The sequence below is a fragment of the Solanum dulcamara genome, chromosome 8, assembly GCF_947179165.1.
Source record: "Solanum dulcamara chromosome 8, daSolDulc1.2, whole genome shotgun sequence".
NCBI classification, from domain to species: Eukaryota; Viridiplantae; Streptophyta; class Magnoliopsida; order Solanales; family Solanaceae; genus Solanum; species Solanum dulcamara.
In genome coordinates this window covers 61548182-61620270 of record NC_077244.1, presented here as the reverse complement: position 1 = coordinate 61620270, position 72089 = coordinate 61548182, and the positions used below count along the sequence as shown (strand labels likewise).

The 72089-nt window shown below is 33.8% G+C and overlaps 4 protein-coding genes and 2 pseudogenes across 4 annotated transcripts; 4 read left to right on the top strand and 2 right to left on the bottom strand.

Moving 5' to 3' along the window:
* The first annotated feature begins 8334 nt into the window (after nucleotides 1–8334).
* LOC129900033 (uncharacterized mitochondrial protein AtMg00810-like) lies at nucleotides 8335–9522 on the top strand (annotated as a pseudogene).
* Nucleotides 9523–27306: 17784 nt separating this feature from the next.
* LOC129900032 (2-hydroxyisoflavanone dehydratase-like) lies at nucleotides 27307–45646 on the top strand (annotated as a pseudogene).
* Nucleotides 45647–46594: 948 nt separating this feature from the next.
* Nucleotides 46595–48035, bottom strand: LOC129899722 (2-hydroxyisoflavanone dehydratase-like). Its single transcript, XM_055974755.1, has one exon. The coding sequence runs from the start codon at nucleotides 47905–47907 to the stop codon at nucleotides 46951–46953; it is 957 nt and encodes a 318-aa protein (XP_055830730.1). The 5' UTR covers nucleotides 47908–48035; the 3' UTR covers nucleotides 46595–46950.
* Nucleotides 48036–51357: 3322 nt separating this feature from the next.
* Nucleotides 51358–52998, bottom strand: LOC129900737 (uncharacterized). Its single transcript, XM_055975758.1, has 2 exons — nucleotides 52253–52998; nucleotides 51358–51395 (listed from the first exon to the last, which is right to left on the bottom strand). The coding sequence occupies exon 1, from the start codon at nucleotides 52961–52963 to the stop codon at nucleotides 52271–52273; it is 693 nt and encodes a 230-aa protein (XP_055831733.1). The 5' UTR covers nucleotides 52964–52998; the 3' UTR covers nucleotides 51358–51395; nucleotides 52253–52270.
* A 12922-nt stretch (nucleotides 52999–65920) lies between these two features.
* Nucleotides 65921–68132, top strand: LOC129900590 (sugar transport protein 8-like). The gene is made up of 4 exons (XM_055975599.1): nucleotides 65921–66251; nucleotides 66335–66654; nucleotides 66734–67360; nucleotides 67465–68132. Exons 1-4 carry the CDS (start codon nucleotides 66143–66145, stop codon nucleotides 67876–67878), a joined length of 1470 nt encoding a protein of 489 aa, XP_055831574.1. The 5' UTR covers nucleotides 65921–66142; the 3' UTR covers nucleotides 67879–68132.
* Nucleotides 68133–70457: 2325 nt separating this feature from the next.
* LOC129900589 (photosystem I reaction center subunit II, chloroplastic) lies at nucleotides 70458–71304 on the top strand. The gene has a single exon (XM_055975598.1). It carries the CDS (start codon nucleotides 70548–70550, stop codon nucleotides 71178–71180), a length of 633 nt encoding a protein of 210 aa, XP_055831573.1. The 5' UTR covers nucleotides 70458–70547; the 3' UTR covers nucleotides 71181–71304.
* The last annotated feature ends 785 nt before the right edge of the window (nucleotides 71305–72089 follow it).

Below are 72089 nucleotides of genomic sequence, written 5' to 3'. Positions count from 1 at the left end.
TTTTGTGAGAATTGTATTACTAGTAAGTAAAATAGACTGAAATTTAGCAGTTCATCTGCTAAAAGCAAGGAAATACTAGATCTGGTCCACTCTGATGTCTGGCAAGCACCGGTGGAGTCCCTAGGAGGATCGAAATATTTTATGTCATTCATCGACAATTACTCTAAGAGAATTTGGGTGTACCCAATCAAGAAGAAGGCAGATATTGTTTCAGTTTTCAAAGAATTCAAAGCGCGGGTGGAACTTGAATCTGAGAAAAAGATCAAGTATTTTTTGACAGATAATGGAGGAGAATACACTGGTGATGAATTTAATAATTTTTATAAACAAGAAGGTATTAAACGGCATTTCATGGTGGAATATACTCCATAATAAAATAGAGTAGCAGAGCGGATGAACAGAACCTTGTTGGAACGAACAAGAGCTATGTTGGCAACTACAGGGTTGGAAAGACCTATTTGAGCAGAAGCAGTCAAAACCGCTTGTTATGTGATCAATCGGTCACCATCAACCGCAATTGATCTAAAAACGCCAATGGAGATGTAGACAGGAAAACCAGCTGATTATTTTCGCTTACCTATGTTCGGAAGTCCTGCTTATGTTATGTACAACACCTAAGAAGAATTAAAGTTGGATCCAAAATCTAGAAAATGCATTTTCTTAGAGTATACTGATGGAGCCAAAGGGTATCGCTTGTGAGATTCCACTACCCGCAAGGTGGTAATCAGCAGGAATGTTGTATTTATTGAAATCAAGATACAAACAAAAGAAGGTAACACTTCAAAAGAAAAATGAGAGACTGCTACAGTTGAAGTTGAAGAAATAGAAGAAGTTCCAGTTTCTTCTGAAGCAGTATCAGAGCACGAAGAACAAGAGCAAGCTGAGATCGAAACTTTAGAAGTTTGATGGTCAACTAGGGAGAGAAGAGAACCAGTTTGGCACTCAGATTATTCTATAGAGAGTAATATTGCATCTGTCTACTAACAGAAGATAGAGAGCCTTCAATTTTTCATGAGGCTAGAAAGGCCAAGAATCATCTCTGTGGGTGGCAGCAATGCAAGAAGAAATTGAAGCTCTTCATAAAAATAAAATATGAGATCTTGTTCAATTACCACAAGAAAGGAAGGCCATTGGAAACAAATGGGTCTACAAGATCAAACGCAATGGTAATGATCAAGTGGAGAGTATCGTGCAAGATTGGTGGTGAAAGGATTTGCTCAAAAAGAATGTATAGACTTCAATGAGATATTTCATCCGGTGGTTCGACTCACAACAATTCGAGTGGTCCTAACGATGTGTGCTATATTTGACTTGTACTTGGAGCAGCTAGATGTCAAAACTGTATTTCTTCATAGAGAACTTGAAGAAGAAATTTACATGCTCCAACCAGAAGATTTTGAAGAACAAGGAAAAGAGAACTTGGTTTGCAGGTTGAACAAATCTCTATATGGTCTCAAACAAGCACCGAGATGTTGGTATAAGGGATTTGATTCCTTCATTATAAGCCTTGGATACAACAGACATAGTTTAGATCCTTGTGTTTATTACAATAGATTTGTTGATGAAGATTTTATTATTTTGCTATTGTATGTTGATGACATGTTAGAGCAGGCCCCAACAAAGATCGTCTGATAAATTTAAAGGCACAGTTGGCTAGGAAATTTGAAATGAAGTACTTGGGACCAGCAAACAAGATTCTAGGGATGCAAATTCATCGAGACAGAAATAATAGAAAGATTTGGCTTTCTCAAAAGAACTACTTGAAGAAAATTTTGAGACTCTTCAAGATGCAAGACTATAAGTCAATTTCTACCCCACTTCCTATTAATTTCAAGTTATCCTCAAGTATGAGTCCTAGCAATGAAGCAGAGAGGATGGATATGTCTCGAGTACCGTATGCATCAGCAATGGAAAGTTTAATGTTCGTCATGGTATGTACAAGACCTGACATTGCACAAGCAGTGGGAGTGGTTAGTCGATACATGGCTAATCCTGGTAGAGGGCATTGGAATATTGTTAAGAGGATCCTAAGATATATCAAGGGTACCTCAGATGTTGCAATGTTTTATAGAGGATCAGACTTTACTGTTAAAGGTTATGTTGATTCAGATATGCAGGTGATCTTGATAAAAGCAAGTTCACCACAGGTTATGTGTTTACTCTTGCTGGAGGAGCTGTAAACTGGGTTTCAAAACTTCAATCTATCGTGGCTACATCTATGATGGAAGCAGAAACTGTCATATCAAACTTTAGTTGTGGTTCTCCCAACAGTTTGCTGGTTTTTGAATCAGCCACTCTCAACCCTAATCTCTAATATGCCATGTGATACGAGTAGACATTTCAGCAACGATGACCTACCCAATAATAATTGTTATGAAAAAAAATCCTCAAACAAGTCAAAATTTTCATTAAAGGTATTCAAAATACAAATAAAAAAATATTTTATAGATATACATCCATACCATAGATATTAATTCTACCTATACTTTTAAATAATTAATTATTTTACCACTAATTAAGAATTTTCTATAATATATTAAAAAATATACACCTAGATACATGTATGTAGGGGTGTACATGGACCGGGTTGGTTCGAATTTTTTACAAACCAAACCAAACTATTTGTGTCGGGTTATTAAATCTATAAATCAAACCAAACCAATAAAATTTGGTTTTTTCGATATTAATTTTTCTCGAGTTTTTTGGGTTTTTCGGATTTCTCAATTTTTTTATAGTATCTAATAAAAAGCACAGAGCAGTGCTTCATAAAAAGAGTTTTAGTACAAAATATCAACATATAAGACGGAGGTAGAACACTGTTTGAAGTTTTAACTTTATAATATAAATTTATAAGATGGTTTTTTCGTATATTATTTAGATGGGCTCCAAATCTAAATGTAAGAAAGAAAATAAAAATTATGAAAAATTTTTAAAAAATATTTATAAATTATATTTTAATAAATATTTTTATGTATAACATAATTTAAAAATAGTATATATATAATCGGATCAGTTTGGGTTTGGTTTGACTTTTTTTAGTTAAAACCAAGCTAACTCTATAATGGTCGTTTTTTTTTCCAAACACCAAACCAAGTCAAACCAAATCACTAGTCGTTTTTTTTTCCGGTTTGGTTCGGTTTGTTGGTTTGGTGCGGTTTATCGGTTTGCCATGTACAGCCCTACATGTATGTATGCTATCAGATACACTAAAGTAGGGAGGAAGGCGAGTGAGATGGGAAAGAGGCGAGCGAAGATTGTCATGTATCCCAAATACATGTGAATCACACTATATATATATAAATGTATGTATCTAGTGTTATTCATACATACCAGATATATAGGAGAGTGGCGAACAAGATGGAAAGGAGGCGAGCGAGATTTGTTATGTATCCAAATACATGTGAATCCACTTGGATACAGTGTATCTAGAACAAAGTTACACCTAAGTTTGGATGTATCCCTAGATACATGTATTTGGACGTATCTAAACACAATAAAATCTTATGAGATTTGTAATATTGCAAACTAGAGTGTATTTAAGTAATTAAGTTTTAAACTAGTAAGATTTCTGTAAGTTTCCCAAAAAATAAACATAGGAAGAAGGATTGATCAACATCTAATTTATATTAATAAAAATTAATTGAACTTTACATATATAGTGTAATTTTTGACAAAAGAAAATTCAAATAAACCCCTTCCAGTATCCTTGTTCCTCCATGCTTCCCATTTCAAGAGGGGGCTCCTTTACCCTAAAAAAGGAGTTGTCCATCTCTCATCAAGATTCACTAAAACAATAAAATGGAGTTGCCTTAAAAACCATTTTTTGTAGTTTTAGAGCCCGTTTGGATTGGCTTATAAGTTGTTTTCAATTTTTTTGAGTGTTTGCCTAACTAACTTAAAGTCATTTTGTGTTTAAAATAAGCTTAAATATATTTGGATTTGTTTGGCTTAGCTTATCTAAAGCAACTTATAAACCGAAAACAGTTTATAAGCCCAAAAAAAGAAGTTGGGCTACCCGAACTTATTTTTTTAATTTATAAGCTGTATAAAATAAGTTAAGTCAAACAGACACTCAGCACGGTGCTTTCATATATACATATATATAAAGTGTTAGAAATCTAGAAGAAGATAATTAATGAAGATAAGTTGTAGCTGGCGTAATTCATGAGCAACTGTGCACCCAGCATACTTAATCCTTTTATTATTTTGCTGTTTCAAGATTTCTTAAAAGAGGTTAAATATTGGAGTGGATATGAGGTCATAATTAAGTAAATATTTTGTGACAGTCACTCAAAATTATTTGTTTTTAGAAAGTCACTTAATTTTATTTGTTTTGTGACACAGAACTCATTAAAGTAATAATAATTATCATTAATTAGTGTTAGTAGAGTGGCGTTTATGTTACAAAACAAAGTTGAATAACTTTATGAAATAATTATCATTACAAGTTAATTGACTTTTGCATTATAAAATAAAATTGAATAACTTTAATTTTTAAGATAAAAATTATTAGTTGAGTGACTGTTTGAAAGATTAACTCCATTACTTTTGATAAAGAGTCTAATTGGCTAGTCTTGTGATGTTCTTCATAGAGCAAAGAAACTATAGTTCTTTTTATGTTAATGATAATAAAGAATGTCGTAGTTAATAATGTTATTTCTAATGCCACACAAGTGTTTTGTCATCGCGTTTTATAATTATAACATAAAATTAACAATGTGAAGTTATCTCTATTTCGTTATTCAGTGAGCTGTTGACTAATAACCTAAAAAAATGTGTGACATCTAATTTATAAAGCGTATGATCGAGCAACCCTTCGTTGAGATAGCAACAGATTGGCCAGCCGGGGTCGAGTGATCTCAAGGTGCTTCTTCCCGTCGCGACTACCTCTCTATGTTAGAATATATGAAAATATATTCTGATAGATTGTAACAGATTGTATATATTTAGTTCCTAATATAGAGATATTTAGTTTATTTAGTTTCTAATATAGAGATATTTAGTTTATTTAGTTCCTAATATAGAGATATTTAGTTTCCTTAATTATAACATAATTATACTCTTGTATTTGTGTATATAAACTATTGAGGTTAATGAAATAAATCAAGGAATTAATCTCTTTCATGATATCAGATTTTTAGGGCACGATCCGACCTTCTTCTTCTTCTCGGATTCCTGCTACCACCTCCCCCCTCCTCTTCCTTTTTCTCTCTTCTCAATCACCATGTCTAACTCCAAATCTTACTTTCATCCTGCTCTTGTTGTATCCAAACATCAAGAAACATGTTCCCATCACTCTGAAAATGGAAAACATACGATATTCCACATGGGCGGAACTCTTTAAGATTCTTGCAAGATCCCATCGGGTGATTGATCATATTATTCCTCCGACAGCGGGCACTGAGAAATGGCCTCAACAAGAGGAGGACAAATAACTGTGGTCCACCCTGGACGCTACCGTTCTCCAATGGATTTATGCTACTATCTCTCATGATCTTTTGCATGCAATTCTTGAACTCGACACCACGACGATGGAGACTTGGAATTGCTTGTGTGACATATTCCAGGATAACAAACACTCTTATGTTGTCACCCTTGAGTATGACTTCACTCATGTCGACATAAAAGATTTTTCGAATGTCTCTACCTATTGTCAACATCTCAAATCTATGGCGGATCAACTCAAGAATGTTGGCTCCTCAGTCGCTAACGATCGACTAGTTCTTCAACTGGTCTCTGGCCTTATAGAGCCCTACCAAGGTATGGCCATTCTTATTTGCCAACGTGACCCGTTGCCTCAATTTTATCAAGCTCGTTCGATGCTCACTCTTGGGGAGGTTGGTCGTGCTAAGAACGCGACTAAAATCTCTTTCGCTGCCTTAGTTGCTCGCTCGTCCGAGGGTTCTCCTAATGTTCCTAATAATTCCTCTTCCAACCGCAATTCTAATGGTGGGAAAAAGAACCACAACCGAAGCAATAATGGGAGACAATATCGCGGCAACAATGGTGGTCGTAGAGGTGGCAAAGGAGTTTCCATCAGCGGCAGTAATACAGGCAATGGTGGCCAGCTGGGAGGCGGCAACAGCCGCGACACTAGGTAGAAGTCAGCGAGGCAGAACCCTCCGCCCTATTCTTTATGGGCTAGCGGGCAACATTGGACGGTGATGGCATCATGGGGTCCTTGGGCTATACCATCATGTCCATATCATTCAATTTATTGGTCCCAACCTAATTATGAACAGCAGCAGCCTCTATGAACAGGTGTTCTTGTCCCCCGACCTCAGCAGGACTACACGGAATCCCCTACTCCAACGGACATTGAAGCTGCCATGCATACTCTTAGGATCATTCCTCTGGATGCAAATTAATACATGGATACCGATACCACTTCTCACATGACATCCACGCAAGGTAACCTCACGTCTTATTTTAATAAGAGCGATAAATGTGGTATTATTGTTGGTAGTGGTCAATCAATTCCAATTCATGGCTATGGTCACACGACTTTGTCTTCCCCGTGTCCTCCCTTACACTTAAAAAATATCCTTCATTCCCCTTACCTAGTTAAAAATTTGGTGTCCGTCCGCACATTTACCATTGATAACTCTATCTCTATTAATTTTGATCCCTTTGGGTTTTGTGTAAAGGATTTTCAGACGAGGAGGATGGTAATGAAGTGTAACAATCGGGAAGAGCTTTATCCGATCACCAATCCAATCACTTCACCAACTACTTTTGCTGCTTTGGCACCATCTCTTTGACATGTTCATTTGGGTCACCCGAGAGCACCTGTGTTGAATTCCCTTAGAAAGAATAAATTGATTGATTGTAATCCAAGTAGAGATGTTCATATTTGCCATTCTTGTCCTCTTGGAAAACATGTTAAGTGGCTATTTTATGCTTCAAATTCTAACACTCTTATGTCATTTGATATTATACATAGTGATGTTTGGACATCACCCATTTTGAGTTCCTCAGGTCATCGATATTATGTCTTATTTATGGATGATTATTTTAAATTCTTGTGGACGTTTCCTTTATCACATAAATCACAAACCTTTTCCACATTTTTAACTTTCAAGACATTTATTCGAACTCACTTTGAACAGGACATCAAGAATATTAAATATGATAATGGCAAGGAATTTGATAATGGCCCCTTTTGGGACTTCTGTAGAGCCAATGGTCTGTCGTTTCGATTGTCATGTCCTCACACATCTCTTCAAAATGGGAAAGCCGAAAGACAAATCCATACGATTAATAACATTTTTTGTACCTTATTGGCCCATGCTTCCCTTCCTCCTTACTTTTGGCATCATGTTTTGCAAATGGTAACTTATCTTCTTAATATCCTTCCTCATAAACTAATAAACTATCAATCCCCTGTTCGCATTCTTTATCGGAAGGATCCCTCTTATTTCCATCTTCGTGTATTTGGGTGTTTATGTTATCCTCTCATTCCCTCCACATTCATAAACAAACTTCAACTTCGGTCAATTCCTTATTTTTTTGGGATATCCATCACATCATCTTGGGTATAAATATTTTAATTTGTCATCTTAAAAAATCATCATTAGCCGTCACGTAATATTTGATGAGATGAAATTTCTTTTTGCCAAGTTACATACTCCTCAAAATCACACATACCAATTTTTAGATGATGGACCATCTCCCTATGTGATTCGTCATCTCACTACCTTCACAAACCCGTTGGATCACCATATTTTTCCCGCACTGCTGCCCAGCCAGGGCTCTGCCCCTTCACCTAGAAAGATCGCTCCTTCGCTATCTGCTTGGTCGGCCCCAACATCTTCTTCCGCTCTCCCACCTAGCTCTCCTTCTCCATTTACTCCCATCTCTTCCTCTAGTCTAGCCACCGGCCCCGTTACTAGGAGTCAGCATGGGATCTATAAGCCTAAGAGGTCCTTCAACCTTCTTACATCCGTCTCGAATTCCCCTCTACCTCGTAACCCTATATATGCTCTTCGTGTCCCGAATTCGAAATTGACTATGGATGATGAATATAATGCTCTTATTCAAAATAAGATGTGGGAATTGGTGCTCCGTCCTCCAAATATTAATGTTATTTAGTGTATGTGGATTTTTGTTCATAAAGAAAAATCTGATGATTCATTAGAGTGACATAAAGTTCATCATGTAGGTGATGGTAAAACCCAACAGATTAACGTGGATTGTGGTGAGACATTTAGTCCAGTTGTCAAATCGGCGACTATTCGTACGGTTCTTAGTTTGGCTCTCTCCAAGGTATGACATATTCATCAACTTGAAATCAAAAATATTTTCTTACATGGCGAACTCAAAGAGACTGTTTACATGTATCAACCTTTGGGCTATCACGATCCTGATAGACATAATCATGTGTGTTTGCCGATGAAATCTCTTTATGGGTTGAAACAAGATCCGCAGGCTTGGTATAAGCGATTTGCTGATTATGTCGGTACCCTTGATTTTTCTCAGAGTAAGACCGATCATTCCTTGTTTTTTTATCGTCAAGGTACTTCTATGGCTTATCTTTTATTGTATGTCGATATTATTTTAACTGCTTCCTCTGATGAGCTCCGTCGGTCTATTATATCGCTTCTTAGCTCTGAATTTGCTATGAAGGATTTGAGCCCGTTGAGTTATTTCTTGGGCATTGCTGTCACTCGTCATACAGATGGTTTATTTTTATCTCAAAGAAAGTATATGGTCGAGATCATTGACCGAGCTGGCATGTCATCGTGTAAGCCATCTCCTACTCTGGTTTCTCCAAAATCGAAGCACGGGGTTACTATGAGCATACCGTTTGAGGACTCATCTCTTTATCAGAGTCTAGCAAGGGAACTGCAATACCTCACATTCACGAGATCGAATATTACTTATGTTGTGCAACAGGTATGCTTATTCATGCATGACCAACGGGATGAGCACATGAACACTCTCAAGCGCATCGTGCGCTACCTACAAGGTACTTTGGATTATGGTCTTCACTTTTATCCCTTTTCCACAATCGCTTTTGTCTCGTATACTGATGTTGATTGGGGTGGGTGCCCCGATACACGATGTTCGACTTCAGATTATTGTGTCTTTATGGGTGATAACTTGATCTCATGATCGGCCAAATGTCAAGCTATTTTATCTCGTTCGAGTGCAGAGGCAGAATATCGAGGGGTTGCCAATGTGGTTTCTGAGTCGTGTTGGTTGCGAAACTTGCTTTTGGAACTTCATTGTCCTATTCCACAGGCTACTTTGATTTACTGTGATAATATTAGTGCCATTTATCTGGCTGGTAATCCTGTTCAGCATCAATGCACTAAGCACATTGAGATGGATATACATTTTGTATGGAAAAAGGTGGCTCGTGGCCAAGTTCGAGTGTTACATGTCCCCTCTTGTTATCAGATTGCAGATATCTTCACCAAAGGTCTTTCGTTCGTGTTATTTGAGGATTTTCGGGACAGTCTTAGCATTCGGCGACCTTCGACTGCGGGGTCTATTAGAATATATGAAAATATATTCTGACAAATTGTAACAGATTGTATATATTTATTTTCTAATATAGAGATATTTAGTTCCTAATATAGAGATATTTAGTTTCCTTAATTATAGCTTATTTATATTCTTGTATTTGTGTATATAAACTATTGAGGTTAATGAAATAAATTAAGGGATTAATCTCTTTCACTCTATTTTCAAAAGTATATAAAATTAAACTAATAATAAATTTGAATTCCGATGCATGAATCTGTACCATTCTGCTTGTATACACTACGTAGGAATGCGACTTTCATATGTAATATATTAATCTACGTTCCAGTATTTTGTGAACTGTGTCCCTTATCTTCTGAAAATGCCCTGAAATTTGTGACATCAGACATACCTTGACACAACAAAAAATGTTGCTTTGGAATATATACATCAATTTCAAACCAGTTGTGTTATCTACAAACAAGCCACTAAACTCTAATTATCAACTTAAAACAAATATTTATGGTCAGCGGAGGTAGGAAATTAGCTTAATTATTAAGGTTTACACATGCACCATAGATAGTTTTACTAGTTAATTAAGAGGAAATCAGGGTCAAATGATTAATTTATGTATTCTAATACACAGAAATGCTATATATATATATTGTTGCTAACAAGTGCTCACCGAGGACATCACCTTAGATAGGAGGTTGTGGAGGACTCAGACTAAGATAGTGGGCTAGGTGACTTATCTTTTCTCCATAGTAGTCGTAGTTTTGCTCATTTGTTTATTAACATTTGATTACTGGTTATATTTGTTGGTCCGATTTACTTTGGGTATCCTATTTATCTATAGTAGTTAATGTTCCTTTCTTTTCGGTCTTTCCTACCCTGACTTTCTCGCTCTCATTTCTCATATTTTTATATTGTTTTCGATATGGTTGGCTCTACTGACCTATGTCTTGTTTTCCTTGTTTCTCCTCTCTTGTTCTTCTCTCTTAAGCCGAGGGTCTTTCGGAAACAGTCGCCCTACCTTTCAAGGTGGGGGTTAGATCTGTGTACACTCTACCCTCCCCAGACCCACATGGTGGGACTATACTGGGCTTGTTGTTGTTGTATTGTTGTTAACAAGTAGCAATGTTCCAGTTGCTTATTGTTTTGATAAAAAAACCCGTATATTTGATGTTTCGTGCAACTTGCAATGTAGCTGAGTGCTGACGAGATAGATAGATATATACATTACATTATATCCATAAAGAAAGTGAAGTGGATAATTCAAAGTTTTTAAATGTGTAACGGTCCTGATCCAACTGTTAAAGTATCATTTTTTTTTATCTAGACCTGCACAGATTTGTCTCTTAGGTTTTAATCCAAAAGGTGTGCCTCTACATTTAATTCTAATAAGGTCTCTAAGTGTCTTTTCAAAAGGATAGTTGTGCACCTATTCTTCGACGTTTGTTCATGGGCGTCACGTGATCCCTCTCCGGTCTCAACTATGTCGATATAAATTCTAATCTCATTAATTAGTGCATGCAACTAGATCATTTCTACTTATTTTTAATATTTATTGGCAATAATAAATATGTATATAATTAATTATGTTACTTCAAAATGGATTAAGCCTTTGACCTATTGGCTATTTGAAGTCATGCAGCATGGATGAGAGCACTTGTATCGAATTCCAGTCTTTCTTCCCATCACTTCTAAATAAAATATTGAAAATAAAATAAAATAATCATATATATGGACTCTTTGTTGAAAGTAGTGCTGTTTGAAAGTGAAATTTACTTACTAAAAAATTGGAAGTGAGGTGTATAATTCAAGTGATCTAAATAACGGGCTATATAAATTATGGTGGTCCAAAAGAGTACAGTAATACTCCAACAAACTAATTAAATAGAATAAATAAACTTAATAACTTTTGGTGACCCTAAATGAGCAATGCTAGCTTTTCAATCCATTTAATTTGTTGCAAGTACAATAAAATGCTTTCTTCTTCATTAGCAAGGGTTAAAGCAACTAATTAAACTAATGCAATACAACAAAAGTACAAAGCAAAAAGAATCAAAGTTGAAGATCTTGAGTCAGTAGGCATGGGGAATATTTTCGAGCTTAGGCCAGTTGGTCGTAGAAATGAATTATTTGTCTATGCACAAAACCCACTTGGTTTTTAGGAAAAAGATCCACATATTTTAATTCTGACACTTTGTGGAAAGGTCTAATTTTTTCCTCGATTAATAGTTGGGTTCAATTGTATCCTCGCAATTATATAAATTTAGCTAATTAAATATGCCTTTATTCATAGATGAAAAATTACTATAGTCTTAACTAGTTAAAAATTTATAGGGACAAGGATAAAGGCATATCAGAGGGATGCAATAAGGGAGTTCAACCGTTGTCGAAAACTAATTATACGGTGTAAGTACTAGAGTAAAAATGATTCTTTTTTTTATTTTTTGATATATATAAGTTGTTGAATATTCGCTTGGCATTAGAATATTTTTTTGAATCCTGATTTTTTCGCTGATCTAAATCTAACCACGGTATAACAAATAAATTTTTTTGCAATAATTAGTTAGCGACAATAATATAATTGTCGCTAGGCCTATATTTATATTTAGAAGTAATAATTAGTATGAATATTTATAACCAGCAGTCCAGCACTATACAAATGTTACTAAAATTTTAACTATTTTAAATATAATAATATTAACTCAATTATCACTAAATAATTTTATAATAATATACAAAAAGAAAATCTATATTGACTAAATATTTCTATTATGGTAGTGCCACTAACGGAGAAAAAAATTACTATAGATATTTTCACAACCTACAGGTGGATTTTGACCTTTTCCTTAATTTTTAAATCTTTTCTTTTGCTTTTAGTTTGTTGGAATTTGACTAGTTAATTGATTAAATTAGTTGAGACATACATTATTTCAACATCAGAATCCATCTCATCCTTTTTCTTTTTTCTTTTTTCTTTTTTTTTAGAATTAATTAAAGCCATCCAATTGGAGAATAATATACTGAGAATACGTCATTTCCCCTTGTCCTCTTTTTTTAAAAAAATTATTATTATTATTTTCATTTTATATTTAAGAATCCCCTTGTCCTAGTTGAAACTAAATATTTGATACTTTTGACATAAAGATATGCCCCTCTGTTCCTTTTAACTTTTTAAATTAAGGAGAACCAGATTCATGGCTTACAGTCTAGGGGTGTTTCTGGTTGGATTTGAGTGAATATTTCTCTAAAAGATAACTAAATTGATTTAGTCAATTTTTAAAATGTTAGAATTAAATTAACTAAGTAAATTTTTATCAATTTTTCAGATCATTTTTATTTAAATGTATGATAATATACTTCTAAGCATGTATTAAATTGACTACATTCAAGCATATATATAACACTAACAAATTACTATTTGAGAAAAGAAGGAAATATATGCGTAATGATTAAGTTATATATGTGCAATTATAATTTTAAGATAGATATTTATATTGGGAAAAATACTACTCCTACAATATTGATATTGGACTAGAATTATAAAATAGTAAATAACTTATTACAAATTTTGTATCGTAGCAAGCCATTGCTTTGAAAGCGATTTCGATCCAACTTCGGTGCAAATCGTTATAGCCGATCATTCCCCAAGATTCCACAGTTACTTTCAAACACGTGAACTCGTGGCTGAAAGTTTGGAGCTGCACAAATGCTATTACCCAGAAGTTCACAATGAATAGAAAGAATGATTATTTGAGACAATAAATGAATTGATGAAAGAGAGATAAACGAAAGAGAGGCTTTTGTATTTTTTTCCATATATTTAGCTCACAAATGATATTCCTTAAATAGGAAAATTATTTACGTTTTCATCCATCAGAAGTGTAACACCCCTCAAAATTTTTCTCTAAGATTCAGACCTTTCTTGTACACGTGTAAGGTTGAACTCGAGTATTGTGAAGCAATTGCATGAGTAAGATGAGTCTTCGAGAAATTGAGCAGCGTTAGAGGTGATGTGGGGTCATGAAGGACCCCTAGAACCAAGCTAAATCCAAAAGATCCGTCGTGGCTAAGCTTTAGGATGAGTTCGTAAAAGGGATCGACTTCTAATGACCCTATCTTTTGAAAGACGACAATCTGGGTGGCCCACGACCTATCAAATTAAAGTTCGTCGAGTCTTCTCTCCAACGCCACCAAGAATGTAATTTTTGGAGTTCGGAGTCAAAAGGTATGACGATCCTAAGATGAACTAGCACAGCAATATTTTCAGGCCTAGGTTGCAATTGCTGGAAAACTGGGCTTGATGCCGCAGTGGCGCGATGCTCCACTATCGCGCCAGAAACATGCCTCAGTAGTTTGGGCTCTGGCGCGGCGAGCCACTAAAAGGTGTGCAGGGTTTTTCAAGCCAAATTTCCAGGACCCAGGAACAATGGCCTTGGTGCTATAAGGGCGCGACATGCCACCTATCGCGCCAGAAATATGCCTCAGTAGTTTGATCTCTGGAGCGGCGCGCCACTACGAGGTGTGCAAGTTTTTAGGCGAAATCAGCCTGGCGCTGCAATAGCGCGAAGCGCCACTATCGCGCCAGGAGCATTTTAGCCTATTTTCAGAACTTTTGAGGAGGGGCAATTTGGGAACTTACCCAAATTATATATGTATTACCCTTAGTCTTTTGGGAATACATTTTACAGCCTCACTCTCTCTCTAAAAGCCCTAGGAGCTTCTCTCTCTCTCTTCTTCTTCTTCTTCTCCATTTCCAACAAGAAGAGTTCCAAGAGCTTCAAGATTCGAGTTCTCCATTGAAGACCCAAAACCAAGGTCTTCTTCAAGTCTTCACTAAGGTATGTAAGGCTATCTAAAACATGGGATGAGTCCACCCATGTGCCCTACTCTTGCTTTGAGGTTAGAGGTCCATGAGAATGGAGTTTCTTGGTATGGTTCGTGTTTGAATGAGTTTTGTCTCCTATTAATTTGATCCTATTTGTGTTGATGTTGTTGAGCTAAGAGTTCCTGAAACCTTCATGTTAGTATGAGTTGATGGAGTTGACTTGTTAATATGTTTTATTGATTTTCTTAGCTATGTGGATTATGATAAAGGATGTTATTTTCTTTAAAATGATGCTTATCTTGAATTGTTGATTTAAAGCCTTGGAGTTGTGATGAGATTCAAAGATTGATTAAATGGATAGAGGAAATGATTGGTTATGGTTACATGTTTCTATAAATGTGCCTTTAAATTTCTCTTGAAAGATGTGATTTAGAGATTATTGATTGAGCTAGAGTGGATGAGTCGACAAGGTTTAAATGAGACTTGTCGATATGATTTGATTGAGTCGATTGGATGGTACCAGGGGTCATCAACCAGCGCTCTGTTGAAGATCCACATACACTCCCAGCTAGTTGGTGAGTCCTCCTAGTTTTCAGGAGGATGTTGAGCTTTCTTGTATAGTTTTGTTGTCGCTTCCTTTATTTTGGATTGTTGGTATCCATGGGCTTGTCATTGGCACCTTCTAGACTTTGATAGAGGCTTCATAGACTAGAGTGTGGGAAGGTTGGACTGGTATTTTTGAGAAGTCCTATTTTACTTGTTTTGTTGAGTTGAACATGTTTGGCCTTCGGCCCCCATATTGTGAATAGTATGTTATGAGTGAACCCTCCTTTGTGTGTATATGACTGAATGATGAAGTGACTGAATCAGGTGGTTTACTTGAAGGTCAGAAATGACTTTCGAGTGTTGGTCACGTCTAGGGTACCCTCCTGGGGCGTGACAAACATGGTATCAGAGCCCAGAGTTCAAGAGTCCTAGGGAGTCTATGAAGCCGTGTCTAGTAGAGTCTTGCTTATGGGTGTGTTGTGCACCACACTTATAAGCAGGAGGCTATAGGACAGTAGGAATTGTTCCCCCTCTTTCATACTCTGAATTCGTGCAATAGAGTTAAACTCTATGAAACTTCCCTACTAATTCGTGTGTTTATACGTTACAGATAATGCCTTCAAAACATATTGCTAGCCAAAGGAATACCGATAATGCAGAGATGCCCCAGTCTGAGGTACGCCCGCCAAAGGCTAGAGGACGACCTGTGAGGTATGCGGAGGCGCCCCAAGTGCCTGCTACTCCACCTGTACCCACTTCAGAGGCAGAATTTAGAGGGGCGATTGCAATGATCACTCAATTAATGGCTTCCTGAAAAGGTAACTAGAGTTCGCTGACTCTTAGCTCTAGTTCCCAAGAGTTGTCTGCTGCCGCCAGAATTTGAGACTTTCTGAGAATAAATCCGCCGGCATTCACGGGTTCTAAGGTTGATGAAGACCCTTAAAATTTTATTGATGAGATGTGGAAAATTCTGAAAGCTATGCATGCTACGGAGATTGAGAGGGTTGAATTGGTGTCTTATCAACTCAAGGATGTGGCAAATATTTGGTATAACCAATGGGAACAAGGTAGAGGTGAGGATGCTGAACCTGCTGTGTGGGATGAATTTGAAGGAGCTTTTCTTGACCACTTCTTTTCCCGAGAATTGAGGGAAGCGAAGGTGGAGGAGTTTGTAAATCTGAAACAAGAAGGTATGACTGTTAAGGAGTATGGCCTGAATTTCATCCAGTTGTCCAGGTATGCCCCAGAAATGATCCCAGATATGAGGTCAAAGATGAGGAAGTTCATCTCCGGATTAGGGAGGCATGTAAAGAAGGAGTGCAAAGCAGCATTGTTGATCTCGAACATGGATATTTCAAGACTAATGGTGTATGCTCAACAGGTGGAGGATGAGAAGAGAAAAGACCGAGAGGAGCATCTGAGCATGAAGGCAAAATCAGCGGGCCATAAGAATGAACAGAGGCAAAACAAGGGCAATAGGTCCTTCTTCCAGAAGAGGCCTCCCAATTATGCCTTATCTACCGCAAGTGCACCTATGCCGCAGAACAGGTATGACCGTCAAGGACAAAGTCGCCAGAATTTCAGACCCCAGGGTTCTCAATCCTAAGCTAGCGTGAGTCAAGGTTCACAAGGGAATCCACCATGCGTCAAGTGTGGTAAGCTCCACTTGGGAGAGTGCAGAGCGGGGAGGGTCGGTTATTATAAATACGGCCAAATAAACCATTTTCAAAGAGAGTGTCCCGCATAGGGAGACAGGGCCCAGTTCTCTACTACCGTACCACCGACTAGGGGTGATTAGAGGGGCCCCACTTCAGGCACGAGGGGAGGTACAAACCGTTTATATGCCGTGAGTAGTTTCCAAGATCAAGAGAACTCTCCAAACGTCGTGACGGGTATGATTCGAATCTCTTCTCTTGATTGTTATGTATTGATGGATCCGGGTGCCACCCTATCTTTTATAAATCCTTACGTGGCTAGTAAATTCAATAAAAATCCTAAATGTCTTCTTGAGCCTTTCAGTATAGCTACTCCTGTCGGTGATTCTGTCTTAGCTGAGAGAGTCTATAGAGATTGCACTATGTTAATTCATCACAGGGATACCTTGGCCGACCTAGTTGAGTTGGACATGGTTGATTTTAATGTGATCCTTGGCATGGACTGGCTTTATGTCTGTTATGCCTCTATTGATTGTAGAACTCAGATTGTCAAGTTCAAATTCCCGAATAAAGCTGTCATAGAGTGGAGGGGTAGTCCTGTTATGCCTAAGGGTAAGTTTATTTCTTACCTTAGGGCCAGGAAGTTAATCTCAAAAGGGTATATCCATCACATTATCCGAGTAAAAGATGGCAATACTGAGTCTCTATCCCTCGAATCGGTTCCGATCTTCAACGAGTTTCCGGATGTCTTTCCTAAAGATCTGCCTGGAGTCCCTCCTGATAGGGAGATCGACTTCGAGATTGATGTTCTTCCTAATACCCAGCCTATCTCAATTCCTCCATATAGAATGGCTCCAGCCGAGTTGAAAGAGTTGAAGGAGCAGTTGAAGGACTTGCTAGATAAGGGGTTCATTAGGGTGAGTGTCTCACCATGGGGAGCTCCGGTCCTATTTGTGCGGAAGAAAGATGGGTCCCTTAGAATGTATATTGACTACAGGCAGCTGAATAAGGTCACCGTAAAGAACAAATACCCTCTCCCTAGAATAGATGATTTATTTGATCAACTTCAGGGTGCCGCGTGTTTCTCAAAGATAGACTTGAGATCCGTCTACCATCAGTTGAAGGTGAGGGAATGTGATATTCCGAAGACTACTTTTCGGACTCGTTATGGCCACTTTGAATTTTTGGTCATGTCCTTTGGGTTGACAAATGCCCCCGCAGCTTTCATGGATCTCATGAACCGGGCGTTTAAACCATATCTTGATATGTTTGTGATTGTATTCATAGATGATATTCTCGTCTACTCCAAGAATGAAGAGGAGCACGTCTATCATCTTAGAGTCATTTTACAAACCTTGAGAGACCAGGTATTATATGCAAAGTTCTCTAAATGTGAATTTTGGTTTGCATCAGTGGCCTTCTTAGGCGACATTGTGTCTGGATATGGTATTCAGGTTGACGCCCAGAAGATCGAAGTTGTGAAGAATTAGCCCAAACCCACATCCCTGATAGAGATAAGAAGTTTCTTGGGTTTAGCCGGCTATTATCGAAGGTTTGTAGAGGGATTCTCATCCATATCATCACCGTTGACTAAGCTGATCCAAAAGAAGGCTGAGTTCTAATGGTCCGATGCTTATGAGGAGAGTTTCCAGAAACTGAAGGCCAAGCTAACCACTGCTCCTGTCCTGACCTTGCCCGATGGAACAGAGGGCTTTGTGGTCTACTGTGATGCATCCAGAATTGGGTTGGGCTGTATGTTAATGCAAAGAGGGAAGGTGATAGCCTATACTTCAAGTCAGCTTAAGGTTCATGAGAGAAATTACCCAACTCATGACCTTGAGCTGGCATTTGTGGTATTCGCGCTTAAAATCTGGCGCCACTACTTGTATGGAATGCATGTTGACGTATTCACCGATCATAAGAGCTTACAATATGTCTTCAGCTAGAGAGAACTCAACCTGAGGCAAAGGAGATGGCTCGAGCTACTCAAGGACTACGACATGAGCATCCTCTACCATCTAGGTAAAGCTAATGTTGTTGCTGATGCTCTTAACAGGTTGTCTATGGGTAGCACTGCCCATGTGGAGGAGGGAAGGAGGGAATTAGCGAAGGAAGTACATAGATTAGCCCGATTGGGAGTTCGACTCGAAGAGAATGATGAAGGTGGAGTAAACGTTCAAGATGGGGCTACGTCCTCACTTGTAGTAGAGGTAAAGGAAAAGCAAGACTAAGATCCCGTCCTTCTCCAATTGAAGGAAGTTGTTCACAAACAAGGGGTGATGGTTTTCACCAACGGGGGAGATGGTGTGTTGAGGTACCAAGGTAGATTATGTGTACCTGATGTCGATGATGTTCGAGAGAGGATTATGGTCGAAGCACATAGCTCCATATACTCTATTCATCCGAGCTTCACAAAGATGTACCATAACTTGAGGGAAATCTATTGGTGGAGTGGGATGAAGAGAGACATTGCGGAATTCATTTCCAAGTGCCCGAATTGTCAACAGGTGAAGGTTGAGCATCAAAGGCCATGTGGTTTAGCTCAAAACATAGAAATTCCAGAATGGAAGTGGGAGATGAACAACATGGACTTTGTTACAAATTTATCGAGGTCCTAAAGGCAACATGACTCGATTTGGGTAATTGTGGATAGAATGACAAAATCAGTTCACTTCTTGGCAGTAAAGACTACGGACACCGCAGAAGATTATGCAAAGTTATACATACAGGAGATTGTCAGATTGCATGGGGTCCCTTTGTCTATCATCTCAGACAGAGGAGACCAATTCACTTCCTAATTCTGGAAATCCTTTCAGAAGGGACTAGGTTCAAAGGTGAACTTGAGTACGGCCTTTCATCCCCAGACAGATGGCCAGGCAGAGCGCACCATCCAAACATTGGAAGATATGTTGAGGGCATGCGTGCTTGACTTCAAGGGAAATTGGGATGATCACTTACCTCTTATAGAGTTTGCATATAACAATAGCTATCATGCAAGCATTCAAATGGCTCTTTATGAGACTTTGTATGGGAGGAGGTATAGATCGCCCATTGGGTGGTTTGAAGTTGGTGAAGTTGAGTTAATTAGGCCTGACTTTGTTCACCAAGCCATGGAAAAGGTGAGAGTCGTTCAAGAGAGGCTAAAGATGGCCCAAAGTCGCCAAAAATCTTACACTGACGTGAGGAGGAGAGATTTGGATTTTGAGGTGGGTGATTGGGTATACCTGAAGGTGTCACCCATAAAAGGTGTCATGAGGTTCGGAAGGAAGGGGAAACTCAGTCCTCAGTACATCGGTCCTTACCAGATTTCGAGGCGGATTGGGAGTGTTGCCTATGAATTAGAGTTACCCTCAGAGCTAGCCTCTATTCATCCGGTGTTCCACGTTTCAATGTTGAAAAAGTGCTTGGGCGATCCCTCGTTGGTAGTCTCCATTGATAGTATTGGAATTAAGGATAGCTTATCTTACGAGGAGGTTCTGGTCCAAATCCTTGATCGCCAAATTCACAAACTGAGAAATAAAGAGATCGCCTCAGTCAAAGTCCTGTGGAGGAACCAAATTGTTGAGGAAGCCACATGGGAAGCGGAGGAAGCCATGAAATCTAAATATCCACATCTATTCATGCCTATCGAGGAGAATGTTGAAGGTAATGACCATTTCCTTGACTTGAATTCATTTGTGCATTTTGAGTTTTGATTGGTAATTGTTTGAGAATTTGATTGGTTGAATGACTGAAATTTTGACTGTGATTTGTACCTCGAGTCCATTCTTGGTTGCTCATCATTTGAGGATGAATGATCCCAAGGGGGAGATAATGTAACACCCCTCAAAATTTTTCCCTAAAATTCGGACCTTTCTTGTACACGTGTAAGGTCAAACTCGAGTATTGTGAAGCAATTGCATGAGTAAGATGAGTCTTCGAGAAATTGAGCAGCGTTAGAGGTGATGTGGGGTCATGAAGGACCCCTAGGACCAAGCTAAGTCCAAAAGATTTGTTGTGGCTAAGCTTTAGGATGAGTTCGTAAAAGGGATCGACTTTTAACGACCCTATCTTTTGAAAAACGACAATCTGGGTGGCCCATGACCTATCAAATTAAAGTTCGTCGAGTCTTCTCTCCAACGCCACTAAGAATGTAATTTTTGGAGTTCGGAGTCGAAAGGTATGATGATCCTAAGATGAACTAGCACAGCAAAGTTTTCAGGCCTAGGTTGCAATTGTTGGAAAACTGGGCTTGACGCCGCAGTGGCGCGATGTTCCACTATCGCGCCAGAAACATGACTCAGTAGTTTGGGCTCTGGCGCGGCGCGCCACTAAAAGGTGTGGAGGGTTTTTCAAGCCAAATTTCCAGGACCCAGGAACAATGGCCTTGGTGCTATAAGGGCGCGACATGCCACTATCGCGCCAGAAATATGCCTCAGTAGTTTGATCTCTGGAGCGGCACGCCACTACGAGGTGTGCAAGTTTTTAGGCGAAATCAGCCTGGCGCTGCAATAGCGCGAAGCGCCACTATCGCGCCAGGAGCATTTTAGCCTATTTTCAGAACTTTTGAGGAGGGGCAATTTGGGAACTTACCCAAATTATATATGTATTACCCTTGGTCTTTTGGGAACACATTTTACAGCCTCACTCTCTCTCTAAAAGCCCTAGGAGCTTCTTTCTCTCTCTCTCTCTTCTTCTTCTTCTCCATTTCCAACAAGAAGAGTTCCAAGAGCTTCAAGATTCGAGTTCTCCATTGAAGACCCAACACCAAGGTCTTCTTCAAGTCTTCACTAAGGTATGTAAGGCTATCTAAAACATGGAATGAGTCCACCCATGTGCCCTACTCTTGCTTTGAGGTTAGAGGTCCATGAGAATGGAGTTTCTTGGTATGGTTCGTGTTTGAATGAGTTTTGTCTCCTATTAATTTGATCCTATTTGTGTTGATGTTGTTGAGCTAAGAGTTCGTGAAACCTTCATGTTAGTATGAGTTGATGGAGTTGACTTGTTAATATGTTTTATTGATTTTCTTAGCTATGTGGATTATGATAAAGGATGCTATTTTCTTTAAAATAATGCTTATCTTGAATTGTTAATTTAAAGCCTTGGAGTTGTGATGAGATTCAAAGATTGATTAAATGGATAGAGGAAATGATTGGTTATGGTTACATGTTTCTATAAATGTGCCTTTAAATTTCTCTTGAAAAATGTGATTTAGAGATGATTGATTGAGTTAGAGTGGATGAGTCGACAAGGTTTAAATGAGACTTGTCGATATGATTTGATTGAGTCGATTGGATGGGGTTTTATGAGCATTGAGTCTTGGAAGGAGTATTGAGAACCGAATTGGGTAAGAGTAAAGTCCATACTCGAACCCATTAACTACGTCGCCAAACGTAGGAGGGGATTGAATCGTTAAAGTCGGATGCTTCCCCAAAATGTTTTTCCTGACATTATAGGACTTTATTGGATTGGATCCATAATTGGTTGACTCATTCATGCCCTGGCAAAGCATGAACGGATGCGGCAACAACGTCGGCTTGTTGTACTGTCACTGGCTCATAAATGATGGTTGTCGGATAAGAGAAACTCCTACATAAGTCTTAATAGTACTCTGAGTCGGATTGAGTTGAATGGTATGTGATTGGTCCCGTCTAAACCGTATGCTTGTTTAGATCTAGGACACTTGATTGAGTTGTTATTTCTCTTGAGTTGAGTTCTGATAGAATTGATGTTTCCTTTATGTCCTTCCATTTGGCCATTTTACATACCAGTACATTCCATGTACTGACATTATTTGGCCTGCATCATTTAATGATGCAGAGACAGGTACCAGGAGTCATCAACCGGTGCTCCATTGAAGATCCATATACACTCTCAACTAGTTGGTGAGTCCTCCTAGTTTTCTGAAGGATGTTGAGCTTTCTTATATAGTTTTGTTGTCGCTTCCTTTATTTTGGATTGTTGGTAGCCATGATCTTGCCATTGGCTCCTTCTAGACTTTGATAGAGGTTTCATAGACTAGAGTGTGGGAAGGTTGGACTGCTATTTTATAGAAGCCCTATTTTACTTGTTTTGTTGAGTTGAACATGTTTGGCCTTCGGCCCCCATATTGTGAATAGTATGTTATGAGTGAACCCTCCCTTGTGTGTATATGACTGAATGATGAAGTGAATGAATCAGGTGGTTCGCTTGAAGGTCAGAAATGGCTTTCGGGTGCCGGTCACGTCTAGGGTACCCTCCCGGGGCGTGATAAGAAGAACGTAAGAAGTTTAAGTTTAATTAATGAAATGAAACATTACTCTTGCTTTAATGACAAAGTTGTCATAATGCAAAGTAACCTCAAGTTTTCTGAATAGTTCATCTATTTTCTTACGAAGTTAAGAAATTGGCAACTTGAATAAATGTGAACCATTTATGAAGAAGTAACTCTCCCACTCCACCTATACTTAAGACTTAGGAATGTTCACATAGATTAATTACGGAGAGTTATAAGAGTTTATTTATCCTTTGCATTAAATGAAAAAGAAATAATATCCACAATCCCCAATAATGCAAAGATAAAGAATAGGAATAATTTCTGGGCAAAAGAAAGGAACATGTACTTAAGTATCAATATCTTTCTATTTGAATTGACACTAGTGAAATGAGGCAACAACAAATATCCATAATGTGAAATACTCTTGAACTAAATGGAAATAAGTTGAGACCCCCACAACACATACTATATCCTTGATATTATGCAAACTCCGTGATACTAACAAAGTGCTTTTATGATCATGCACACACCCCTTGGGTCTTATGAGTGCTCTAGAAAGACGACCCAAGTCTTTCATAATAGGCGACCATACCTTTACACTCACATATGTAATTCTGTCAGTGTATCTCAAATAGACCACCTTAAGGCTATAAAATCATTAAGAGAAAAAATAATTAAGTCAACCTTATAAAACACTGCCTCACGCCATAGGGATGGAAAATGTGGTGTATATGAAGGCCAAATGGGTCCACCAAACTATCTCAATTAATGGGCTTTACCCCCATCCCTCTCGACATTTTAAAGATTATTTTCCTTGCCAAACCCTTGATCATAGAATCCACCAAATTTCTTTCGGACCTTACATATTTCAAGAAAATAACACCTAGTTTCAAAAATTGTTTAATTGCACCATGTTTGATGCGAATATGTCTATTTTCCCATTGTATAAACTATTTTTGGCAATCCCTGTTGCTGCCTGTGAGTCACAATGAAGAGAAACTGGTGAAGCTTTTCTTCCCCATAATGGTACATATGCCAAAAGATTTCTCAACCACTCAAGTTCTTGCATTGAGAACTGAAAGAAATAAATTCAAATTTCATGGTAGATCGTGCTATACAAGTCTGTTTGGAAGACTTCAAAGAAATAGAACATGCATTCAAAGTAAACATATAGTCATTGGTCGAGTTAACTTCATCATTGTCAGTTACCTAATTTGCATCACAAAAATTTTTAAAACAACAGAAAATTTATAAAAATGAAAACACCAATCCATAGTACCTTTCAAATACCTTAGCAAGTGATGAAGAGCATTCCAGTGTTCACTACTGAATTATGAGTATATCTACTCAATCTACTAACAGCATACGCTATATCAGGCCGAGTATAGTTCATGAGAAACATTACATTTTCAATTATTTTAGCATATTCAGTTTGAGAAACACTAGATTTTTTATTCTTTCTCAAATGTACGCTAGAATCATAAGGAGTTCTCACCGAAACTACATCAAAATAATTAAAAATTTTCAACATCTTTTCAATGTAATGAGACTGGCACAAAGAGTAACCATTAGCAGCTTCACCAAGGTCTTTCATTTCAAATTTAGAAAACAAAAAAAAATTAATCTCACTAATTGACATTCATATTAGGGTCAAAGATTAACATGTCATCTACATATAAACATATAACCACACAATCTGAATCTATCATTTTAGAGTAAACACAAGTATCAGATGGATTTACAACAAAATCATTATCCACTAATGGTGACATCAAACTTTTTATACCACTGCTTAGGTGAATGTTTTAGTCCATATAATGACTTCCTCAATTGCCATACTTTATCCTCTTTTCTTGGAACCACAAATTCCTCAGATTGAGTCATATAGATCTCTTTCTCTCAATCACTATTGAGAAATGTTGTTTTGACATCCATCTGATGTACCACTAAATAATGAATAGCGTTTAAAGCAATAAGAGTCCTAATGGTTGCTATTTTAGTCACAGGAGTATAAGTATCAAAGTAATCAACACCTTTCTTTTGATTAAAACCCATAATCACAAGTCTAGCCTTATATTTATTAATTGTACCATCAGGTCTTAATTTCTTCTTAAATATCCACATGCTACTTATGGATTTACAATCTTTAGGAAAATCATACAAGTCCCAAATGTGATTACAAACTATAGAGTTTAATTCACTTTTAATAGCCTCTTTCTAAAATATCACATCTATTGATCTCTTTCCTTCATTATAAGTCTTAGGATCTTCTTCTATTAAATATATAGACACCAATTCATCATTTAAAATATCAATATTAAAATTTTCAATCAAGAAGATAGTGATAAAATCAGGACCAAAGCTAGTCTCAATTCTACGTCTTTTACTCCTTCTAAGTTCATTTTCATTCTCATTAGAAATAACACCACAAGAAGGCACAACATGAGAATCAACAGACATAGATGTAGAAGCATTATTTTACATATGACCGGGCACATCATTCTTCAAAGAAAAAATATCCTCAAAAAAATCTACATCTCTAGATTCACAAATAGAATGATCATTTAAAGACATAAATCTATATGCAGCACTACTTTGAGTATAACCAATAAAAATAGTGTCAAAAGTCTTAGAACCAATGTTTACTCATTTAAAATCAGGTAGATCAATCTTAGCCAAACACCCCACACTTTCAGAAATTTCAAGTTAGTAGTAAACCCTTTCCACAACTCATATGAGGTCTTATCTAACTTCTTATGAGGTACTCAACTGAGAATATAACATGCAGACAAGACCGTTTTCCCCTACATAGTGTCAGATAGACCCGAGCTTAAAAGCATAGAATTCATCATTTCCTTAAAAATTCTATTTTTTCATTCGGCTACACTATTTTGTTGGGAGGTATAGAAAACTAACCTCATGTATAATATCATTTTTCTTACAAAAATTCTCTTGAGTTTTAGTACTGTATTCATCACTCCTATCAGATCTAAATCTCTTGATCTTCCTATTTAATTGATTTTCCACTTCTGCTTTGAATTTCAAGGACATACTTTCAGCCTCATCTTTAGACTTAAGAAGATATACTTAGTGTATCTAGAAAAATCATCAATAAAAATAATGTAATACTTCTTTCCACCTTTGCTAATAGTGTTCTTGAAATCTACTAAGTCTGAATGTAGTAGTTCAAGTAATTCAGTCTTTCGACTAATAACAAATTTAAAAGATTTCTTGGCATGCTTTGCTTCTACACACGGAGGACATTTAGAAAAATTATCATTTTTACTAGAGGAATTAATCTCATCTTTGTAAGTCTTTTAATAGAAGAAATATTAACATGACCTAGTCTACCATGCCATAAATTAATAGACTCAGCAATATAAGTAGAATTTAAAATACTTGTATTATTGGGAATTTCTTGAACAATGTTCAGTACAAATAAGCCTCCACTTAGATACCCATTACCAACAAAGTCTCCTTCATGAGAAATAATTTTGTTAGCTTCAAAATCAAGTTTGAGGCATACTTTGTTGAGAAGTGCTCCGGAAACGAAGTTTCTACAGAAGGAGAAAACATATGAAACATTGTTCAAGGCTAAAGTTTTTTTCAGAAGTTAATTTAAGTAAAAAATTTTCTTTACCCATAACTCCAGCAGTAGTGGAGTTACCCATGTATACACATTCACCATTAGTGGACTCCTCAAAATCGTTGAATAACTCCTTATTGGTACAAAAATGCCTTGAAGCGCCTGTGTCCAACAACTAGTCAATCTTGTTAGCCACCAGATCTGCCTCAACGACTACAGCAGCAATCACTTCATCACCCTCAGCAATATGAGATTGGGCATCACTTTGTCTTTTCTGCTTCGAGTTTTGTCCTTTTCTTTGATAGCACTAGGCAGCCTTGTGATCAAGTTTTTCACAGACAAAAGAAGAAACTTTAGATTTTTTAATTTGACTCTCCGGCTTGTTAAAGTGATTTTTCTTCTTCACATGTTCCTTTTTCAGGACTTTCTTCTGTTTGCCTTTGAACCTGTCTTTCACAACATTACCAGAAGATTCCACAAGATTATCTTTAGAAGAATTCAAAGAAAGAATTTTCATCTTATCTTTGAGACGGCTCGCCTCTTTAGTCTTCATGTGACTAATAAGTTCTTGGAAAGTTAAATTCTTTTTCTTATGTTTTAATTGATTTCTATAATCACTCCAAGACGGTGGAATTTTTCAAGTAGAACATTAGACTAAAATTTCTCACACATCTTCATGTCCTCGTTGAGAACATCAGCAGTCAAGTTCTCATTTTTGTGAACTTGTTCCATGATTGACTTATTATCAACCATTAGAAATTTAATCCACTGATCGACAACATATTTTTTCTTTCTTGCATCGTCGGCATCATATTTCTTTTTCAAACTATCTCATATTTCCTTAGCAGATTTATTAGCAACAAATAAATCAAATAAGGAATTAGTCATATGGTTTAGCAAATGTCCTCTTACAGTTCTATTATCCTTTTCAAACTTCTTCTTACCAGCATCATCAACAGCCACAAAATTACTAGAATCAATGGCGGTGTTAGAACCATCTGCAGGAGGTTCATTAAATAAAGGGATAATACAGAAGTACCCCCTCAATTATAACCGAAATCACTAGAGCACACCTTAACTATACATTAGTCATATTACCCTCCTGAATTATTTTAAAGTGTAATAAACACATTCTAAAACCTATATAATCACTCACATGAAGGGAGGTGCTTTACACTCGCCTTCACATCATCCTTACGTTAGTATCACGTCACTAAACCGTCATATCTAAAAAAATTAAAAAATCATCATATCTAAAAAAGATTAAAAATCATCAGATCTAAAAAAATTAAAAAAATTGTTTGATCTAAAAAAAATAAAAAATTGTTAGATCTAAAAAAAATTAAAAAGGAATTTAATTTAAATTGTGCTCGCCATATATTGCCTAAACTAAATCTCTAATATGCAAAAAAAAATCAAAATTCATGTTAAGTGTTTGAGTAGAAAAGAAAAAAAAGAGAAAGAAAAAATTTTCCGATATTATACAAATTGATGAAATGTCTGGAAATAGACCACCGACAATTTAAGTATGTTGTGAAAAAATATTTATATTTCTAAAAAGGATAAAGTTGGGCTCTATTTCATAATGAAAATAAGAAATTTTAACTAAAAAGATATCAACTTAAGTTTTAATATTAACTACTTATGTGTATTAATTAATAATGAAAATGTCCAATTGAAAATGGACATGTGTCCAAATTAATCAGATTTTAATATTTTTTTTCGTCTCTCACGTGCCTCCAAGAGAGTGAACACACTCTCTGTACCACCTCAGCACTGAAGGGTGTGTTTATTACACTTTAAAATAACTCGGAGGTGGGGGTTGGGGGAAGGTGTAACACCCTAAAAATTTCTACGCCAAGACTCGTAGCATTTTTCATGTACGTATAGGATCGAACTCTACGACTTTGAAGTGCATTCATGAGTTAGGATCAATTCCTAAGTAATTTAAGGGTATTATATGTGGTTTAGGGTCATAAGGGATCCCTAAAACCAAGTCGAGTCCAAAGAATTAGTCTCGACCAAGTTTCCGAATGAGTTCGTATAAGGGTCAACTTTCAACGATCATATCTCCTGGAATATAGATAATTGGGTGGACCATGACCTATCAAATTAAAGGTCTTCGAGTCTTCTTTCCAACGCCACCAAGATTACAATTTTTGGAGTTCGGAGTCAAAAGTTATGACCATTTTACCACAAACTATCTCTGCAGAATTTCAGGCAAACTAGCCTCAGTAGTTTGGGTGCTGGCGCGTCGCGCCAGCTATAGCGCCAGCAGTTCTTTTGCCTATTTTCCAGATTTTTTGATGAAGGGCAACTTGGGCATTTTCCCTAAATGTATATACACGAACTTGGGCATGTTTGGGAGTCATTTTTCAGCCTTTCACCTCTCTAAAGAACCCTAAACTTCATCCTCTTCTCTCTCAAATAATCCCCTCCAATTTTTCTATCAAACTCAAGGATTCAAGGCCCCTCATTGAAGACCAAGAATTCTCCAAATCTTCTTCAAGTTCCTCCATAAGGTATGTGGGTTTTCATCCATGGATTCTTCCACCCATGGAGCCCAAAAATTTTCTCAATCTAGTATTTCCATTTTAAATGATGAAATCTTATGTTATTTTACATAATGGTTCGAAATGCATAGATTATGGTATATTTAGATTTATTTACTCCTATTGATATATATGCATATTGACTCTTGATTTCAAGCGATAAGAAATTTTATGGATTTTCATACAATGATTCCAAATGTATAGATTCTTGAATATTTGAAGTTTATTACCTATATTAACTTATGTTGATTCTTATTTACATGAAATAGATGGTTTATTAAGGCACTTATATGAAGGCTTGAAAGTAGTTTTAAAGTGCATATGGTGGGTTATTTTTAAGATGTTTGATTTGATGCATTCATATCGCTCTCATGCATACATGTATTCTTTTAAATGTATTTGAAAGTTATATGAAATGAACCCACCTAGTCTTCTTATGTTGAAATGAAGTTGGATTGAAAGTTTGACTCTAAATGAAAGTTTATGAAGCAAATGCCTATATTTAAGGGAGTCTTGTGAAATGATTGAATAATTGATTGATAAAAGGGCTTCTTAGCCAAATTAAGGTTTCAATGTGAAAGGACAATTTTCACATTGAATCAAATGAAATGTCTTTATGAAATGCTTGATTGATAAAAGGGCTTCTTATCCAAATTAAGGTTTCAATGTGAAAGGACAATTCTCACATTGAATCAAATGAAATGTCTTTATGAAATGCTTGATTGATAAAAGGGCTTCTTAGCCAAATTAAGGTTTCAATGTGAAAGGACAATTCTCACATTGAATCAAATGAAATGTTTAAGGTTATGATATGGCATGTTTGACCTCCCTATAAGCCGTCAATGCTTTTGAACATTTTCCCAAAATGGAAGGTCCGATTAGCATGGTACCCGAAATGCCATCACTAATTGTAGACCTAATTTTCTTATAAACCAAGGTTCATTAGTAGAACGGTAAATAGGGCATGGTAGTCATGATGATATTATAAACCAAAGGTTTTAATGAGCTATTCCACCGATAATGATTTGATGTCTAAAGTCATACAATGTTTATGTTATTATGATATATAAATGTTATTCCGTGGGATTTGACCTAGCACCGAATGTAGCATGTAGATGGGGACTCAACCTAAGGGGTCCTTAAGTAAAGTCTCATGTTGCATTAACTACGTGCCACCATAGGATCCCTTGTCGGCTAGGCCTTTGTAGCCACCAAATGTTAAATAATTAAATATAATCTGAATGGAGTTCTACCTGGCAAGTAGTCTCCCCGTGCCAACGTAGGGGCTTATGTTGGATTCCTTGTAATAGCTCGCATGGTCTTAAATGTCGGTTATGGTCATTTCCCCATAAAAATAAATATTTTAAGGTTTCCTATGATGATGTCTAACGCATTCATTCACTTATGCATATTGATTTCTCATGTCCCTCTTATGTTCTTCATTTCATAGCATACTCACATACTTAGTACATTCAAAGTACTAACGCATACTTTTGCCTACATGATATCACCATGTAGGAACCGACGTCGCTCATCGATCTCCTCCACGTGGCTAACTCGTATTAGTTTGAAGATTTGCTTGTGGTGAGTTCCCATGTTTCGGGAACAACATCCTTTTTATTCTAAGCTTTTGTTATGTAAAATAGTAAGACTTTTATTAAAGCTTTTCATGGCACTTATATTGAGGGTGAGCTAGGGACATGTCATAGCCCCCGCCAAGTTTATTAGTAGAGGTATGTTTGGACATAAATGGATGAAATGTTTTTATTTCCGCTTATTATTGTTTATCATTACCAATGAAATGCTTAATGAATGCTAAGAGGCTTGGGTGAGGTACCTCCGGGTGTCTCATTCGCCGTGTCACGTCTAGGCCCTGGGCTTGGGTCGTGACAGAAGGGGAGGTAATAGGACTCATGTATAGTTAAAGTGTGTCCTAACGATTTCGGTTATAGTTAAGGGAGGTACTTGTATATTATCCCTTAAATAAAACATGATCAATTTCTAGTTATTCAAAGAAAATTAGGAGCTTTTGTGACCAACGTTTAAAATTATTTCCATTCAAAGGCTCAATCTTTGAATTGTCTGAAAAGTTTTGTTCAATGAAATAGCCATTTATCAATATTGTATGTAGGGAAATCGCTTTCAAATTGTTGGCAAAAATACTACAATATTGATATTGGATTAGAATTATAAAGTAGTAAATAACTTATTACAAACTCTATGTCGTGCCAAGCCACTGCCTTGAAAGCGATTTCGGCCTCCGATGCAAATCGTTGTAGCCGGTCTCTCCCCAAAGTTCCTAGTTACTTTCAAACACGTGCACTCGTGGCTAAAAGTTTGGAGTTGAACAAATGCTATTGCCCAGAAATTCTCAAATAATAGGAAGAATGATTATTTGAGACAATGAAGGAATTGATGAAAGAGTGATAAATGAAAGAGAGGCTTTTGTATTTTATTTTTCATATATTTAGCTCACAAATGATACTCCTTAAATAGAAAAATCATTTATGTTTCCATCCATCATAAGAACGTAAGAAGTTTAAGTTCAATTAATCAAATGAAACATTACTCTTGCTTTAATTCATAATGCAAAGTAACTTCAAGTATTCTAAATAGTTCACCTCTTTTCTTACAAAGTTAAGAAACTGTCAACTTGAATAAATGTGAACCATTTATGAAGAAGTAACTCTCCATTCCACCTATACTTAAGACTTAGGAATATTTACATAGATTAATTACGGAGAGTTATAAAATGTTATTTATCCTTTGGATTAAATAAAAAAGAAATAATATCCACAATTTATATACAATTTGGTTTGATTATCTCTTTTTTTCGTTAAATTCTAATTAAATTTTATCTGTTTGAAAAATAAACACTAAAATCAAACTAAACCAAAAAGTGCTGATTTTTTTCTTCGATTTGATTTGATTTTCGTTTATGGTTTGAGTTTTTAGTTTCCATGAACATCCCTAGCTTACACACACATTCAAGGTGCGTTTGGCACGAAGGACAATATTTTTCATAGAAAATATTTTCTAGAAAAATAAGTGTGTTTCTTACTTATTTTCTTGTGATTGAAACGTAATTAAAAAATTATTACTCTAATACTATTTGTATATAATCTAGACAAATATTATGAGAGATTGTGATGGGGATGGGGGTAGTAGGGTGAAGATGCGGTGTGTTGGAGTGGGAAGTACACAATCAATGTGGAATGCCAATTGTGGAAAAAAAAATCCTTAGATAGGATATTTTGCTCATTTTCAAATAACTTTTTTTTCGAGAAAAAATATTCTTTTTAACTTTTTGACCAATTGAATATGAAAAAACTAAAAGGTATCTTCCTCCGTATCTAACACACCCTTAAATAAATTAATTCGTGATGCCCATCTTGCTACTCCCTGTGACTGGCATGTTATGAGTGTCTATCTTTTGATACTATAATTAGCAATGTTAACATTAAAATTGATTTAACAATTTTAGGAAATAAAAAAAAACTTTGACATGAAAAGCATGAAAAGACATTAAAAACACTTTGGAATAATGATACCTAGTTGACATCAAAGGTCATATATATGTTTTGCTTTACAGACAAATTATGTACTAGGTACTTTGATGGAATCTTATGTGCATTTTATATATGTGTGGAATCTGCACTGTAGCTTTATATTTATATGAAACATGTATGTAAGTATAAATTTAATCGACTTTATGAGAATTGATTAATGATGGATTAATGTAGAGATTTTTTTTTAGTATAACTTACATAAATCTCATAGTTTTAAGAGCTAATTACATTATATTTCTATTCTTTTTCAAATTACAAAAATTCCTTATTTTTTGAGAAACTCAGATATATAAGTCATCTTCTCTGATACATAGCGATGTTTTTAATGCTGTTGCGGTAAAAAAGAAAAATTAATGGAAGATCTGTTAATTAAATATTTTGCTACGTTTAAAAAGAAAAAAAAATAAAGAAAGCATAAATTATGAAAAAACTTTATTGGCAAAATTCTTCTTCCCATTCTTTCAAAAACACTCTCAATTTTTGAATCAAAATTGTCGACAAATTGTACTGATACAACATCAATCTGTCGATCTTGTTGAAACATTTCAAAATCTAAAAAAGTGAGATGAGTTATGAACGATACAAAAGTGATGGAATTGTTGTTCGTCAAAATATTGATTTTGTGAATCTCAAATCAGTCATTGCAGCTGAATAAGAGATCAATGAGTTGAGTAAAAATTTAAAGATACGATACATCGTAGAAGGTAATTCATCTCCAATAATTATTAGGAATGACATAGGAGTAAAACTGTACGTTGAGGTGAAGAAACAAGAGCTTGAATTTTCAATGTATCCGCCAAATGATACAACAGACAAAAAGATTGAGGAGATACATAGCTTTGATGGAACATCCATACCTTTATAATGTTGTGTAATCATTTTTTGAATTGTATTCTCAAGATGGGTAGATTTATCATGATACATTACTATTTATGTATCTTCTTTAAATTGATAAGTACTGCACATTCTATTAGATATATTAAATAAGTAATTGTTGCCCATAAGATGTTTGATTTGAGATCGATATACTATTCTGTGGTAGTCGCTATGTATCAAATACATTTAGTATAAATTCGAATTTATGTACCATGCCCAAAAAATTAGTGCATGATACATTACTATTTATATATATTATTTTGTTTTAAAATATTATATTTTATAAAAGATACATTATACATGTAATTGTTGTCAATAGCATTTTTTTGTGTGTGATACATAACACAATGATGAGTTAATATATATATGATACATGTAATAAAGTTTGAAAACTATTGAATTTGATATATATTATGTATCATGTACATATCAATTAATTTGATACGCAGTTTTTTAGCTATAGAACATTAGGATTTATGTATCAAGTGTATTTATTGGGTAATGTGCACATACACATAACCTTCTAATTTGAATAAGTATGAACAAAAATTAAAAACTATAAATACATAACAACAACTGATGAAAGAAAACAATGATGAAGAAATCTTTTTACACTTTCTCCTTTGATCTGTATCAACTCCATAACTTTTTTTCACTTTCAACAATGGCGTCACCCATGGTTCTCGACCCAAAGTCTTTATCGAAACCACTAGCAACTCAACCTTTTTCCCTATTTTTGGACTTTTTTCACAGTCGATTTTGAAGTTGAAAATGCATCATTCTTCGACTAATTGAGTAATCATAATACTAAAAGATAGAGCACCATCCATATATATCATAAATTTGCATATTTTATGTATCAGAAAAGAGTGTTTAAATCATGATACATTAGGATATGCATATATCTAATGTATCAGAAACAACTATCAGAACAGAGTATTTAAATAATGATACAATGGGACATGCACACATTTATTGTATCAGAAACAACTAAAAACGATAGATTAGAGCGAGAAATTACAGATGCAACTTTTCTAACCTTTTTAGGGATTCTTTCTACAGTCACTTTAGAAGACAAAAGTACATCATTTTTTGACTTTGACTTCTCGATATTTTGATTCGTCGTTGATAATGTATCGTGCAATTAATTGGATCTGTTTTCAGCCCAACCATCGTCCTCAGAATTATGAACACGATCAATGTTAAGTAAGTTTAACTGAGTAATGTCAATGTTGAAAGAAGGAGCATCATCCATAAGTATCAGGACTTTGAATATGCAAAATAATAAATAAAAAAAAGACAAGGATCTGTCAGTTAGAGAAGAAGAACCGAGTTTGAAACAAATATTTCTCGAGAAATTGAAGTAGTGAATGAAAGATGAAGAACTTCTCTTACTTTTCTTAGAATTTGAAATTAATTAGGAAAACTTGAAGAAAAGGTTGTAAATGAAATTGCCTGAAATGAAGGTTGTAGTTTAGGCGTGATTTTAGGACAATTCAAAAGGAAATAGGAAGGTGAAGGTTGTGTATTTGAAAATTAGAGAGAGAAAGGAAAGAATAGAGATTTGTGAAAAAAATTTAAATGGTAGAGATTTTTAAAAAATATGATAAATAAATTGTGTATTTATGTAATTTTTTCCTTTTTGTATGCTTTGCTTGTTGCAATATTGCAAGTAGGCATTTTCAATTATACATAGTTAATAAATGATCGAACATGAATATATGAGAAAAGAAATACTGTTATTCTTTTGACTAGTGATTTGTACAACTACACCAAAAACATTTTGGTATATAAATTTGTATATATATATTATTTATGTAACGGTACGGTATATATGAGTCATTTTTTGTTATGAGAATTTATCAATTTTGAAACGTAAAGTTGAAGAATATATAAGAGAATTTTTCCTTATATAAATTGTAGACTTGTATATCCAATTTATATATGTCACTGTTAAACCATACTCATTTAAATATCTTTGATTCTTATTTTCAAGTTTATTTTTTTGCAAGTCTAAAAGATTGTTCTTTAATTTTTCATTACAAATTTTTGTTGAAGCTCATTATAGTATTTTGAGCAAACTTCATAAAATACGTTAGTATAGGTACTAATTACCCAATAAAGTGAGAGTTTCAAATTTTATATATTTTGTCCGAGTTTTGGTTTGGATACACTGTATTTCAAGAGTGATTCGCGTAAAACTGAATACACTGCCTCTCTAACTCACATCTCTTCCCTCTCTCGTTCCTCTCCTTTATTTTGTATGTGTTTCACAAATATATGTATTTGTGTATCTAGTATCAGTTTCTACGAGTGTATCTAGTAGAATATAAAAGCATATATTTAATTATATAAGATAAACTTGTATCAATTATACAAATGTATCCGTGTACCCGATATCAATTTTGAAAGCATGTATTTGACCATATATGTATAAGCTTGTATCAATTTCTACGAGTGTATCTGTGTATCCAGTATTAATTTCACAATTATCAGTTTATATGAATCCAATATCAATTTCACCCTAGTGTATCCAATATCAATTTCATCTAGTTTATACAATATCAATTTCATCTAGTGTATCTGATATCAAATATCTAGAGTTCAATACCAGATATAGTGTATTTAGAGACAAACTTGGACAGTGTATATATAATGTATCCAATGTGTAGGTGCATAAATCTTTATATTTGTTTATCAAATATATATATATATATATATATATATATATATATATATATATATATATATATATATATATATATATATATATATCGTGCGATTCATAAGAGAGGGAGGGGGGAGGAGAAAAGGTGAGTGTGAGAGAGACGAACGAAAGAGAGTTTGAGCGAAAGAGGGTTTATGCAATTAGCTTGAAAATTATGACAATAATATGTGATTGTGTAATTTTTAAAAGTAGCATGTGGTTTAGTAGAAATACTAGAAATGTTCGTTTAGTTATTTAATTTTTCATAGTATTTTTCTGTTATATTTCTCAAGCCTAGTTGAGACACTTAGGCCTGTCAAAGCCCAACTTGTTGAATCAATCAAACATCAGCCATTAATAACCATTTTGCAAATTGGGCTTTTCAAGTATCCATTGCCTCTTTCCACTCTTACATCTTTATGTTTTGGGTTTAACACATATGTGCACCCCTCCACAAAATAGGAGCAACAATTGAAAATTATGATAGCCAGTATAATTACTGTATAATCAACACGTATATATTATACATAATCTTTATATTTATTATACACTTGTGCCCTAAGTATACACCAACAACAACTACAAACGGTTACCCCTACATCAATGGATGAAAATATTTTCAATCACCTTACTAAAATATGTAAATTTTACCTAAATCTCATAGTGATTCTTTTCAATTACACTCTATTCCTACTTTTTTAAAAAATTACCCGAAATCCCTTCTTTTTGATAGAATCCGGATACATCATGTACATCCTAATATATCACGTAAATGATGTATTCGATCGATACATTGTGTAAAGTGATGTATCCGCGTCCTGATACATCACGTAAATGATGTATTCGATCGATACATCGCATAAAGTGATGTATCTGACGTCCTGATACATCACGTAAAGTGATGTATCCGACTAATACATGGCGTACAGTGATGTATCAGAGAATAGAAAAGAGTAGGAATTTTTGTACAAATGGTAGAAAATTTTTAAAAATATGGTAAACTAAGTTGTATATTTAGGTAATTTTTCCCTAAAATATTAAGATCACAACTTTTTTTAGATGTGCGTGAAAACAAGTGGTCGATTAATTAATTAGATCATATAGATAGGTAAATTATAGGAAAAATTTCATGTATGGCAAACCTTTTAAGCATAATAACTTCATATGAGTATAGCTTTCCTAATTACTTATAATGGTAAATTTATGTTTCCTATGGTCTATATGTATATCTATCGAATTGTATATGTATATTTGTCAAAAAATTATATATATGTAACTAGTATACATATGTGTTTGTATATCTGGCAAGCGAGATTAAGAGTGAGGAGGAGAGAGGGAAGACATAGGCGAGCAAGAGACGAATTGTATATGTATATCTGTCGAATTATATATGTATATTTATCAAAAAAGTTGTATAATAGTAATTGATATACATATATATTTGTATATCCAACAAGTGAGATTTTTTATACCGCGTAAATAGATAGCTATGTGTGCTGCGAGCCGTAATTATTTTAAACTATACCCTAAACGCATAGTATAGTAGCAAGGTTTGTCATACCGCGTAATTTTCCTAAATAATATCTAAGTTGTTCTCTAGATTATGCATAAGACGTGATGCCAATTAGTGTCCGTTTGAACAGGCTAATAAAAAGTAACTTATCAGACAAAAGCTAAAAGCGATAAATAGGGATACACTACTTTTGGCTTATTTTAAAACTTTTGTGGCCTAAAGATAAGTGCTTAAAAACACTTTTTAACTTTTCCAAACGCGTTCAAAACTACAAAAAAAAGTACATAAAAGCTAGTCAAAAGAACCTAAAAATAAGCTAATCCAAACACGTTAATGTGGTTTAAATGTCTCCAATATGTTAAGATCATCTCCCTAGTACTATACTTCCTTCATCCACTTTTATTTGCGTCGTGTTCAGTATATTAAAAATAAATGTCCATTTTTTACTTGTCTTATTTAAAAAATTAAAAGATAATTTATTACTTAGTTCCTAATTTATCCTTATTACTAACTATAGTTATTTTTCAAATATTGAGTTTATTATATTCAAAGATTGATATAATAAAATGGCATAATACATAAATTGGACTCTTAAATTGGCTTTAAAATATAATTTTGACCTGTAACTTTGACAGTGCACAAGTAGACATTTTAGCTATCTCAATACTTAAACAAAAAAACAATCGAATATTGAAGCCAAAACGTGTGATATGCAAATGCTCTGACGTGAATTAGTGAGTCACTCAGTGGCTGCCAACTAATCTATATTATATTAAAAGTGTGAAGGTCCTTAAAATGTTGTTTGAACTTTTTGCCATTAATTAAAAGACTTCGCTTTTGACAAAATAGTCTTTTCACCATTTTCGTTCAATTATTATATTATTATTTTATTAATAATATCAAATATTACCTATAATAAACATAATAAAAAATTAAATGAAGAAGATTTTCTTATGATTAAATTTCTACATGGATAACGTTTTTCCAACTAATAGATTTGACCCAAAAAAATAGTCAAAAAACTTTCAAAATAATAGATAATTTCTTTTAACTGTTAATTTTCTTTTATTTTCCTTTCTTTCCTGAAAATACTATGTGTATTGCTTCTAAGAAATTGTACAAAAAATAATCTAGGACATAGGAGCCCATAATTATGGACTCCTAATTGGAGATGTCAACCTTTTCGATGTTGATGAATGTGCAAGTCGACGTCTAAACAAAATCGTAGCCACTGTAACAGCTTAGAAGCACATATAATATTTGCAACAACAATAATAACATACGTATATGCAGAACTTATTCCTAATTTTTTGTTAGTATTTTTGTGGAATAGGAGGTTGTTTTCGATAGATAAAATAATCAAATAAAAGGATAATATAAAAAAAAACTTATCAAAATCCATACTTGTTTGAACTGACCATATTATACAAAAAAATAATAATAAATTAGATTTGGTCTACACAAAAACAGGAACTCTTGATTATTAAACCATGAAATCAGAGAGAAAAATAATAATTTTACAATTGCGGTTTAAGAAATTTACATGTGATTTTATAAGTAAGAGCCCGTTTGGATTGACTTATAAGTTACTTATAAGTTGTTTTCAATTTTTTAGAGTGTTTGACTAGCTAACCTTTTTTTTTATAACCAGGGGTTAAGCCGCTCACCCCCAAGCTGTATTATACATAAAACAGAGAAAATACAGGGAGGGGGCATAGACCTAACCTCCAGTCCTATGGTGGTTCATAAGCCGGCCATTCTACTAAGGTCAGCCAACTCATCCCCGATACATGCACACGAAAAGAAAAACTAAAAACTATGCACCTAAAGGAGAGGACTCCTCTCGACACAAAGAAACTAGGAAAGCATAAATAGGGGAGAACACTGTAATTGGGTGCTCAATCCAAGGATGCAAAATGAAATAGTAGATCATGGAGGCTTTTTAATCCGTTTGGTCTTCCTCCGTCTGAAGCTGGGCAGGCCGACTCTATCTAGCATGTAGTATCCTCGAGTACCAGGAGGTAGCTGCTGGAGGGTGGTGTAGTGGCCTGGAGTGGTAAGAATGTGACTGTGCTTGGAGAGAGCATCCGCGGTGAAGCTTGCCTCCCTGTATACATGCCTGCAAGAAAAGAAAGCAAATAATTTGAAAATAACAACAAGGTCATGAGTTACCTGGTGAAGGCTCCACTGAGGTTTCATTTGATGATTGATCTATTTAGTGAGCAACTCCAAGTCAACTTCTAGGATAACGTACTGAAAGCCCTTTTGAATGCACCATTTAAGCCCATAAACTGCCGCCTCTAGTTCGGCTTGATTGTTGGTTCCCTCCTCTAACGGTATGGCGTAGGCGAAGATGAGTTTACCTATGTGATCTCTTAAGATTCCACCCCCTTCCCCAGTTGCCCCCGGATTACCCAACGCACTGCCGTCAGTGTTCAACTTGACGAAACCTAGTTGTGGCTTAATCCACGAGACTTTGGTGATCTTCATCTCATGAGTACACTTATCTATACAGGAGATGGTGTGGATCCAGTTCGAAGGCCAATGGATATAGGGGTACGCGACTCTAAGGAGATTTGAGATGTCCTTGAAAATTGCAAATTTCACTCTCGCCAAACTAGAACTCTTCCCCCCGTATTTGCTCGCGCACCTATTCTTCCACAAATTCCAACATATAAATATTAGGGTGGAGTGGAGGATAAGTTTGTGAGCTTCTGTGCGGTACTTGCGAAGCCACCAACTCATAACAAGAGGTTTGAGGGGTGTGGCTTCATGCCTTATGCCTAGGGAATCTGAGAAGTAGCGCCAAATATTCCTAGCGAATTGGCCAGTGCTGAAAATGTGCTCTATGGTATCCGGACCTGGAATGTGGCAGCAACAACATGGAGTGGAATCATAGCCGAATGTAGTTAGTTTTTCCTCCGTTGGCAGCTTGCCTCTAAAAGCCCTCCACAACAAAAAGGAGCATTTAAAGGGGATGTTTTTGTGCCAAGTGTAATAGTCAGAAAATATCTTGGTCCGGTGTTCCCTGACAACCTGCCATGCCGAGAAACATGTGAAGTTCCCATTGGTATTAGGCTTCCAAATGGCCTGATCGGGTGTGTTTCCTTGCAGCTGAATTGTGGAAGAAGTAATGAGAGGGACGAGTTGCGCTGGTGCCAACTGATTTAGCATATCGATGTTCCATTGCCCATTTATAAGAAAATCAGCCACCCTCGCATTGCTTGCGTTTCCCAATTCCTGCCTATAGTTGGTTAAGGGGCCGATACCTAGCCAATCGTCCCACCAAAAATAACACGAACCCGAGTGAAGCCTCCATTGAATGTGAGGTTCAGCAATGTGTTTGTTGTGCATCATGTGTTTTCATACAAGCGACTGGCCAGAATGGAATTTTTTCGTGATGGGGTTGGCTCTCTGACAGTATTTGGCTCTAAGGAACTCACCCCACAACGTTGGTTTAGCTCTAAAGATCCACCATTGCTTGAACTGGAGAGATTTACACACATCTGTAGTTCTCCTCAACCCAATACCTCCTTCGTCATATGGATAACAAAGTTTTTTCCATGAAGCCCAATGGTATTTTTTCTTGTTATCCTTCCACCCCCCAAAAATATCAGCGGTGACTAGCTAACTCAAAATTCATTTTGTGCTTAAAATAAGCCATAATAAATAATTGAGTTTATCTGAATTACTTATTTTAAGCAGCTTATAAGTTGAAAACAACTTATAAGTCAAAAACACCTATTTTTTTAACTTATAAGCAGTTTTCAACTTATAAGTTATTCAAAATAAGTCCATTCAAACAGGCTCTAAGTTTGACATGAGTTGAAACTAAATCTACCTCTGTTTTACTATCGGGTCAAAATTCCTAAACAAAGAAGAAGTTGAAGAATTCTAAACCTAAATGACTATCCACGACGATATAGATATTTATCATGAGATGTAAATTAAAAATTCTTACATTTTTTCTAAATATAGTTTTAAAAGATTTAAGAAGTATAATTTTAGTCAATTTTTAAGTACTAAATAATAGGAGTAGAATTTTTTTTTCATTTTTTAAGTTTTTTTTTGCTATATTTGTTTTGACGTTCTATTTTTTTTTACCTTTTTTTGCTGGCCTCTTTTTTTGGACCCTTTGCTGCAATTTTAAAAAAAAAAAACTTTTTTGCCTATTATTTTGAAAGATTTTTGACTATTTTTTTAGATCAAGTCTATTTTAGTTGGAAAAGGATTTTTGTGTTGGAATTTAACTATGATAAGAAGATCTTCTTTATTTTTTTTATTATATTTATTATAATAAATATTTAATATCATTAAAATAATGGTATATTAATTGAAGAAAAATGGTAAAAAGATGATTTTGTCTAAAGCGGAGTCTTTTAATGAAGGACAAAAAATTCATTCAATATTTTAAGGATCTTCATGCTTTTAATATAGTACTAGTGTCAATGAAAGTTCTTTGCACGTTACTCCTTATCAATTATCATACAAAAAATAACCTCGATAACTAATTGTGAGTCCCATCCTGACATCCAATTCGGGACTCGACTCCGACATCCTACCTCGACATCCGGCACCTGAATGGAGACTCAACTTCCAAACCAAGACTCGATCCCAACTTTCGACCCAGGACCCGATACAACACTCATCCCAATTGATTTTTTCTGATAAGATTTTTAATGAGACAACATTTAAAGCGTATTATGAGATGTGTGTACTCTTTTTTCTTCATTGGAATTTTTCTCATTGAGTTTTTCCCAATAAGGTTTTAATGAGACACTTATCTATGCACATTCAAGGGGGAGTTATAAATCCACTGAATGTGTGGATTGTCCATTTAGTTAATACATAAACTTCTTATATTCATCTATACATATTCCCTAGGTTCTATGAACCATTTTGGATAAGAATGTATTCATTAATTTGGGCATTTAACATAGTGACTTTTGGAATGATTTATCAATCTATAAACAAGATTGTCATTCACCATTGTAAGGGACACTTAAACATATGAATAAGATGATCTCTACATTCTACTATCTATATCTTTGTCTATAAGTCTTGTTCTATATCACTTATGCTTTACAATAACCCCATATTTTTGTTTATTATCAACAAAATGGAGAGGTACCCTCTCAATTTTTCTGTTTGTTTTATATTACTCTCCCAATTTTAATTTATTTATTTAATTTTAATTTAATACAAAGTCTTTTTTTAATAAAAAGAAAAATTTTAAAATTTATGGTATTAAACTAAAGATATGTACAATGTATTAAAATATCCTCTAGTTTTATAATCTAAATATGTCAAGTGAAAAGTTCAAATTAAAAAAAAAAATAGAAAAGAGATATTCTTTTTCAAAAAGATTAGAAAAAAAAAAAGCAAGACAAACAAATTAAAATAAAAAATTTAATAAAATGGACTGCAATAAGGGGCTGATGTCATTATGTTAATAAAAAATGACATGAAGATATGTTAATGAATCGGTCCACTAAGAAAACAAGCAGGGACTTGAAAATGAAATAAAAAAATAAAAAGACTCAACCATCTTCCAAAAAAAAATGTAACTATGTTGAAAAGACAATTATCTTTGCAAATATATTTGAACGGAATTAAATATATTTGTTATAATCATTGTTATTCAATATATGTCGATCCGTTTCTCGGCACAGTTTCCAATATGTGATCCCAACAGGTACGCAGGCCAATCATCTTCGATGGATATTTATTTTTAATAATGCAAGATAACATCAATCATAATTAATCAATCAAAAAAATAAAATACTACTTTTTGCCCTTTTGTCCCGATCCTTTCTCTATAGCTATAAATGACACCCCTCATTTTTATTTTTATTTTTATAATAAATTGGGGACACGAAAAAGGAAAATGAAGAGGGGTTCTATCATAGAAAATTAAATTCTAGGTGAAAGATCACCCAATTAATTAAGTTTTTAAGGTTCGCCGATAAAACCCCTCATTTTATTTTAAGGAAATGAGATCTATTATCCTCTTGCAATTTGAATAGAAGTAAAAATAATTTTTTCAATCTTTTAGTGTAAAAATGAAGATACAACTAGAAATTAAAAAAATTTCTCAATCATTTTTCATCGAATCAACTCATTAGGAAAAAGTACGGTGGAAACATATTTTCACCAACATAGTGGATAACTTCTTAATTTTTTTATGAAAAAATATTATTATTTTTTCCTTTTTACCGATTCAATCAAATTTTCTGTGAGAATAGTCACTGACATTTTTCAGGATGAAATTCAATAAAAAATAGTGTTTTTTAATAGTGAGATCTCTTATAAAAAATTATAAAATAAACAAAAAATAATAAAAGGAATAGAAAATTATTTCTCCCTCTTATTTTTGGCAAGAGTCTCGAACTACTAAAAACAAGCAAATAATGTTTAGAGTTTGTTTGAAATTATTATTAAAAATTGCTCATTTTAGAAGTATTTCAGAATAGTACTTTTGAAAAATAACAATTTGTATTTGACTAACTCATTTGAAAAGTGTTTTTGATAATCAAATTGTATTTGACTAATCCTTTTTAAAATATGCTTTTGACAAATATCAATGAATTTTTAATATTAAGATTATTTTATAAAGATAAATTATCTTAAATATCTATATAATTTTTTTAATTAAATTTATATTTTTATTAAATGAAAATGTACTTATTCAAATTTTCAATCAATACTATACATCGATAAATAAAAAATAAATTAAATATTGATATAATATTAACATGATGAGTTAAATATAATTACAAATATCAAGTAAAATAAATTTAAAAACCATTCTACACATTAAATCACTATATACAAAAAATTCACCATAAAAATAAATAAAAAGAAGGCATATATTGATAAATATGAATATATGAAGGGATTTTTTAGTTTTGAAAAATTGTTTCTACTCCTTTTAAAAGTAGTTTTACTAATTGACCAAACTTCTTGATTTTTCAAAAAACTAATAATATATTTTTCTCAAAATAAGTATTTTTGATCTCCCGGAGAAATATGGGGAGTCCACTCATACCAATCTAATGATATAAAATCCCAAAGGGTGAGTTCAATGTTTTTGACATCCAATTCTCATAAGCCCCTCAGTACTAATTGTTTAGTCGTCATGGAAAACAATGAGGTGGTTAAAGATGTCTATCCTTTCTTTCGAGTCTATAAAGATGGTCGAGTTGAGCGTTTCAAGGATGTATATGGTACATTTTACCTTCCACCATCACAAACAAGTAATGGTGTCTCTTCCAAAGACATTACCATCTCGCCTGTTGTCTCTGCGAGGCTCTATCTTCCAAACAACACATGTACTCCCGAACAAAAGCTTCCCGTATTAGTCTATTACCACGGTGGAGGACTAGTTATCGAATCCCATTTTTCCAATTGGACCTATCGTTACGTAAATCTCTTAGCTTCACAATTGAATGCCATTTCATATCCGTAAACTATAGGTTAGCCCCAGAGAATGACGTGCCAACAATCTATGATGATTGTTGGACTGCACTCCAATGGGTCACGTCCCATGCTAATAAAGACGATTCCATTACTAGTACTTTTACCAATTATGATCCATGGTTAAAAACCTATGGTGATTTTGATAAATTCTTCTTAGTTGGGGATAGTGCGGGTGGCAATATAGTTTTTACTATGACAATGAGAGGCAGTACACAAAGTTTAAATTGCGATGTGAGAATATGTAGTTCAATTCTTGCTTTTCCATATTTCTTGATCGAAAATATCGATCAAGAGGGCATACCTTATAAGGTTTGGATAAACATTCGTCCACCACTCGAACCAGCATTATCTGCTATTGATAGTCCAACGTTTAATCCACTTGCTAAAAATGCTCCCAGTTTATCGGTGTTGGGCTGCTCAAGACTTTTAGTATGTATCGCGGAGAAAGATGAGTACATTTCTGGAGAAATGTTGATTCGATTTGTTGAAGGTGTGAATGGAAAGGAGAATTGAAGGTTACTGAACTTGAAGAAGTTGGTCATTCGTTTCAAATATATAAACCTGAATGTGAGAAAGCTGAAGATATGATGATGCATTAAACTTCTTTTATTCACAACAAGTGATCAGAACCAAATAAATGAATAAATTTTATATTGTAATGTGAGAAAGCTGAAGATATGATGATGCATTATGCTTCTTTTATTCACAACAAGTGATCAGAACCAAATAAATGAAAAAATGTTATATTGTAGCATATTGCACTAGCTGCTAGGCATTATCGATCTTCCGTTTCAGATTGTTTGAAAATTATAATTCTGAATGTTCTAAAGTAACTAGTTGTATGTTTGGTGTTATATATCGAGGTACTTTATCTTTTTGGTGTTACGTCGGTTCATTGTAATTTTTTCAAGGTGACCAAGTTCATAATGCGAAATTATTTTGTAGATGTGAGTTTAAAAATATTCTTTCTCACGTAAAAAGTTCTATTGTATGCTGTTATTTTAAAAGAAGAGTTTTTTATATATTAATTACGGAAAATGCATAAATATATCTCTTAACTTCACAAGCGGATATATCTCTAGTTTAAAAAGTTGGTGCATATATACTCTTATTGTTTACCAAATCCAAATGGTGCATGTATTATTGCCTCCTCATATCTCAAACAACAACTATGAGTTCATTCATAATTTCATTAGATTCAAGAATTAGATTATGCTGAATCATAGATATTCAAGTTCCCTCAGTTAAGCTTTATTATCTTTTCATACCACAACATATATAAGATAAATCTAGATCTAATTAACAAGAATCCTTTAGTGCAACTGAATCGGAACAAGAATATATAGATCCCTCGATTAATTATGATCACGTTGGAGTACTCCCACATCGGTGGGTTAAGGGTACTTGATCTTTTCAAATGGCCTTGATAATCCTTTCTAGCATACTTTTTGAATTAAGTTAGATCCAACGTTCATATGAGCGTTCAAACGTATCTAACTTGATATATGTCATGAACAAGATACACGAGGATCGATGAATCTAATAATAATACAACCAAAAATTCCAGATTCACTCATAAATCTTAGATTTACACCAAAGAAATCCATCAATTCCCAACAAAGAGTTGTGTTTATTCCATTTTGGGGCAACAAAGTATGGGGGAGATCCAAAGTACTAGTAACATGATAACAAGAACAACTTGTTGTAGCTCAAATCTAGGCCCACGAGCTAGATTTCTAAGATTATCAAGTTGCACTGGGATTTTTCCCTTTTAGCTTGTTCTAGCTCAAATCAAGGTGTTCAAGAGAGCTCGAGGTTTAAAATTTCTTCAATAATTTGTAAATTAACAGAACAATAGGAGAATCTTAGTAGCTCAGTTTGTTGGCTATACACAAAGAAATATTAAGCCAAAAATACATAAACACAGTTATACACTTGACAGTTTGATAAAATCAGCAATACACTTTATCAAATTTTTGGCTTTGTCACTCTCAGGATTCAAAATCTGAAAGCAATGTCCTTCTCCTTCAATATCAACCACCTCTACTAATTTCCCACTTTTCTCCACAGCTTCTGCATAACAAATCCCCAAATTTCTCAGCTCATCTTTCTCTGCTACACACACTAACATCTTCAAACAACCCAACTCTGCCAATCTTGAAGCTTTTTCAACTAAAGGATTAATCTTTGGATCATCAATTCCATTCTCAGATGACGGATTTACAAACACCCAAATCTTACTTAACAAACTATCTCCCCTGTTTTCGCTCGACGATAGAAAGTATGGGAAAGAAAGAATCCCACCCAAGATTTTAACTTTACCATTCAATTCCTCAATTCCAGCTCTAAGCACCAAATGGTGAGCTATGTTACCTCCGGCACTGTCGCCGCCGACGAAGAATTTCTTGAAATCTCCATGGTCAATTAACCATGGTTCTTTTTCGATTTTGGGGTTTTCAAGAACATGAGAGGCAACCCATTGAAGAGCTTTCCAAGAATCTTCGAAAATTGCAGAAAAAGGATGCTCTGGAACAAGTGGATATTCTACAGAGAGAATAATAGCGGTAGATTCGGAACATAAGAGGTTAAGGTAACGTTGGGAGAGGAAAGAGAAAGTGGACCCAACACAAAAACCGCCGCCGTGAAAATACACTAAGATAGGGAGCTTTTGATTATTAGCAGTGATTCTTGAGAGCTTTGGGAGAAAGATTCTGGCTTTGAGGTCTAATGAAATGGTGACGTCTTTGGAGGAAACGCCGGTAGCGGAATCTTCCGGTGACGGAGGAACGTGAGGTGAGCGGAAAATACGTTCAATCCGGCCGTCTTTGAAGACGCGAATGACCGGAGAAAGATCAATTAGCACCTCATTGTCGCAGGAATCCATAATTTACTGACTTTTCTACGATGAATTTTGACTTGTGGGTGACAGACAACTCAGTATGTCATTACAAAATTGTACAGTGATTTTTTTGTGCTTAAAAGTTTGGATTGACTTTTTTTTGAGAGATAGGATAAATAATTTTAAATTGAATGGATTAAAATGAAATATTTCATCATAAAATATATACTGCATTTAATTAACGATGTAAATTTATTTTGAATATAATTTTTATTTCAGACTTAATTCAAAGATATTTTACCATATTAACCTATTCGGCGCAGCAAATGAGTCCTAACATTAAAATGAATTAGACTTAGAACAAAAAGAAATTTCTTTGACGGTCAGATTAGGTGGCTTACTTAAAAAGTTATAGGAGTAGAATATTTTAACTAGAAATAAAAGAATTTTTCATCAAAATCTCGTAAATAGGGATAGAAATGAGGCACGGGTTAGGATGGGTTAAGTCTTCCTCTATTAAGGTTTTGCCCTATTATGCCCTGCCCCATTTAAGTTACAACCCTATTTAGATTAAATCCTGCCCTACCCTGCTCTATTTGACCCCCATTTACATACTTAAGTAAAATATAAAATTTATTAATTTAAACTAAATAAAACAGTTAAATATAATCACCGCGTCAATTTCAGATGGCTTTCTAACGTATGAAATGATCTGCATATTAAAAGAATTATTATGAAGCATGTATTGACTGTTGTAATTCTTATTTAAATAACCACTCTACTAGATAATGATAAAATCTGCATATATTCTATCTTTCTCAAATTTTACTTAGCGAGATTTTACGAAGTATATTATTGTTATGTAATTCTTACTGAAGTAGTCAAACTTAATTTGAAATTCTAAAGTGGTTGATTCAATCTTTTCCTTTTCCCCGTTTCTGTTGTTAGAGAAGATCTCAACATTAAATTTGTTTTATACTATAATATTGAAAACTCAGAGCATTAAATTATAAAAAAAAAACAACTAGACAAATTACAGGGAAGAACAAGAACACGGCCAATTAAAAATTTAGAACTGAAAACAAAATCCAGATCATTAACAACGACATCTATTCATGCTTAAACAGTCATATTTACCCATATAGTCATTTTATTTATTGAAAAGATTCAAATTTATTAGAAAAATGAAGAGAAAATCAAATTTTACCCAGATTTAAGAAAAGAATATAGTCAAATAAATCAATCAAAAAGATTGATGATAAACAATTAGGAACGCAGATAGAAATTGCTTGTGTGATGAGCTTTTTGTAAAAAAAAAAAATCCACTACCTATTTTGCCCGTTTAAATTTACAGAAAAAATATCTTGCCCCACCTTGCCCTGTCCTGTTCTACCTCGCCCCACTTAAGTTTTGCACTGCCTGCCATGTTAAAAATTTACCCCACCCTGCGTTCCAGCCCCGTCCTTAGTGGTGTCAATGGGTTTCAAAAGATTGATCGAATCGAATTTTACTGAATTGATTTTTAGGTTTTTTTTAATAAAATCGATGATTTTTATATATATTTGTAATCATGTTGAATAATTAGGTAGGTTTTTTATTTTGTAAAAATTAATCGAAAAAATCATGAACCATACCGAATAATATATATGTAAAATATATTTTATATATCAAATTTAAAAATAATAAAATTATTAAATTTTTTGCTTTAGACACAAGATAATATAAGTGATTACAAGCGACAATATAATTAACACTCAAAGTCCTAACACTAAAACTTTTTATTCATCTCTGATTAAATTTAAATTAGTTCTAACATCTCAACTCTCGAATAGTAATTAGTAAACTACAAGGTATTTCAATGATCTTGGATAACACGCTATAAGTTATTAGATATTTTTCCTCTCTTATAGTTTAAATTTCTCTTATTGGATACATAAATTAAGCAAACTCAGTTCTTGAGTTTCATGTTGATTGATTCTTTCAGCTCGTGTGATGTAAATTATATATTTTGTCTTTGCTTTATATTGTTTTACACTACCATAATATAATTGGATGAATTTCTATTTATGTTTTCTTGATTCATCACTTCTTTAACAATAAAAATATTTAGAGATTTTTTGTCAAAGTCATCCCAAGTATACCTAATAGCATTTTTTTGTTTGTTTTTTTAGTATACGTAATAGCTTATTCTAATTTTTATATTTTTTTAAATAAAAAAATTGAAAATTAACCGAACAGTATTAATACCGAAATAATGGAACGGTTTTGAAAAATCTAATTTTAATTATAAAAATTAAAATAACCAAAACAATAATATAATATAAATTTCATAAAACAACTGTCCGAACCGTACCATTGACACCTTACCCGTCCTTATTGTTAACTCTACTCATAAACCGCTACACAAAAATGCAGTAGACATGAAAAAAAAATTAAGGTGTAATTTATGTATGTTTGGTCTATTTTTTTTGTGTCTGCTGCATTTTTATGTAGCGCATTCTAAGATTTTGATGAAAATTTCTTATTAAATCTTAAAATATTATATTTAATAATAAAAATAATAATTAATTAGTTATTTATCTCTATGAAAACATTTCAGTCAATTACTATATCAACTGAAATATAATACTTTGAAAATTCAAAAAATGAAAATAAATTGTCCATACGACTTATTGTAGCGATCTACTAGCATTCGCCACAGACACCCTTTGCGTCGACTTGAGAGGGATTTTTTGGTTGTTAAATGTATTGGTAGATGTGGCTTCAAAAATAGACAATAAGGGTAAAATTGATTTCAAAACTTAACGTAAGGTAAAAGTGGTCTATTTTTGATAATTTAAGGATATTTTTAACCCTTTTATATGCCTAGTTAAAATAAGTTCTATGTATAATTCAATTGTATCATCGTTAAAATATCAAATTGGTGAATGGGTAGTTGTTGTTATTCTTCTTGAAATATCAAATTGGTAAGAGAATTGATTGAAAAAGGAGGTGAAAAAAATGATTTTATTGTTTAACTGTGTTAATTTGAAAGAGAGACATTTTTGAACTATTTCTAATACGTTGAGAATATTTTTGACCCAACAAATGAAAGGAGATACAAATTTGATCTAGTAGGTAGAAGAAGGACATCTACGAATCATTTCTAATACGTTAAGGATATTTTTGAATATTTTTTGTATATATAATAACGCAACAATATATATATATACACACACTCAGGGAAGGAGCTACCTTAAGTTGAGGGGATTCATCCGAACCCTCTTCGACGAAAAATTATACTATTTGTACAAGGTTCAAATAATTTTTTATGTATATATAATAGATATCAAACCTCATTAAACTAGTTTGTGTAGCTTTTCGTTTTTTCCTCAAGCAGCTTTTCGTTTTTTCCTCCTAGCTCCGCCACTGTAATATACTCCTAGGACAGCTTATAGCTTATGCAGCTTTTCGTTTTTTCCTCAAGCAGATTTACGGATCCACATAAGCTTTAATTTTTCCTGTTTAATGTCTGCATTTACTTGAGCTTAAACCTGTTTAAGAGACGTAAAGTACCAACCCATTAGAAAGTTCGGATTGCTAAACAAATTAAAGCAAATTAATTTTATCCATTTGCTAGCCTCTCTATATTGCCCACAAATCACTAGTATTGTTTTCTCTTTACTGGCCATGGTTTCCAATAAGAATATAAATGTAGTTAAGGCCGGGTGTTGGTGAAATTACAAAATTATAAATTATAACTGAAAAATAAAAATAAAAAATAAAAAATCTCTTCAAGCTGGGATGTTGATATCTCTTCTGTTTAAGAAGACTCAAGCCCTCTACAACAAATTCTATGACTTCGGAAATCTAAAGATATGGTGATGCGTATTGCTGCTTCCATTGCACATGAGTAATCAAAATTTCACTATTTGAACATTTATTTCAATAATTTCGGATAGCTTGGTTCAATTCAAGATCTATGGTTATGTGAAGGAATTCTAAGAAAGTCAACAAGACATATGGTTCAAAATGAACTAAAAATCAAGCACATGGTTCACCTTTCCTTGTTCTAAAATATTAAAGCTAAAAATGTTGGATATTTTAGTAGCTCAGTTAGTTAATTATTTAAAATTTTACCTTGCAGATAAAAATTTGATTTCTCGTCTTATAATCTCCTTCTCCATTTCCCTCTTTTTTTTTCCTCCGATCTCCAATGTAATTAAGAAAAAACAATTAAAAAGCTAAAAATGTCGGATTACAATGGAATGAGTCTTTGATACATTACAAGAAATGAAAACACAATCATGATATCCTTAGAAGGAACATTAATCTAAATGAGAATGAAATAAATAAAAATTAAAGATACAGTATAGAACATCTATACAAATTGAGTAAAAATGACGATCACCTTCAATTTCTGCTCTCATCATCTCTCTACTCTTCCTTTCTTAAGAGGAAAAATAGGTGGTATTGCATTGTTTTTCCCCTGTCTACAAATTGGCACATTAATCAAAGGTCTTACTCTTATAGTTGCTGATTTAGATCTCTCCAATCTTTTCTTAATCTTGTCCACTACATGCTTCTCTTTGCTTTCATCTGTTGGTGAAACTTCGGAATTCGAGCTCGAAGAAGAAGACGATGATGATGATGAAGAAGGTGATAAAGAGGAAGGCTTCTGTTTTTGTTTTTTCAATCTTAATAACTCCTTCCATAAAACAGTACATGTTGGTGGCCTAGGAGATGGATCTTCATCAATAAACCAATTTACTGGCCTACTCTCTTCTTCTTTACTATTCCCCTGTTTTTCATTCACTTGTTCCTCAGCATGCTCTGTTTTGAGACTAATCTTGTTGAGTTTTTCAGCGTGGTGGATTTGCCAATAGGGAAGTAATTTGCCTTCGAAAATCAGCTCTTCGGCTGTCGTCATGTTTCCAGTTGTGAAATTGCTGGATAGGAACTCAAATTCTGCTGCATTAAGCTCCTTTTCGCGCTTTTTCTCTGTTTGAGAATTTGGAGTAATGGATATGAAGTTTTTCTCATCAAGAAAGTCTGAGGAGAAGGAAATTCGAGGGCCCGAATTCGGATCAACAGATCTAGGTGGAGTTTCTAAGGATACCATTTTAGTTCTATCAGTAAAAGAGGAAGAGAAAATGGAGTTGGCTAGAGGTAAGAACAAGAATAGTTCTGCTTTATACGGGGAGGAAACTGGGAAATAGTGAGGGGTAGGGCTAAAAGGTAAATGTACTTATTTGATCGAATTCAATAATTTTAATTTATATTAGAACAATTATTAAATAAATTTATACTACTTGATGATACTACCCTAAACTATTGAACCCATGGGGATGTTTGTTTGGCGGATAAAATTATTTTGAGATTATAGTTTTGAGACTAATTTATATTACATCTGGGATAGAATAAGATAACATCAAAGTATAAATTTATTTTGGAATTAGTAATATATTTATTTAAATAAAGTATAAATTTAATTTCAAACTTAATTATGAAATATCCATCTTATCTCATGAATCAAACTATTTTTAAGGGTGCTTTCATACCGGAGAATGTTTTCTACTTTTTCATGTTCCATTTATCAAAATATTTGAAAAATATAATCTCTAAAAACACAAGTTCCTTAAAAAGAGAAAATGAAAAATGATTTCCTTAGTGAAACAAGTTTTTTTTTTTAAAAAGTGACATTTTATATTGATTATGTTTTTCGCGTCCTCCAGCAAATCTCATTGGACACCTTACCTCCACATCTTAGCCTTCATCCCCACTACTCCACACCCATAAGTTCTCATAATATTTATTTAGATTATATATAAATATTTTATGATAATATTTTTCACTTTATATATCCACCTCTGGAGCGCCATAGTGTGTTAGTGAACTTTTGAACTCTTTTTAAGGGTTCTTTGGTATATGCTAGTAGTAAATATTTGGACGGTGAGAATATATATGTTTAAACGAAGTGGTCTGGCGAAATAGAAACAAATGAGCTATTTGCTGTTTTTAAAAAAAATATATATGGGAAAGGCACATGCATGGACAACTTTAGTACGAAAAGAGAGCTTTTTTTAAACAGTAACATGGAATCTTATTATTGTCTTTAAAGGATTCAAATTATAATATATAAGCATACAAGACAATAAAGTAATTCTTGAACAAAAATTTTCCTTAGAATTTGATTTTCTTTTTCTTTGGATTTTCTCTGTCTCCTTTCAACTAATAAAGCTATTTCAATCTCTCGATTCTAGGCTATCTAGCTTACCATAAGAAAAAAGTTAATTGTGTCAAAACATAAAATGGGATCAATTAGGAGTCAATGATACATTGATGCAAATTTTTAGAGATCATGATTCAAAATGGTGAGTTACCTTGAAAAAGAAAATGTTTAAACGTTATTGACAGAATTATTTGATATTTGTATTAGTCAAAACTCGATAGAATAGTCTAAATCTGTAGGAATAGTTAGCTCGAATATCATTATTAGTTATTAAAAAAAGATGTAGTAGTTAATTAGTAGTGTCAATTAGTGAGAAAAACAAATGTTTTTAACAGTTTGACCCTACATAACCTAGCAGAGAGCTCATAATGACATTGGAGAAGTTATAGGCATGTGGGCACATGAGGCTAATTTTCAAACCATGTGATCTTTCACTTCCCAACAAAATCAAACAGAACATGCAGATTTTGGCTCTTCCCAAACTCCCTTTAAAAAAGCTTCTTAATCATAGGGATAATTAGAAGATAGAAAAAAAAACTTCCTTCTATTCGATATTATTTACTGATAATTAATTATTTTTTTAATTTTAATTTATGTGACACATTTTTTTAAATCCACTTCTAAAAGAAACGTAATCATTTTATATTTACATCAACCGTGAATAAATTTTTTCTGAGGTAATTGTCCCTTAGCAGTGTTCACAATAATAGATATTATGTCCTGATATTGGAAAGCTGGCATTAAGATTTGTAATTTGGAGTACTTGTATCTAACCAAGACAGCTAATGAACATAACTAGGGTGATAATAATACACATTAGTATTTTTATTTGTATAGGTGTTATGACAAATGTTACTTCTATTTTTAATGTTGCAGAGTATCTTGCACATAATGGCTTTACTTAATGTTTGATTATATCTATGGAGATTAACAACGGTCCTATAAATGAATACATCGGTGGCGCAAGGTTTAAGCTAGTAAATGATATTAGAGCTCCAAAATATTGGTAGACGAAAAAGTTTAACGTTACAACAACAACAAACCCAGTATAATCCCACCATGTGGAGTCTGGGGAGGGTAGAGTGTACGCAAACCTAACCCCCACCTTGAAAGGTAGGGCGGTTGTTTTCGAAATACCCTCGGCTCAAGAGAGGAAAACAAGATAAAAGGGTCAGATAGGGACAAGCATATCGAAAACAAGATGAACACAAAGAATAACAAAAGTGAGAAAGTCATGGTAGAAATAGTACGGAAAGAAAGAGGCATTAACTACTATAAATAAATAAGATAATCAAAATACAACGGCTCCACACCTATAAACAGCAATACAATGCAGAAATCAAATGGCAATAAACAATGAGCAGAACTACAACTACTATGGTGTAAGGATAAGTCACCTAGCCTTTTATCCTAATTTGAGTCCTTCACAAAAGAAATTATAGTGCGCTAATGCGCCGACTAATAGGGAAGAATAACGAGACTATGTACTAGCCTTCTACCCTAATGTGGGTCCTCCACACCCTCCTATCTAAGGTCATGTCCTCGGTAAGCTGTAACTGCGCCATGTCCCGTCTAATCACCTCTCCCCAATATTTCTTCGGCCTACCCCTACCTCTTCTGAAATCATCCATGGCCAACCTCTCACACCTCCTCACTGGGGCATCTGTGTTTCTCCTCTTCACATGCCCAAACCATCTTAGTCGCATTTCCCGCATCTTGTCTTCCACTGAGGGCACTCCTACCTTGTCCCGAATAGCCTCATTTCTAATCATGTCGCTCCTGGTATGCCCACATATCCATCTCAACATTCTCATTTAACTTTGAATTTATAATTTTATTTTCACTTAAAATAATATCAAAAATATTTTAGAACTTTGAATTAAATAACTCAAATCTTCATACTAATAAATAAAAATTTTAAAATAGCATCCAAGGTAATGTATTGCAAACACATGAATAACATCTTATTAACTAGAATTAATCTCTTGATTTTATATTACTACGTGATGTTAACTAAAGGTTTTATGTCATTTAATGGTCTATATATGTAAAAGTAAAAACCACAATTTTAAATTATTATTTTTTGTATGTTTTATTAAGAATTTTGTTTTAGGCTATTAATTTTATTGAGAGTTACTATAGAATATGACTTAGGGAAACGAAAAGAGTATAATAAGTAATTATTGTTAATATAATTAATTACAAATAGCAAGAGATGTCTTGAGTATAACTATTACCATCGAGGCTCATAATCTACTTATATTATTATAAAGCTTTAAAGTTCTAATTTACCTGCAAAATAAAAGCAATGGTAAGTACTAGAGATTGGCTTTAAGGATAGGAAGATAAGTCCATTACTCGCATATAGCCTATTTTATAGTTAATGTCTTGATCTCATATGCATGTACAAGTAGAATTCATTATACATTGTTTATTTTTCTAAAATTGTGGTGGACAGATATCAATAAAGATGATCTTCAGTTTTATCTTGCTAGACTTGGCTTGCATTAATTAGAAAGTATTTTGTTTTTAGTAATTTCTTCATGTTCTATATGAAGCCCTCATAGGTTGTACTTATTTTTTTTGAAATTTAATTGAAATAAAAAGGACTTCACTCTTTGTTTTTATTCATTTTGCTTCAAATTGATCATACTAAATTGTGATTTACTGTATAATATTTTGATGATAATACTTAGTTTTCACTTCTTTTAGCATGGTTACTTTTGATTGTGGAAGTGCTAGTGTATTTCTTAGAGACGAATGAACATGTGTGCAAACGACACCCACATCCTAATAAACCAACCAAATTATCATTTTTGTATCGACTGTGGAAGTGCTAGTGCATGCATCTACTACAGTACCCTTTTTTTTTTTTTTTTGGTTTAGAAGCGGCAAATGGGTGAAGTTTAGTTGAATTTAGGCGGGTTAAAATAAGTTGAGTTAATAAATAAAGTAAAGTTTATATAAATCTTATAGTGTTAAGAGTTAATTACATTATTTTTCTACTTTTTTTCAATTAAAAAAATTCCCTTAAAAATTAAAGGATTTCGGACAAATCAGCAATAGTCACGCGAATACATCAGCATACGTGCGGATATATAGGGGAGGGATGTATCTAAGAAGGAGGGATGTATCAAAGAGGGGATAGAGATGTATCTGAGAGGGGAAGGGTGCATCCAAGAGGGGATAGGTATGTATCAGTGAGAGGGAAGTGATGTATTCGAGAGGGTTTTTTTGTAACCAATAAATAATCTGTCCAAAATTTATTTGGATTGAAACAAGTTAGGCTGAATGTTGGTCAAAACTCAATCCGCCTCATTCTTATTAAGTTTTAATTATTTTATTTGTTCTTTTATAATTTTTAGTATCTAATAATAATTTATTGTTATTATATCTATATATAACACAATAAATAAAAAAAATCTTTTTAAAAATCTTTTGATAAATTTTCTCATGAATTAATTTGAATTATATATTACCCAAATCTTTGATGAGCTAAGCTAATAAATTGGAGGGTAAAAAATCAGCCAAACTTGAATGAGAGTTGTGCGGATTATAATTTTTTGGGGCAATTTTGTCACCTCTAATTTGGTTATTTTGTAGAAACATTATTTTATTATATAGGATTATTTGTCTTTAATATCAAATTGATATGCATTTTAATTTTGAAAAGGAAAAAAGATTTAATTGAACCATGAATACGCTGAAGAAATTATGCTAAGAAGAGAATAACTAGAGAGGAATTTAATCTTCCATTCATTCCAATTGGTTGATCACAATGAATGTGATGTTGTATATATACACAATGATGAACTAATAACTTATGTAACTCTAACAATCTGTACAACTGGCAATGATTACAAATTAATTAACTAACTACTTGAAGTAACTAACTAACAACTTATTGTGATTAACCAACTCCATTACTTCCCCTCAAGCTGAATGTATTGAACAAGTTCAAGAATCCAAGCTTGCTAACCAAAAAATCATGTTGCAGGCTGCCTAGTGCTTTTGTCAACAAATCTGCTTGTTGATCCTTGCTATGGATATAAATAGTCTTGAACAAGCCTTGTTTTATTTTTCTCGAATGAAGTGACAATCAATCTCAATTTGCTTAGTGCGTTCATGAAATATGGGATTAGCAGCTATCTGTATAGCCGCCCTACTGTCACAATGAATAATAGCTGGTGTTGCAAGTTGTATTCCAACTCCTGAAACAAGCTTGATATCCAAATAATCTTAGTAGTTAAAGTTGCCAAACTTCTATATTTTGTTTCTGCAGAGCTCCTTGAGATGATGTTCTATTTCTTAGACTTCCATGAAATAATGAGTCACCAAACTTCAGTAAGAAACCAGTAACAAATCTTCTTGTATCTGGAGAAGCAACCCAATCTGCATCACAAAATTCAGTAAGTTGAAACTTCTTCCCTGAGCTCAGTAAAAAACCTTTCCCTGATTCCTGTTTGATATACCTAATCACCCTCAATGCTGCATCCAATGTGACATCTTGGATTTTTACATAAATTAACTCAAAGACTGTCCAGCAAATGCAATATCTGACCTGGTATTTGTAAGATACAACAATTTCCCTACTAGTCTTTGATACTTAGTAACATCTTGAAAAACTCATCGGTGGTATCAAGCCCAGCATCATAATCCACACTAGTCAACTTTATGTTGCACTCTAATGGGATAACAACTATTTTTTCAGCAGATAAACCTACTTCAGATATTAATTCTAATGCATATTTTCTTTGATTCATCACTATTCCTTTATTGGATCAAAGAAATTCAATTCCCAAGAAATATTTCAACTCTCCTAAGTCTTTAATCTTAAAATGACTATGCAGTATATGCTTAGCCTTTTCAATCAATGCAACATCATTCCCTGTGATTAATAAGTCATTCACATATACTAGAATGATCACTATCTCATTTCCTCTCTTCTTAGTGAATAAGGACTAATCCAAATGACTTTGAACATAGTCTGAACTATAAGGGTAATAGTTAGCTTAGCATTCCACTGTCTAGATATCTGTTTAAGGCCATATAAGGACTTAACCAATATGCAGACCATATTCTCTCCTTGATGTTTGAAATCCTTAGGTAGTTCCATGTACACCTCTTCAAACAAATCCCCTTGCAAGAATGCATTAAAACATCCATTTGATTAAGCAGACCTAATTGTGACCATTTTTACCACAGGTGAGAAGGTCTCTTGATAATCTATCTCTTCAATTTGATTATATCCTTTAGCCACTAACCTTACCTTGAATCTATCTATCTCTTCATCAACTTTATATTTGATCTTGAAGACAAATTTACATCCTATTGCAGCTTTACCAAAGTGTAACTGAACTATCTTCCAAGTCTCATTATCTTCTAATCCTTGCATTTCAATTTGCATAGCCTCTATCTATCTCTTATCTTTGATAGCCTCTTCGTAGTTTCTAGGCTCAATCTTAGTTAAGAACTTAGATAAGTTGTATATCTGGGAGTTACATTCTTATATGAAACATATTTATCAAGTGAATAAGGCTGAGCAGAATCTAACATATGTGTGACATAGTCCTTTAACCATATTGGTGGATGTGACATTCCGAGGGATCTTCTTGAACTTACATTGGATGAAGGTACAATAGACATTGATGTAGTAGAATGAGTGATATCATCAGGGTTCTCATTATCAATAGATATTGTAGGCATACTAGTATCTGCATTATCTTCAACAAGCATATTGTCACCATGAATATCAATCTCAGAAAATGTCTGATCTTGAGCCAAAAGCACTACCATATAAGGTATATCATTATCCTGAGACACCAAAGTATTCTCATAGTTCTGTGAGTTTAAGTTAGGAGCTGGAAATAATGACAAATCCTTACTAACCATCTTCTGAAAAGGAAAAATATCCTCTTTGAAAATAACATCCTTGCTAACAACCAGCTTCTTGCTACACAGATTGTACATGATATACCCTTTCTGAGTAGTTAAATAACCCAAGAACACACAAGCATCAGCTCTAGGGGAAAATTTGTCACCCTTAGGCAGCCTAGTGACATGTCCCAAGCATCCCATAGTTCTCAAATGATCAAGCTTAGCTTTCACCTTGTGAAATGTCTCATATAGAGTCTTCCCTTTCAGCACTAGTGTTGGCAGCCTATTAATCAAATACACTATTGTAAGAACACATTCTCCCCAAAACTTAAGATGAATATGTCCTTGAAATCTAAGTGCCCTAGACACTTTAAGGACATGTTTGTTTCCTCTTTGCTACTCCATTCTGCTGTGGTGTATAAGAACAACTACTTTCGTGAATAATTTCATGAGTTTGTCATTACACCCACTATTAAAAAATTCACATCCATTTTCATATTTCATCTTCTTGACATGCTTATTAAAAAAAATTGACCAAGGGCACAAAAAGATTGCAGAAGTTGAAACACATCACTTTTTAGTTTCATCAAATATACTCATGTCATTCAAGAATAGTCATCTACAATAGTTAGAAAATACCTGTAACCATTATGTGTTGCCACATGATATGGTCCCCAAATATCCAGGTAAATCAATTCAAAAATATCACTAGTTCTAGACAAACTTAAAGAAAAAGCTAATCTAGTTTCCTTTGCTAGTGGACAGATGGGACAGTTTGTACATATATCATTTGCATCTCTTGCTGATAAGAGCAACTTATTGAGTACTTTAGCTGAAGGATGTACCAATCTGTTATGCCATAACAACTTATTATATTTCGAATCACCACTATGTGTCATCAACAACCACTTATGACTCTTGCCTCCTCCATGAGATTATTGAATAGGTAGATGGTATAGCCCTTCCAGCTCTTTACCAATCCCCTTCACTTTCCCACTAGAGAGGTCCGGAAAAAACCAATAAACTCAGGAAAGAAGTTAACTGAGCACTGTAACTGTCTTGTTAGGAGAGACACTGATAGCAAATCAAATTTGAATGCAGGAACTATCAAGACATTGTCTAATAAATCACCACTAGGCGTTCTACAGCTACCTGAGTATGTGACTGGTGTGGTTTCTCCAATTGGCAAGTGCACTTTTCTATCCATATAATTTGCATAACTAGAAGCAAAACTCAATCTATCTAGTTTGAAAGTCATGTAACATGTGGCTCCTGAATTCACTATCAATTCTCTTTTGAGTTATTATATATAGAAAATATTGAATTTATTGGTTCAGTAATAGATTCACTTATACCTGCCATGTTTTATGTTTGCTACATGAATATCTGATGTTCTTGCTTTCTCCTTGTCTATCAAATGCAGGATCTTATGATATTGTCCTGGAGTAAAAGTAGGTTGAGCTACTACATTTGATGATTTCAATAGTTCTTGTTGTCCTTGAAAGCTTTCCTACCATTGAATTGGTGCAAATTCATCTATAATTATTGTTCCTTGATAAACCCTCACCTGATTGACTATGCCTTTATATGGTCTATCACTAACTTGCATTCCCTGAATTTGCCTTGACATATTTTGATCATATCCAGATTTCTCAGGTTGTTTGTTTTTAAACTTTTAATCAAGTGGATATCTATTCAACCTGTAACAATCTGGTTTAATATGGCCTTGTAACTTATAGTAATCATAGATTTGATTTCAATTTTTCTTCTTTGTCTGATTGTACCTTCCATTATATTTATTTAAAAGTTTCCTTTCCCAGCATATAGAGCAGTGAATTCCAATACCTCATTCTTGGAATGTATGTCAACAGTTTTCCTCTGACTTTCATCTTTCATAACCATAACATAAGCTTTACCTACACTTGGTAAATGATTCATCATCAAAATTTAACTTTGTTCCTGACCATAGACCTCATTCAATCTCATCAGAAATGCAAACAACCTTTGATAAGCTAAATGATCCACATAGGTTCTCGATTTTACACAATTACATAAAGGTGGAGGCAAGATTGCATCAAATTCATTCCACAACAACCTCAACTTCGTAAGGTATCCAAAAACACTCAAGTTACCTTGATGTATTGTGCAGATTTCTCTATGGAGCTGATAGATCCTAGATCTATCAATTTTATCAAATCTCTCCTTGAGATCTCTCCACACTATAGCTACATCATCAGCATACACAATTTCACTAAGTAATTTAGAAACTGTGTTCATTATCCATGCGAGAACAAAGCAATTACACTTCTCCCAGTGTTCTTCTAATTTCAGTTCATAATAATTTCTCTTACAAGTTCCCAACACAAATCCAACCTTACTTTTTGTCCGAAGATTGATCGGCATAGATCTACTCCACAGGGAATAATTCTCCATGCCAGTGAGTTGTATCGTGGTTAGAATGCATCCAGGAGTATCCGATGGATGAAGGTATAGTGGATGGTTTCGTTTCTTCTCAATGATTTTGAGAGTTTCAATTGACCTGTTAGTTGCAGTCGTTGCTGAATCTCCATTGTTCTCCATCTTCTCTACTTTCACGAAGGATCTACAATGGCCGAAGGATAAGAAACTGATCTATATAATTGAATCGAATCTCGATTCACAGCTCTAATATTATGAAAAAATTATGCTAAGAAGAGAATAACTAGAGAGAGGAATAGAATCTTCCATTCATTCCAACTGACAGATCACAATATATGTGATGTTGTATTTATACACAATGATGAGCTAACAACCTATCTAACTAACTCTAACAATTTGTACAGATGGCAATGATTACAAATCAATTAACTAACTACTTGAAGTAACTAACTAACAACTTGCTGTGATAAACCAACTCCAATATATGCAACAATACCGATAGTGTAAAAGTTGCATTCTCTAATTTGACGCTACAAGTTAGTTTGATGGAAATCAAGATATAGATTAAAAGTTTTTTTGACTTTAAGGACATTAAAATAGGTTAGAATCGTTTTACTCATGAATTCATATTTTACTCAATTAATTTTTACCCATATTTATATAGATGGATTACAATTCAATCCATTTTAACTCAATCAATATTCATGAATTAGCCCAAATTCAATTCACTCATTTGTCACACTAAATGGAATCAACGTCTTATTTAGGTTTATATTTCCTTTTAAAGTAAACCTCAAATAAAATAAATTTCCCTCACTTAAATATTTATCTCTTAATTATTTTGTGCAATATTTATTTAAAGGCTAAGGTAGCTAGCTTGAGAAAATGGTGAGAAGGGAAGGGTGAAGCATGTACATAATGTTTGGTAATTGTAATACCTTGAAAATAATGTTTTGCAAATTTAGGAAAAAGTGGTTTTAAAAGCGTTGGGTAGGAAATACAAATATTTTCTTTAATGAAACTACAGTTTTGTATACTTGGATGTTTTTAATTGTTGAAATATTTTCACTAAATAAACATTTCGTAAAAGATCCAACTTAATTTTGATAATATATCATCATAATTAAAGCTTTTGAATTCTGCTCTATTGCATTGAGACATTATAAGATTGACGTTGTTCTATGTTTTTATCTCCTTATTTGTCAACGCTCGCTAGCGCGCTAGTGGCAACATTGATGTTATAGCATCCATTACAAAATTGGCAAGTTTATACAAATTTTATAGTGTTAAGAGCTAATTATATTTTATCTTTATATTCTTTTTCGTTTACAAAAAATTCTTAAAATTTAAGAATTTCGGATAAATCACTCAATGTCTCGATGCATCTCATTTCGATTTCAGATACATCATTCAACGTCCCGATATATTAGCTTTGTTGATACAAGACACACCTGTCTCGATACATCGCTCAACGTCTCGATACATAACTCCATGATAGATTATCTTTGTTTATATAAGACATATCTGGCCGATACATCGCGTCCCTATACATCGCATCCCAATACATCATGTAAGAGTGATGTATCCAAAAATAGAAGAGAATATAAATTTTCATAATTTTGTCAAATGATAAAAAAAATTAAAGAATATGCCAAAATAAATTGTATAGTTAGATAAATTTTCTACAAATTTTGTACAGTTCAAGCAGGCCAACTTTGTTCATAACTTCACATAGGATTATTTAAATGGTGAATGCTTTACTAGTTTTAATACAACAAGAAGATTAAAGGGGGTTGCACCGCTACGAAAATCTATATTTTTCATGTTTGTATTTTGTAAGTTGCACGTTTCTTAAGAAAATATTAATTAAAATTTTTTGATATTAAATTGTACTATAAATTTATTTCTTAATCAATTTAATATGTTTTTAATTATATTAATCTCTCTTCATATATATTATTAAAATAAAAATAGAAAAATATAATTAATTATATTTTAATTTTATAAAATGATAAAGATTTGGACTAAATAATTTTAATAAAATCATGACAAGTAAACTTGACCGAAGGAAGTACTACCTTCATCTCAAAATAAGTATTATATTAGCAAATATTATGTCCATTAAGAAATATATATATCCTTATTTAATAACTGTATTTTGAAAATTGAACACTATTTTATATTTACATAATTTTTTGCAACAATACCAAATGAGTATGAAATACTCACGGAATATGAATATGAAGATATAGTTACTAATGATATTGATCAATAAATTAAATGACTCAATAAATATAGTACACATTATCTCATACTCAATTCTACTTATTTATTGAGCTAATGTTCGATCAATAAATATTGTATTTTTTTAAGAATCGCTTTGTAACAATGTATTATACATTGTTATGATAATTTTATTTATTTGGTAAGATTGTATAAGAATTGAGACAATTTTGATCATTTTCACATGTTTTTATATTTATTATGCATAAAATAATTCAACTTAAAAATTCTAATTATATATCAAAATAAAAACTTCAACTCTATCTCATATGATTTTCATACAATGATTTCACCATAGCCAAATAGCCCTAAATGATATTAATTTTGGAACGAAAGAAATAGCATTTTTATGTAATTTTTAAAGTTAAAAAGTAACTATTCCCTTTGTAAGTACGAAATAGTTGGTCAAATAGCTCTTTTCCAACAGCTTAAAAAGCCTAATCAGATGACTTCTTGCTCAGTTGGTTAAGCACCTCCACCCATGATCGATAGGTCTTGAGTTCGAGTCATATTGAAGGGGAAGTGTGAAAACACTATAAATCCTCCAAAATGGGGGTAAAAACAATTTTTTTTTTTTTAAAAAAAACAGATGGCTTGCCTTATCCTTTATTGACACCGACTTTTAGAAGGAGACTTTAAGGATAAATATTTTTAGAAATTATTTTAAAGTAAAAGAGGGAAACAGAAAACTTTTTGAGTTCACATTTAAATTTGAAGAATAATTTTTTAACTCTATGAAAAGGTCAGAAATGTGAAATTTCCAGAAATAATTTTTTTAAAAAAACAAAAAATGAAAACCACTTTATTATAATATGAAAATTACAGCTCTTTTCTGTCATTTTACTTTATATATCTTAGCTGTCGAATTAATAACGTTATTAAATGTCATCCAATATTTTCACAAGAATCCTCCTATAAAGTTTCTAAACAATGGATAAGATTTCATTAGTCACTTTTTTTTTTCCTAGAATGGATATACAAATCCTTAAAAACCTTTTAGTGTAAATGCATGAATATCGTTCCGCTAATTAATGAGTGGCCTTTAATAATTCTTGACCACATAGATCAAGTCAAACTCCATAATTCATCATCCTCCTTGGATTAAGGTCGTTTTCAACAAATTAATTTCCTTAAAATCAGTAAAAAGCTTGAACAGAAATTAGTGGTAGATCCTATTTTGTTGAAGTCCACACAAATTATGCCCAAGTAAAAGTAACAGAAATTGAGACTATAAAAAGGGCATTTAATTTGGTAGATTAAAAACATCATTCCAGCTAATAAACTTTTAACTGGAGAGTCCGAGGCAAAGATAAATACTAAACCTCTTTGTCTCTTCTCTCCCCATATATGTATTAGTCTATGCTGGTCTATCTCTATTAAAATAAACAAAAAAAAATAATAGAGCAAAGACTCATTCTACGTTAATAAACCAGTTTATTTTATCTCGGAGGGTATTTTATTTTTAACGAAAACATAAAAAAACCAGCAAAAATGTCGACAATTCAATCTAACAACTCCAAGATCACAATCTATGTGGTATCATGTTGGATCTTTGCTGCCTTTGGAGGGCTTATGTTTGGTTACGATATTGGTATTTCAGGTATGTATACTTCTTTTTACCCCCTAATTTTCTTATTCTTATGGCTTTCGGGTTTTGAATTAGTCGGAACATTTTTGAATCAGGTGGAGTGTCTGGAATGGATGATTTCTTGATAAAATTCTTCCCAAATGTATACGAAAGGAAGCTTCACGCAAAGGAGAACAATTATTGTAAATATGATGATCAACTTCTCCAGCTATTTACCTCATCTTTATACCTATCAGCTTTGGTTTCTAGCTTCTTTGCTTCCAAGGCCTGCTCAGCTTTGGGCCGTAGGCCCACCATTTTCATGGCTTCTCTGTTCTTCATTGCTGGGGCCATTATAAGTGCTTTATCTGAACACAGATGGATGCTCATTGTTGGTAGAATTTTGTTTGGTGTTGGTGTTGGCTTCGGAAATGAGGTATTGATTTTGGATCAAATTTGTTTTCGAATATCTGTTTGGTGATAAAACTTGATCATTAATTTGGTTTTTGTGGCAGACTGTTCCCCTGTTTTTGACAGAGGTAGCACCAATCCAACTCAGAGGAGCTGTGAATATTATGTTCCAACTTTTCGTAACAATAGGAATATTCATAGCGAATCTGGTGAATTATGCAACAGCCAATATGCATCCCAACGGCTGGAGGGTGTCACTTGGCCTTGCAGCCATTCCAGCGTTCCTTCTGCTCATCGGTTGCTTCGTTATCACTGACACTCCAGCCAGTTTAATCGAACGTGGCAAGGACGAACAGGGCAAAGCTGCACTAAAGAAAGTTAGGGGAGTTGAAGATGTTGAAGTTGAATTTAAGGAAATAGTTGCTGCTTGTGAACAAGCCAAGGCGGTGCAACATCCATTCAGGAACCTAATGAAGTCTGCAAGTATCCCACCGCTTGTGGTTGCTATACTATTGCAGGTGTTCCAGCAATTCACTGGAATTAACGCCATTATGTTCTACGCACCTGTCCTGTTCCAGACCATGGGATTCAAGTCTGATGGTGCACTTTTGTCCGCTGTCATAACTGGACTTGTTAACGTTGGCTCCACATTTGTTTCAATCTATGCCGTTGACAAGGTTGGAAGGAGAAAATTGCTCCTCCAGGCTTGTTGCCAAATGTTAATCTCTCAGGTACATGACTAATTAAATACTATCCATCATAAATTTGATTAGTTTTACCCTGACTATATATAAGATTTATTTCTAATGAAGTGTTTTGGTTTAATTTTTTGCAGTTGGCAATTGGAATAATTTTGTCAACCAGTTTGAAGGAGACAGGAACATTAAACAAGACACTAGCAGCAGTGGTGGTGGTTCTTGTGTGCACATATGTTATGTCATTTGCCTGGTCATGGGGACCTCTAGGATGGTTGATTCCCAGTGAGACATTCCCAATGGAGACAAGGACAGCCGGTTTCGCTTTTGCTGTCAGCACAAACATGCTTTTCACCTCAATCATCGCTCAGGCATTCTTGACAATGCTCTGCAAAATGCAGGCATACATTTTCTTCTTCTTCTCTGGCTGGATCGTCGTGATGGGACTGTTCGTCATCTTCCTATTGCCAGAGACCAAGGGAATCCCCATTGATGGAATGGTTGATGTCTGGAAGTCACATCCAGTATGGAAGAAATGCTTCAAGAATGAATAGAGTCAAAATTAAGAGTGTTACCAAATGGCTTAATAATACAATTTTCAAGGTCAACTATAAAATATAATTAATATGTTATATGTACAAATAATTCCCTCCACCCTATCCTCCTATGTTTAAATTGGTTTTGAAGTCTTTGGTTTGTGATCTAGCGGTTAAGTTTATGGCAATTGTTGCCTACAATCCCTATCCTCCTATCATTTGTAATATTTTTTTTCTTTTATAATAATTCCAAGTATTTCATTTCAATTCTATATTTCGAAAAGTGCAATGTATCTTGCCTCTTCTTTCCTCGTCCATTGTTTGTTGTTGCAATAAATAAATTTATTTTTTTAAAAAAGAAGATAAAAGGGTTGTTGATTAACATTTTGGTCACTCAACTATAACAAATGTTCATTACAATTATTTATATTTATTTTATATCGAGAAAGTTGCTCAAGTTAATTTTTTTTCCAACAAAGTCATCATAGCTGAAAGTTAAAGGAATAATTACATAAACTCCCTTCAAATTTGACATTGTAGCATTTACTTCCATTTGGTTTATAATATTATGTTTACTTTTTTTATTTATTTTTAACATTTCTTTTAACCTAATTATTGTTGGTATAAATAATTGTGATTTAAGATTAATATAGTATTTGATATTATTATATTAATCTCACTTATAAAATCATACTAGATATTGTATCTTAATATTAATATAGTATTTGTCATTCATTGGTAACATTTGAAAACTGATTTATCCGAGTTTTACAAGATGGCTGCGATTTTTGCTTCTTGATGCCCGCCATCATTTTCGTTAGTTTTATCCATTTAACTAAGGATAACTTTTCATTATCCTTAGTATTAATTATTTATTTTTAAATTATTTTTAAAAATTTATGAATAATACTAAATATCAATTAGTAAGAGTAGGGGTTCAAATCAAATTGATTTAATAAATTAATTTTATTTTGGTTTGGTTTGATTTTGTTTTACATTTTTAAAAATTAATAATATTTGATTTGATTTTGTATTTTCTCAAAAAGAATCGTAGAAATAACCAAACGAACCAAAAAATTATATTCATATATTTTATAATTATACAAACATAATATATTATTTTTCATGAACATTTTTAAATATCTTAAATATGTCTTCATCAAAATTAGTTATAATTTATTTATGAAAGCAAAAACCTCCGAGACGAGGGCATTTATTTTGTTGATTTCATGTATATGAGTGTCAATGACAGTTTTTGGTGGGACTAGGATGTCAATGTCTCTTCCTTGTCTAAGCCAAAGTGGTGGATTTTGAAGTTTTATTCACAGTAAATTTAGTGATCGAAAGTTCTATAATGCCAACCGTTCTAACTATTTTTCTTTTTGAATCAAATGTTGTCTTTTTTCCCTTTTAAATGATTTTTTTTGTATATGATTAATAACCAAATAACCGAACCAAACCATAACAATCAAACCGATAAATATATATTATATTTGATTTGATTTTATTTTAATAATTTAAAAATTGATTAAATTGATTTGATTTTGATTTTTATCAATAACCGACCCAAATAACACCTTATTTGGATGGTTGTTATGTTAGGACCGAAACAATCGAATGACATGCGGAAGCTAGCAAGACAAACTTCGAAAGACCACGAGTAAGAAGACAAACGAGAAATATATCAAAAGAGACACAAATATTTAACGTGGTTCGGTCAATTGACCTACATCCATAAGAGGAGATGAACAATCGACTATAAATATGAGAGTACAAAATATAGAGAGAAATAACCTTACACAATTCACTCGGAATACAAAGAGGTTAACACAAGTATTAACGTAACACTTGTGTCTCACAAATTCCCCCTACACAAAACTCTCAAAGTTCCTAGGATTACATTGTGAATGCTACTATGAAAGAAAGAATGAACCTCTATTTATAGATTCATAAGTCTTTTCCTACAGAAAAAAGTACTAGCCAAATATAGAGACTTTGTGTTTTTCTTTTAGAAAAAAGAAAACCAAATATACTAGAAAAGTCAGGACAAATTCCAACATGTTACCCAATGTATTGTTAGTTTGAATATAATATTTGTTTTAATTATTACTTAAATTTTATAGTATTATGTCGTACCATCATTTAAATTTATTGTAAGGTAACAATGTAAATCAATTTGCTATAATTTAGTAGTGACCTAAATATTTTCTTTTTCATTATGTCTTTACCTATTATTTAATTATTTTATTTTATTTTTTATTCTATCTTTTTATAATAACTTTATCATGTAATTTATTTTTTTCTTATGTTTATCATTCAAATTGTAAATATATGATATTACATAATAATAATAAAAAAATTAATTTATCCAAATACTATATTTATTAAAATAATATAATATAGTAGCATATATAACAAACATCCCAACAAAATCTAGCTACACCTCAAACACTAACCAAGGTCCATAGGACACATGGCAAAAGAAACAAAGGGTGAGGATTTTGTAGCCTTTACTGAATGCATATCAAAATCAGACCTTCTAATTGGTCTGAATGTAAATATCCCTTATCCAATATCCTTATCTCCACCACATACATCTCAATAATAACAAAAATGAATTCTCCTCTCAGCCACACTTGATTCTGCACAAATACTTCCTACATTTTCCCTAATTCTCCAATTCCTCAATGGCCATGGCAACTCAAGCTTCTCTCTTCACCCCTGCTCTCTCCGCCCCCAAATCATCCGCTCCATGGAAACAATCCCTCATAGCCTTCTCCACTCCTAAGCAACTCAAATCCAATGTCTCAATGACCCGACCCATCCGGGCCATGGCCGAAGAAGCCCCCGCTTCTGCTTCCACCAAAGAGAAACCCGCTGCTCCAGCGGGTTTCACCCCACCTCAATTAGACCCAAACACACCTTCCCCAATCTTCGGTGGCAGCACTGGTGGACTTCTTCGCAAAGCCCAAGTCGAGGAATTCTACGTCATCACGTGGGAATCACCAAAGGAACAGATCTTCGAGATGCCAACAGGTGGTGCTGCTATAATGAGGGAAGGACCCAATTTGTTGAAACTGGCCAGGAAAGAGCAGTGTTTAGCACTTGGTACAAGGTTGAGATCCAAGTACAAGATTAACTACCAGTTCTACAGGGTGTTCCCTAATGGTGAGGTGCAATACTTGCACCCCAAAGATGGTGTGTACCCGGAAAAGGTGAATCCGGGTCGTGAAGGAGTTGGACTGAACCTTAGATCCATTGGAAAGAATAAGAGTTCTATTGAAGTCAAGTTCACTGGCAAACAAGTCTATGATTTGTAAGGTGTTATATTTTGTGCCTCTTTTATAATATTGTAATTGTTAAATGATTTTGTGATTATGTAGTGCATCGTTTGAATGTAATTTTTTTTTGACACTACCAATATAGCATGGAATCTATTAATTATTCCCCTCTCTCTCTCTCTCTCTCTCTTAGTAGTACTAGACCTGCAGCATGTGCTTTGCAAGTGATTCATTAGACATATCGATATATAATAAATCTTAATTAAAATTATACATGTATGAATATAGCCTATATTATGTCGTGTGTCTTGGTATTTCCATTTCGTGTGTACCTGTATAGATGAAGATCTTTAGTTTAGTTATAGCATCGTTAATCATGTATGCCTTTTTATTGTATAATGACGTAATGAAAATTTTCTTATCTAAAACTTCTTTATAGATTATATTGCGAATGTATATTCCTTTCATTGCAGAGGCTTCAACTAAATAGAAGCGATGCTTTTCTCTAGGACTAGGATGTGTCGCAAGATTGGGTAATTTTTATTAGTTTTTAAGGGTATGGAGGGGGTAAAAATGGAATTTAACTTTGAGCTTGTGGACCTTTCTAGAAACGTATTATGAATATTCAATTAATGAATATTCTAATACGTTCAAAATCATTCTGTGAATGATGGGTTTTGCACATCTCTCGTATATATTTTGGCTGTCTGGTGTGCCTGTTTTTTCTCCAGATTTTTAATCCATTTTTGGGAGATGTCCATGTGCGTCCAAGTTGTGGGCATCGCAGGAAAATAAAATTTACGGGGTTAGACCACAAAGGTCGTAAATTGTTAAAGATTGCATTGATATGTACCTAGACATGTATTGCGCGGGTTTAGGCGAGTATGATTTGTAGACATTGTATCCATAGTATGATAGTATAAATGCATTAAGTAAATGTGCATCATA

Excerpts from the sequence above, each read along its gene's own strand:
- LOC129899722 (XM_055974755.1), bottom strand. The coding sequence starts at position 47,907 with ATGGATTCCTGCGACAATGAGGTGCTAATTGATCTTTCTCCGGTCATT.
- LOC129900737 (XM_055975758.1), bottom strand. The coding sequence starts at position 52,963 with ATGGTATCCTTAGAAACTCCACCTAGATCTGTTGATCCGAATTCGGGC.
- LOC129900590 (XM_055975599.1), top strand. The coding sequence starts at position 66,143 with ATGTCGACAATTCAATCTAACAACTCCAAGATCACAATCTATGTGGTA. Across the intron at positions 66,252-66,334 it reads TTACGATATTGGTATTTCAG|GTGGAGTGTCTGGAATGGAT; the intron begins GTATGTATACTT and ends TTTTTGAATCAG. Across the intron at positions 67,361-67,464 it reads GCCAAATGTTAATCTCTCAG|TTGGCAATTGGAATAATTTT; the intron begins GTACATGACTAA and ends AATTTTTTGCAG.
- LOC129900589 (XM_055975598.1), top strand. The coding sequence starts at position 70,548 with ATGGCCATGGCAACTCAAGCTTCTCTCTTCACCCCTGCTCTCTCCGCC.